Genomic DNA, 72,089 nt, shown 5'->3' on the forward strand with positions numbered 1-72,089 from the left:
CGCCTTTTAAATGGGTTGCAGGTTACAGTTACCACAGCCATTTCCCCGACCAGGCCCGATTCCTATTGCTGTCCATAAGGGGTTTATACGTTCTTCTTGCAACCACATGGTTTCCTCACAGATGGTCTGGTTTCCTGCCACGTCCCAAAGATAACCATTACAGATATGGTGCTGTGGGCATGCTACATTGGCACCGGAAGCACGGCAACACTTGTGGCTGCCCAGCAGAGTCTTCAGTGATTTGATTAGATGCAAACGACATGTTTTGATAGTTTGATGTACATATGACAACAAAGCTAACCGAAATCTAAAAGCAATGTTGTTATGGTCCCTGGCTGAACCACCTCCTTCGGGAACGCAGTCCATGTATGCATGACCCGCTACATGAAGAATTTACTGCTTTTAAATCTTCTCCCTCTTACCTTAAGCCTGTGTCCTCCAGTTCCTGATTGCCTAGCCATGGAAAACAGACTGTGCATTCTCCATACCTAGGGCTATATGGTCACCCAATGCTACAAGGAATGAAGAATGAAGTCCTAGCCCTTAGCTCCTGGTGATATTCTCATGAGTTTGGGGATCCAGGCAAACAGACAGAGGGAATCAATGCAGAGACCAAAGCAAAGGTTAGTTACCAGGGAACTCTGGATAGAGTATGGGAAAACCAAATGCAAAGGACACAAAGGATACTAGATTCTATAAGGGCAATGAGCGCAAAAAACACTTTATCTGAATGCCTGTGGCAAGTTCAGTGAACTTGTGGTGCAAATCAGTACAAGGTAGTATGATTTACAGACATATAGTTGCAGGGTGGAGATGACTGGGAATTAAATATCCAAGGGTATCAGATTATATGGAAGTTAAGAAAGGTGAAATCAGGAAGTATTGATTCTATCTCAGTAGAGACAAGGAACAGAAAGAGAAAAAGATAACAAATCACAAGTGTGAGTTGACCACGGATTGCCGAATAATAACATCACAGTGGTGCGGAAAATAAATCAAGAAATATCTGATGCTTGTCGGAATGAGACAGTAATTGTCCTGGCAGATTTTATCTTGCACATAGATTGAGTGCATCAAGTTGGTCAAGGCAGTCTTAAGAAGGACTTCAGATAATACATTCTTGATAACTTCCTTGAACAGTATTTTAATGGCTTACAAGGGAAAATGCTATCTTCATTCTTGTCAACGAGACAGGTAAAATTAACGGACTTGGTGTTAGGGATCTGCTTGAAAAGCGTGATCACAGTATGAACTTCTCATACAATTAGAGAACAATATTTTGATCAATGTATTATGGCTAAACAAGGAAGATTACAACAAGATGAGGGAGGAGTTGGCTAGCACAGTCTGGGAATGCAGGACTATATTGTGGGATAGTTGAGCAACAGTGGAAAATTTTCGGGGAGACCTTTCACAGAGAAAAATTTTAAAAAAGCAACAAAGAACAACAAGCAAGCAATAAGGAAAAGGAAGACAGATAGTGAATGTAATCTCACAGATAATAAACATTGTTACTGTTATCAAGTCAAGTTTTATTGTCATTTCGAGCGTAACTGCTGGTACAGTGCATAGTAAAAATGAGACAACATTTTTCAGGACCATGGTGTTACATGACACAGTAGGAAAAAGCTGGACTGAACTACGTAATAAAAAAAAACACAGAGAAAGCTGTAGTGTTCTCGCACAGGTGTAAAAACTCTGAACTAAACACTAAGTTTAAACCATAGTCAATGAGGTGCAATCCCAGCAAGATTAACCGCTTACTGTTCACTCTTCCACATTAATGTATGGTGAAAACTGTTGATAAAACAATACAAAATATATACAGTATTTGTTTCCTTCTTGGCATAGCATTTACATTATAAATACTTGCAAAAATAAAACTACAACAAACTATATTACATTAAAGTACAACATACAGTCAGAATCTACCTACACCATTGACTGGCTTTAAATACAGTTCAACAACCATCCACAACTCTTTAAATAACAAAGAACATAAACTTTATCAACCGTCATTACTCTTAACAGAATCAGAGTTAACATTTTTACTTCAACATATCAATTATCTTATGAACTTACGGCATTGCTTCTATGATGTTTCTAGTGCATAGAAAGAAAACTTTTCTCGCGCTGATCCTGTACACACAAGCCCACTCCTTCCCATTTCTCCAAACTGGTATTTTCCCACAAGACGCAGAGAAACCAAGTGTGATGTCATCATATGCTGCGATATATCACAGACAACAAATTTACTTTCAACAACCTAAACTTTAACTAGAAAACAATTACAAATTAATTACTAAAGCAAAAATATAATAAACTAAACAAATGCCTTAAGGGCAACACAAAAGCTACACTAGACTACAGACCTACACTTGACCGTATAAAGTGCATAAAAACAGTGCAAGCATTACAATAAATAATAAAGAGGACAGTAGGGCGAGGTGTCAGTCCAGGCTTTGGGTATTGAGGAGTCTGATAGCTTGGGAGAAGAAACTGTTACATTGTCTGGTCGTGAGAGCCCAAATGCTTCGGAGCCTTTTCCCAGATGGCAGGAGGGAGAAGAGATTGTATGAGGGGTGCATGGGGTCCTTCGTAGTGCTGTTTCCTTTGCGGATGCAGTGTTTAATGTAAATGTCCATGATGGCAGGAAGAGAGACCCCGATGATCTTCTCAGCTGACCTCACTATCCGCTGCAGGGTCTTATGATCCAAGATGGTGCAACTTCTGAACCAGGCAGTGATGCAGCTGCTCAGGATGCTCTCAATACAACCCTGTAGAATGTGATGAGTATGGGGGGTGGGAGATGGACTTCCACAGCCTTCACAAAAAGTAGAGATGCTGCTGGGCTTTCTTTGCTATGGAGCTGGTGTTGAGGGACCAGGTGAGATTCTCTGTCAGGTGAAGTCCAAGAAATTTGGTGCCCTTTATGATCTTTACCGTGGAGCCGTCGATGTTCAGCAGGGAGTGGTTGCTCTGTGCCCTCCTGAAGTCAATAACCATCTCTTTTGTTTTGTTCACATTAAGAAACAGGTTGTTGGCTCTGCACCAGTCCACTAGCTGCTGCACCTCCTCTCTGTAAGCTGACTCGTCATTCTTGCTGATGAGACCCACCATGGTCATAGCATCGGCGAACTTGATGATGTGGGTCGAGCTGTGTGTTGCAACACAGTCGTGGGTCAGCAGAGTGAACAGCAGTGGACTGAGCACACAGCCCTGGGGGGCCCCCGTGCTCAGTGTGATGGTGTTGGAGATGCTGCTCCCGATCTGGACTGACTGAGGTCTCCCAGTCAGGAAGTCTAGCATCCAGTTGCAGAGGGAGGTGTTCAGGCCCAGTAGGCTCAGCTTTCCAATCAGTTTCTGAGGGATGATTGTGTTGAATGCTGAACTGAAGTCTATGAACAGCATCTGAACGTATGTGTCTTTTTTGTCCAGGTGGGTTAGGGCCAGGTGGAGGGTGATGGCAATGGCGTCGTCTTTTGAGCGGTTGGGATAGTACTCTAACTGCAGGGGGTCCAGTGAGGGGGGCTTGATATGCCTCATGACTATCCCCTCGAAGCACTTCATGATGATGGATGTAAGTGCAATGGGATGGTAGTCATTGAAGCAGGACACTGAAGACTTCTTCAGCACGGGGACGATGGTGACGGCCTTGAAGCACTTTGGAATGGTGGCGCTGCTCAGGGAGATGTTGAAGACGTCAGTGAGAACATCTGCTAGCTGGTCTGCACATCCTCTGAGCACTCTACCAGGGATGTTGTCTGGTCCAGCAGCCTTCCGTGGGTTGACCCTGCACAGGGTTCTTTTCACGTCAGCCACGGAGAGACACAGCACCTGGTCATTTGCAGGAGGGGTGGATTTCCTCGCCGCCACATCATTTTCCATCTCAAACCAGGCATAGAAGTTATTCAGCGCATTTGGGAGGGAGGCATCACCTGCACAGTCAGGTGATGTTGACTTGTAATTGGTGATGTCCTGGATTCCCTTCCACATGCGCCGCTGTCCTGGAAGTGACTGTAGATTAGCTGGGCATATGCACGCTTTGCCCCTCTGATGGCCCGGGACAGTTTGGCCCTTGCTGTCGTTAGAGCTGCCTTGTCGTCTGCTCTGAAGGCGGAGTCACGGGACCTCAGTAGCGCACGCACCTCCACAGTCATCCATGGCTTCTGGTTGGCACGTATAGTGATGGTCTTGGACAGAGTAACATTGTCAATGCACTTGCTGATGTAGCTGGTCACTGATGCTGTGTACTCCTCTAAGTTGGTAGAGTCGCCATCGGTTGCAGCCTCCCTGAACATGTGCCAGTCAGTGTGCTCAAAGCAGTCTTGAAGAGCAGAGATGGCTCCTGCTGGCCAGGTTTTCACCTGCTTCTGAACCGGTCTGGAGCGCCTGACGAGTGGTCTGTATGCTGGGATTAGCATAACAGAGATGATGTCTGAGTATCTGAGGTGGGGGCAGGGCTCTGCCCAGTACCCGTCGGGGATATTTGTGTAAACCAGGTCCAATGCATTCTCCCCCCTTGTTGCAAAGTCCACATATTGATGGAATTTGGGGAGCACTGACTTAAGGTTCGCATGGTTAAAATCACCGGCGACAGTAAATAGACCATCAGGATGTGCGCTCTGCAGTTTGCTAATACGGTTCACAGAGCGCCTCCTTAGCATTAGCGCTGGAGGGAATGTAGACACCGAATATAAGGAAAGAGGTGAATTCCCGTGGCAAATAAAATGGTCTGCATCGAACTGCCACAAACTCCACTAACGATGAGCAGTGTCTGGAAACCAGCACAGAGTTCTTGCACCATTCCGTGTCGATGTAAACACAGACACCACCACCGCGGACCTTACCGGAGACAGCTGCATCTCTGTCTGAACCAAACAAAGCTAGCCCGTCTAGCTGGATGGCAGCGTCCGAAATCCTATCAGTGAGCCATGTCTCTGTGAAGACATACGCGGAGCAAACTCTGTACTCCCGCCGAGTATTACGTTGGAGTCGGATGTAGTCCATCTTATTGTCCAGGGAGCGGACATTGGAGAGCAGAATGGACGGGAGAGCCGGCCGGCTAGGGTTTGCTTTCAGCCTGGAACAGACCCCTGCCCGTTTGCCTCGCTTCTGCTTCCTTGCACATCGCTTTCGACGTCTCCATCTCCATCTCCGGCTCCCAACATCAGGCAAGTCCGAGGATTGTAGGCCCGTCCCCCTCAGCAAGCCAACATCGAGTAATTCAGCCAGCAGATCTTTGTGGAGGTTTGTTTTTGGATGATCTCTGTATTATTGTAGTATCTGGCGATGGTGGATAGCCGCTCTGTTATCCATGTACCCTAATCGAAAATTGTGTATCAAATTTAAAATAGAAAATTCAATTAAAGTATCACCAGGTCTGAAAGGCTGCTGCACTGCCTCATGGGAAAAAAAAGCAAGCAGAAACAGGCTAAAGTGGACATTAGTTGATGAGATGGGGCAATCAACATTGGGTGATGTGGAATTGGCTGAGACTTTGAATGCTGGAGGAAAATGCCTAACATGCTGAAGAGAGATGTGATAGGAGATGAGTATCTTAACATAACTGCTGTCGCTAAAGAGGGAGTGATAAGAAAACTCGTGAACTTAAAGGTAGACCAATCCCCTGGGCCTGATGAAATGCATCCCAGGTTATTGAAAGAAATGGCAAGGTATAGCAGATACACCTATGAAAAACTATTAAAGTTCTTTGAACTCTGAGCAGGTCATGGCAAGTTGGAAGACTGTGAATGTAGCATTACTGTTTTAAAAAAAGGATGTAGGCAAAAGAAAGGTAACTATAGGGCGGTTAATTTAATGGCTGTAATTGGGAGAATGTTTCAAGCTATCAGTAAGGAAGAAATATTTGTAATCAGAATCTGGTTTATTATCACCGGCGTGTGTCATGAAATTTGTTAATTTAGTAGCAGCAGTTCAATTCAAAGCTTAATATAGAAGCAATCAATCAATTAATCAATTACAGTATATGTATATTGAATAGATTAAAAATCATTCAAAAACAGAAATAATACATATTTAAAAATTGAGGTAGGGTTCAAGTGTTCAATGTCCATATAGAAATCGGATGGCAGAGAGGAAGAAGCTGTTTTTGAATCACTGAGTGTGTGCCTTCAGGCTTCTATATCTCCTTTCTGATCGTAACATTGAGAAAAGGGCATGCACTGGGTGATGGAGGTCCTTAATAATGGATGCTGCCTTTCTGAGACACCGCTCCCTGAAGCTGTCCTGGTTACTTTGTAGGCTAGTACCCAAGAGGCTACAACCCTCTGCAGCTTCTTTTGGTCCTGTGCAGTAGCAACCGTGACCCCCGCCCCCATACCAGACAGTGATGCAGCCTGTCAGAATGCTCTCCATGATACATCTAGGGAAGTTTTTGAGTGTTGTTGTTGACATGCCAAATCTTTTCAAACTCCTAAAGAAATATTGTCGCTGTCTTGTCTTCTTTACAGCTGCATCGTTATGTTGGGATCAGGTTAGATCCTCAGAGATCCTGACACCCAGGAACTTGAAACTGTTCATTCTCTCCTCTTCTGATCCCTCTTTGAAGATTGGTACGTGCTCCTTTGTCTTATCCTTCCTGAAGTCCACAATCAGCTATTTTGTCTTACTGACGTTGAGTGCCAGGTTGTTGCTGCAGCACCATTCCACTAGTTGGCATATCTTACTCCTGTACACCCTTTCATCACCACCTGAGATTCTACCAACAATGGTTGTATCATCAGCAAATTTATAGATGGTATTTGAGCTATGCCTAGCCACACGGTCATGTGTATATAGAGATTAGAGCAGTGGGCTAAGCACACACTTCTGAGGTGAACCAGTGTTGATTGTCAGCAAGGAGGATATGTTATCACCAATCCACATAGATGCGGTCTTCCGTTTAGGAAGTCAAGAATCCATTTGCAGAGGGAGGTACAGATGCTCAGGTTCTGTAACTTCTCAATCAAGATTGTGGGAATGAGGGTATTAAATGCTGAGCTAGAGTCGATGACATTGGTGTTTGTATTGTCCAGGTGGTCTAAGGCAGCATGAAGAGCTATTGAGATTGTATCAGCCACTGACCTATTGTGGCGATAAGCAAATCGCAATGGGTCCAGGGCCTTGCTAAGGCAGGAGTTCAATCTAGTCATAACCAACTTCTCAAAGCATTTCATCACTGTAGATATGAGTTCTACTGGGCAATAGTCATTAAGGCAGCTCACATTATTCTTTTTAGGCACTAGTACAATTGCTTCCTTTTTGAAACAAGTGGGAACTTCTGCCTGTAACAGTGAAAGGTTGAAAATGTCCTTGAATACTCCCAGCAGTTGGTTGGCACGGGTTTTCAGAGCCTTACCAAGTACTTCATCAGGGCATTCAGGCTTATGAGGGTGCACCCTTTTTAAAAACAGCCTAACATCGACCTCTGAGACAGAGATCACAGGGTCACTGGGTACAGTGGAGATCTTCATAGCTGTAGTTATATTCTCCATTTCAAAACAGGCACAGAAAGCATTGAGTTCATTTGGTAGTGAAGCATCGCTGCCATTCATGCTATTGGGTTTCGCTTTGTAGGAAGTAATGTCTTGCAGACCCTGCCAGAGTTGTTGTACATCCAATGGCACCTCCGACCTCATTCAAGATTGTCTCTTCGTCCTTGAGATAGCCCTCCACAAGTCATTCCTAGTTTTCTGGTACAGACCTGGGTCACTAGACTTGAATGCCACAGATCCAGCCTTCAGCAAATGACATACCTCCTGGTACATCCACAGCTATTGATTTGGGAATGTACAGCAAGGCTTTGTAGGCACACAGTCTTCCACACAGGTTTTAATGAAGTTGGTTAGCTGGATAGAAGTGATTCCATCAGGCAAACACACAATAGATTCATGAAGGGCAGGATTCTGATGAATAAGTGGAGTGATATCTTTGACGATGTAATAACCACAATGGATCGAGGGGAACAGATGGATGTTGTATACTGGATGTACCAAAGGCATTGGATAAGAAGCCCCATAAAAGACTTATTTGGAAGATAGGGATGAATGGAGTTAGAGGTAATATAAAAGAATAAATCAAAGATGGGTTAACAAATAGAAGGCAGCAAGTTGAGATAAAAGGGTGTTTCTCTTGTTCACAGTCTGATGAATGGAGTGCCCCATTGGTTGGTGCTGGGCACGCATCTGTTCTCAATATACATTCACGATTTGGAAGATGGAACCGAGTGCAGCGTATCTAAGTTTCCTCATGACACTAAATTGAATGGAAAGCAAGTTGTGCAAAGAACTTGGAGAGTCTTCAGAGAGACATAGATAGGTTAAGTGAGTGGGCAAGGGACAATGTTGACAATTGTGAGGTCACCTACGTTAGAAGGTAAAAGAGAAGATCAGATTATTATTTAAATGGTGAAAGACTGCAGCACGCTGTTGTGTAGAGGGATTTGGGAGTATTTGTGTATGAACTGCAAAAGGTTGGCTTACAAGTGCAACAGGTTATCAAGAAGGCAAATGGAGTGTTGGCCTTCATTGCTAGTCAGATAAAGAGTAGGAAGGATATGCTGCAACTGTACAAGGTACTGATTTTGGCTTTCTGGCACTTGCAATTTCTTTTTGTGTTTGGCTTGCTGCTGAATCTGAGGTTAGGTTTTCAGCTTTTATTTCTGAGATACAGCATTCAAGTGTGTAACAAAATGGGATATGATGTACTCAATGCCTTCATGTGAATGTATTAAATGCCTTTTTTACTTTCACTTCAGTGACTGTAATCTATTAGACTAATTAATAATCACACAGGTATTATTTTTTCTTTTCTGGATGTAAATCTTTTCTTCTGCACTCTAAATCAGCAGTGCTAATGTACATTGCAGGGAATTGTACAAAAACCGTCAGTGATGTTTTATGCATTAAAATCAAGCAATTAAAACAAGCTGCAGTGTGCCCATAAAGACCTCACTTTGAATAGAATTGGCATAGCACTGTGCCTGATAAACAAGTTGCATTCTAAATCAAACTACTGACCAAGACAGTGGTACCTTCCCATGTGTACAGTGTAACCCAAATTTAATCTGTAGAGGGCAAGCCTATTCACTATTCAGATACTCCTGTTGCAATTCTCAGAAATACAAACACTTATTGAAGTCATTGGCCTTTACACAGGACATAAAAAAACAAGAAATATTGTAACCTGACAGATGTACATTATTTAAAAGCTTACCTTTATGAAAGATTGACATCTCTTCCCATGTACTCACCTCTCCAAGTTTTAACTTCCTGTAGTAGCAATTTGGTCCTGTTAGTTACGAAATGGCAATCATGTCCACAAACGCTGCAATTTACCTCTCCCGATGCCATAAATATAAAGCATTAATGCAATCAGTTCACTGAAGAGAGGCTTGTTACATCAAGAAATTCCACAGTTTTGCATATGTATGCACGGAGTGGGCAGACAATTTTCTTGCGTGCAAATAATTTCTGTCCATTGTTTGAAGTTCTTGTAATCAGTAATGGACTGTATAAATGTGATTGCATTAGTTCTAACTGAATTATAAGAAAATTACAAAATTGCTGGGTGAAATCAGTTATTAATAAATTATCCTCAGAAAACTGTGCCAAATTTTCAGACGTGTTGATTTTCTTACACAGGTCAAAACATGATGACACAACATAGTTGCATGATTTGACGAGTATTTGTAAAGAGAACACTATCATGTCAATTTAGGTGGTATTGACAGACAAGCGTGTTTCAAACTTGAAACTACTTATTCAACCAGAGGTCCATGCTTCATGGATGTTCTGATCTTTAAATGGAGTTCTCAGGGGTTAGCAATTTTAAATAGATTCAGTCAATTCCCCCATCAGGAGAAGAGCAGGAATTTATGTCCATAAAGTAGGTTATTTCTAGAAGAAAAGGGGAGTAAACTAAAAGCAAAATACTGTGCTTTTATAGAACTGTGATTCTATGAATTATGAATTAAAGTACTGAAATACTCAGCAGAGCAGTCAGCATTTGGAGGGGGAAAAAGCAGAATTTTCTTCTTTTATTTCAGGAATACCAATCTAAATAGCTGGCATAACTCTCCCGATATAAACCTGGCACCTCATTACATAATTAAAATCTAATTGCAGTTTGAGACGTCGCCTACAGCTAAAGGCTACTTTATTGGGTACGTCAGTGCAGCTGCAAATAGCTAATCAGCCAATCATGTGGCAGCAGTCAATGCATAAAAGCATGCAGATAGTCAATGGGTTCAGTTGCTATTCAGACCAAACATTAGACTGGGGGAGAAATCTGATCTAGGTGACTTTGACCATGGAATGATTGTTGATGACAGGCAGGGTGGTTTGACTATCTCAAAAACTACTAATCTCGTGGAATTTTCAGACAATCCAGTCTCTAGAATTTACAGAGAACGATGAGAAAACAAACAACAACCAGTGAGTTGCAGTTCCGTGGACTAAAACATGATGAGGGAATGAGAGAAGGCAGAGGAAAAAGCCAGCCTGGTTCAGGCTGACAGGAAGGTTACAGTAACCCAAATAACTACTGGTTACAACAGTGATGTGCAGAAGGGCATCTCTGAATGAACAACATGTTGAACCATCAATATACGTTCAGTGGCCACTTTAATAGGTACCAGAGGTAGTGGGCACTGACTGCCGTGGGACCTACTTCACTAGTATGTAGTAATGTTCCAGTCAAGTATTGAACACAAAAGAATGTCAAATTTGTATGTTGATTAATCTAGACAAAATGAGCGTTGTTTTGATTTTCCAGACTGTTGCTGGACTGCTGCAGACCAGTCACTTGCAAAACCTTCCTTCCCACACATTTGCTGACATGCTGCTGCAAGTAATCTAGCCACCATTCCTGAGGATAATGACCAGTGCACAGTACCTGTCAGTTCAAAATACAATACAGGACTCCGACTCACTGGGGTCTGTCAGTATACTCTACAGCTCTTTGTCCTAGAGTCCAAACTGACCCTAACTCTGAACTCTTTCCTTACAGGATAGATACTGCCATGGATGCAGCGAGTGGGAATAAAAGGAGTTGTTTCTGGTTGACTGCCAAAAACTAGTGGTGTTCCTCAGGGGTTAGTATTGGGATGACTACTTTTCACATTGCTTGTCAATGATTTGGATCATTTGTGGCAAAATTTGTGGATAGTACAAAGATAGGTAGAGGGGTAGGTAGTGCTGAGGAAGCAATGTGATTGCAGAAGGACTTAGACTAATTGGAAGAATTGGCAAACAAGTGGCAGATGGATTACAGTGTTGGGAATTGTATGATAATGTATTTTGGTAAAAGGGACAAAAGTGCAGACTATTATCTAAATGAGGAGAAAGTTCAAACATCAGAGGTGCAGAGGAACTTGGGAGTCCTCATGCAAGACTCCCAGACGATTAATTTACAGGTTGAGTTTGTGGTAATGAAGGCAAATGCAACGTTGGCATTCATTTTGGGGGAATAGCATATAAAGATAACGAGATAATGCTCGGGCTTTATAAGACACCAGTCAAGCCGCACTTGGAGTATTGTCAACATTTTTGGGCCCATATCTCAAAACGGATGTGCTGTCATTGGAGACAGTCCAGAGGAGGTTCATGAGGATGATTCTACGAATGAAGATTTTAAACATGTGAGGAGCAGTTAGCAGCTTTGGGCCTGTGCTCACTGGAATTTAGAAGAATGCAGGGGATCTCATTGAAGCCTATCAAATGTTGAAAGGACTAGATAGGGTGGATGTGGAGTGGATGTTTCCTATAGTAGGGGTATCCAGAACTAGAGGGCAGAGCCTCAAAATTGAGGGTAACCCTTTAGTACAGAGGTAAGGTTTTTTTAGCCAGAGAGTAGTGAACCTATGAAATGCTCTGCCACAGACAGCTGTGGAGGCCAAGACCGTGGGTATATTTAAAGTGAAAATTAATCATTTCCTGATCAGTCAGGGCATCAAAGGTTACGGCAAGAAGGCAAGTGTATGGGGTTGAGTGGGATTCAGGATCAGCCATGATGGAATGGCGGAGCAGACTCGATGGGCTGAGTGGCCTAATTCTGCTTCTATGTTGTATGGTTATAGTCCCTCTCATTACTGAGGTGTTTATGCCACAGAACTTGCTACTCACTGGGTGCTTTTCAATTTTCAATTCATTCTCTGTGATCTTTAGAGACTGTTGTGTGTGTAACTCCCAGCAGATCAACCGTTTCTGAGATATTCTATCCACTCTTTCTGGCACCAACAATCAGTCCATAGACAAAATCAGATTTCTTCCCCATTCTTATCTCTTGTCTGAACAAAAACTGAACCTCTTGGCAATGTCTGCATGTTTTTATGCATTTGGTTGCTGTTATGTGATTGACTGAGTTTATACATATCTGCATACGGGTGTTCCTAACAAAGTGGCCATTGAATGTAAATGATTAATGAGCTATATAATGCTTTCTAAAGTAGTATATATGCAACACCACAGTGGCATTCAAAGTGTGTATTGTATTGTTGGAGATATCCTTATTCTAATAGATTTGCTCTCTCAATGGAGCTTAAAAGATTTCAAGATATTTATGTCCTACCTTGCACCCTGACCAATGTTTATCTCACAGCTAACATTGTTAAGGAAATGGATTAACTGTTAAATATCTTATTGCTGCTTGTGGAGCTTTGCTATGCAGAGCTAATGACATCACTTGTTCCATCAGTGCCCGCAGTTAAAAATAAAATGGTTGTGAATCATTTTCAGACACTTTGGGGGTAATAAAAGGCCTACCTAAAATGTAACTCTCTCTATTTTGAGGTCAGTGCTATGAATCTGTAGATTGATATTCCTTTTGACATGCTCCTTTTTTAAATCTATGATTGAAGCAATATTTTTTTCAGAAGAGCGGTGGAATTGCATGCATGATATGTCCACGTACTTCATCGGTTCTCCATGTTTCTATATTCTCAATATTTCTTACACTACCCACAGTCAGAACAAACAACATGTGCATTGCACTGATGTAAGTGCGTAAATCTGGCAAAATAATTGGCTCCTCTTACACGTCCCGGCAATATTTATAACACCAAACTGAAGTAAGAATGACCTCAAGAGTTAAAGGAGGAAACAGATGTGAAATAATTGTATGCTCTCTCTGTGTCAGTTTTAGCAGATAGAACTAAAACTTGTTAGTGACACTCGTATGATAATAGAGTTAATATATGCAGAGTTATTGAAACTATCAGATCAGATGGATATTATGAATGTGGGAAACAATGAATAACCTAAGAGATTAAAATCCTTCTGTTCTTTAGACATGCAGAGTTATCTCTATTAAGAATTGTGAATCTGTCTGTAACATTCACCCTGCGTCATCATACTTGGATATTACGTATGACACTGAGTGAATATTACATTTTATTGAGATGCAGTGTGGAATAGGCCCTTCTGGCCCTTCAAAACCATGCCGCACAGCAACATACAAGCTTAATCACGGGACTAGCCAGCTATTGGTGTAGTGGTAGCGGCCCTGGGCATCGAGGTGAGTGGTCACAGGTTCGAATCCCGCTGGCTCCTCGCATGCTTTCCCTCCGTGCTGGGTTGAGCAGCAAGTTAGTGATTCAGCCTCATAAAAAAGAGGACAAGAACACTGCCCAATGTGCTAAACAGGGCAAGAAAACAAACTCAAATCAGGTAAAAATCACAGGACAGTTTACAAAGACCGATTAACCGACCAACCTCTTCGGACCATGGGAGGAAAGCAGGGCACCTGAAGTAAACAAACGAGGTCGCAGGGCCAATGTACAAACCCCTTACAGGCAATGACAGGAATTGAACCCGGGTCACTGTACTGTAAAGCCTTGCACTAACCACTACCCGACCTTGTCACCCCAAGTATATCCTTCTAACAACTTTGCTTGGCAAAAAAAAAATCAGCTGGCCATTATCATATTGTTATTTCTGGGAGTTAGCTTTGATAAAATTGGCTGCCTCTTTTCCAGTTGTAGCTGCAATTTAGAAGTACTTGATTGACTTTAAACTGTTTTGGGATGCCAGGCACCACAACCAAGCAAACCTTTCAAAGCCATCTTCAGTCTGGAGCTGGGTAAGAGAAGATGGCAAAGCCAGCATCTATATCCTAAATGAGTTGATGAACCCACTTTAATGGCTGAAAGGTTTGTAGATTATGAGATTGTGGGACTTGCTTTAACAAAGCAACACACACAGAAGGCTTGTATTTATGTTAGTGCAAGTTTTTGTTTCTTAACTAATAGCTGTTCTGATACAAAATATAAAATTATGCTTTGCATTTCCTTGGGATTGCTTTAAACCCACTTTGTCTCATAAAGACAGTTCTGTCATATAACCATCAGTGTTAAGATAGTAGAGTGGAAGAAGATCTAGGGAAGCTTAGCATAAGCACAAGAGATTCTGCATGGGCAGAAATCTTGAGCAACACACATAAAATATTTGAGGAATTCAGCAGGTCACACAGCAGCTAAGGAGAGGAATAAACAGTAATTTTTTCAGCTTAGTCCCTTCATTAGGACTGGAAAGGAAGGGGGGGGGGGAGAAGCCAAATAAGAAGACAAAGGAATACAAGGAGGCAAGTGATAGATGAGGTGTGGTGAGGGGGAAGTTTAAGTTTTTCATGTTGTTTCTGTTTATCTTTAATTATGCATAGCGTTTCCAGTCAGGGTGGTACGTTACGTTTCATCACCAAGAAATTTAACCAGGCATTCTAATTTTTTTTCAGTGATTTATAAATGAGACTCAATTATTTCTCTTGTGTGGACACAGTGTAAAATATTTTTTGGAAACTTTTGAACACATTTATAAGGAGTGCTGCCACAAGAAAGCAGCACCCATCATCACGGACCCCCATCATCCAGGCCACACTCTCCTCTCACTGCTCCCCTTGGGCAGGAGATACAAGATCCTTAGGGCCCTCACCACCAGTTTCAGGAACAGTTATAACCCTGCAACCTTCAAACTCCTGAACTGGGGAGGATAACTTCACTCTCCTCAACACTGCACTGATTCCACAATCTATGGACTCACATTCAAGGACTCTACAATTCATGTTCTCAGTCTATTTATTTGTTTGTTTGTTTGATTATTTATGTACATTTGTATGTATTTATGCATTTATCTATTTTTTTGTTTGTTTATCATTCTATCTATCTATTTATTTATTTATTATTTGCTGCATTTTGTTTGGTATTTTTGTATTTGCACAGTTCATCTTCTTTTGTATGTTGTTTGTTTGTCAGTCTATGTGTGTAAATTTTATTATTTCTGCTGTATTTTGTTGTTCTTCTGTGAATGCAAGAAAATGAACACCAGGGTAGTATTTGGAGACATATATCTACCTTGGTAACAATGTTACTGTGAACTTTGAACTTTCTAAGTCTGATGATAAGGACCTGCCTTCATGAGTAACAGTTGAATAGATGAGGCATTTTCTGAATATTATGATATCATTCTCAATGCCACTCTTATTGTGAGTGCTAGTAGGTTCCAGAACTTTCCTGTCAGCTTATAAAAGCAGTAGAGTGATTAAAGTGTGTTGGCTGGCAAGAGTAGTCAGATTAGCAATTTTTAATCTTAAAAATATTTATTTTCATAACATAGTTCCAGGAAATTTAACACATTTCTTCCTTTACATTCACAATGTCATCAAATTAATGTATTAATTATGCCTCCAACCCTATGCATTACATTTATTGGCATCAAACACAATCAGGTTTCTTCCTTCAACAATACTGCCATGAAATGTTAGAGAGGTTCTTTCACACAAGCCAGCCTTTCAGTGTCAGCAGAAACATGACCTTGGGCTGTGCATCTACCCAGCTGACCCTCTGTGGAGCCTGCACAAAAATTCAGTATGACTTTGCATTCACTTATGGGCATCCTTCTGCACTAGAAGATCAATGAGTTTCAAGCATATCAAAGTCTGTCTTTCATTGAGTTATTAATATTCCAGAAGCTGTAGGTATTTGTCTCGGTCTGTGTCCCTACATCCAGAGAGTCCTCTGAAACTCAGCTGCTCCTGACTAACCTAATCAAGAAAACTTGCTGTATCATTTACAGACTTTCTTGATGAAAGCCCAACCCAAAAATTGATGATCAATCATCTCATTACCAGCCTTCTTGAGAGTACCATGCATTGGAAGCCTGCAGGAAGGATCTGACAAGGTGGGCCTTTCTCAATGCAATCTCGCTATCTTGGTGGTTTTAATGAGTTCTGATGATGGAGGTGTTCTGCAAATTGGCAGGCCTTGACATCATTATATTAGAGAGAATGAAGGTTTATTTGGTCTTTTGCTCTTTCCACACACACACACACACACACACACACACACACAGAGTAATTGTGCAATTGTACTATAGTTTTGTGATCCTACAGCTTTCAATTACCTTAGTCTTTTTGCCGACTGTGTTTTAGCAAGCCCACACCTCGTATGTTTGTGTTTCCTTCCCACTCCTATTGATTCAGCTATATAGCTATATTCTCATTCTCTCTCTCTCTCTCTCTCTCTCTCTCTCTCTCTCTCTCTCTCTCTCCTCTCTCTCTTCCCCATTCTTCTATCTTGATCCATTACCCTTATTCATATCTATCTGGCCATCATCCTTTTTTATCTGGTTCCATTTATCAGCTCTGTCTCCATTTTCCACCTCTCAACTCTCCATCCACCATACCCACCCCAAACTGGCCTCAGCTGAGCGACTTGCTAACCACAGCCAGACTCAAACCTGACTTCAGGCATGGAATGAGAGCTCAGATGCCCATGGCTGTGTTCCTGACTTCTGGTCTGTAATGTTCAGTGCCTCAGGCCATATGTTCACTATGGATCCAATAACCAGCTTTCAACACGATCCAGCCCACTGTATCACTGACCATTGTCTGCTATGCACTGTCTTCTTAACAACGAAACAGCAAAACAGGAAAAAAACTTGTGGTAAACTATGTATACCTGTGTGGACACGCCCCCCCTGCTGACTGCTCCTGTGGCTCCTCCCACAGACCCCGGTATAAAGGCGATGGGGGCACTGCTCCTCCCTCAGTCTTCGACGTGTCATGCTCCATTTTTGCTTCTAATAAAAGCCTATCGTTCACTTCCAGTCTCCTAGAGTTATTGATGGTGCATCAATTTTGTTAACAGCGATTTTAAAACATGGAGAGTATCTTACAGATTGGATCTTGACCCTCAATCCCAGGAAGCCAGAAATGCTTTCGAACGCTGGCTAGCATGCTTCGAATCGTACCTGGAGGAGATTCACGTGACCGAGCCTGCCACGATGCACAGAGTTCTCCTGTCCAGGATCAGTCCACAGGTCTACTCAATGATCAGACACCAACCGAGCTACCAGGGTGCGATGGATGCCCTCAAAAGACAATACCGGTGTCCGGTGAATACCTTCTACGCAAGACATTGCTTAGCAACATGGCAGCAGCGGGCAGGAGAGTCGAGCGCTGAGTTTGTCCAGGCCCTACAGACACTCGTGCGGGCCTGCGATTGTGGTGGGCCGATGGCAGAACAGCATGCAGAGCTCCTGGTAAGAGACGCCTTCATCACAGGGATCAGGTCAGTGTACGTGCGCCAGCAGCTGCTGGAACACGCTGATCTTACCTTGCGTTCGGCGATTAAGCTGGGTGACATGATGGAGGCTGCTCTGCACAATGCTGACGCTCTCCATGATCTCTCGCTGGCCTTGTGGACGCCGCAGACCCTGCAAAGCGCCGGCGAATCGACCACGGCTGCTACCAGTCGCAAATCCTCAAAGTGTTAATTCTGCAGACTTGAGAAGCAACCTGAAAACACTGCCCGGCCCAAGAAGCTACCTGCTCCAGCTGTAGAAAGAAGGGCCATTTTGCCAATGCCTGTAAGTCCAAACTGCGAGCGGGGTTGAGCAGCGCTGCATGCGAGGCATGAGGGTTGCCATCTTGGTCACCGCCATCTTGCCTGCCTGCCACGTGCGAGGCATGGTGGCGGGCATCTTGGTTGGCGCCACCTCGCACCGCCTACGACCCACGGGTGCTTACCGGGCACCCCACCACGCCGGTCCAAGACGGCGATTCAACTCTGGCCTCTGTGACCCTTGAGCAAAGTGCTCCCCACCAACTCGCAAGGTCAATGATGGACATCCTGGTGGAGGGGCGCAGGACTAGAGAATTTTATTCACCCGGACACTGTGCAACGCTGTGGACTCGTGACACGACCAATAAGCCAGAGGGTCGCAATGGCTTCTGGGTCGCATACAACAGACATCTGCGGGGGTTGTGTAGCGACACTAGTGGTACAGGGCACAGAATATCGGGACTTTGTCTTACTGGTTATGCCTCAACTGTGTGCCCCTGTGTTATTGGGGCTCGACTTCCAGAGCCACCTAAAAACTGTGACAATGGACTATGATGGGCCCCTCCCTCCAATCACTGTCAGAAATCCTCAGTTCTGTGGGAATTCGTCACATACCCCGCTACTGACCACACACACACATCGACCCACACATCCCACCCAACACCATGCCATCAGACGTGCTATGGACACCACTTGCGGCCTCTCCACCCTCAAGATCCCTCCCCCACCGCTGTTCACCAACCTGACCCCCGACTGTAAACCTGTGGCAGCTAAAAGCAGGAGGTACAGCGCGGGGGACAGGGCCTTCATTAAGTCGGAGGTGCAGTGGCTGCTCAGGGAGGGGATCATTGAGCCAAGCACAAGTCCTTGGAGGGCCCAGGTGGTCGTTGTTCAGAACGGGCAGAAAAATAGGATGGTCATGGACTATAGCCAGACCATCAATAGTTTCAGGCAGCTTGACGCGTATCCCCTACCCTGCATCGCGGATATGGTCAACCAGATAGCTCAGTACAAGGTGTACTCGACAATAGATCTGAAATCCGCTTATCACCAGCTCCCCATCCACCCGCAGGACCGCCCCTGCACCGCCTTCGAAGCGTGCGGCAGGCTTTATCACTTCCTGCGTGTCCAATTCGGTATCATGAATGGTGTCTCTGTCTTCCAGAGGGAAATGGATCAGATAGTGGACCAGTGCCATCTGAAGGACACGTTCTGGATAACATCACCATCTACGGTCATGACTGGCAGGATCATAACACCAACCTCCAACAATTTTTCCAAGTGGCCAAAGCTTTTAACCTTACCTATAACAGGGACAAGTGTGTGTTCAGAACCACCTGACTTGCTACCCTTGGGTATGTCGTGGAGTACGGAGTCATTGGCCCTGACCCCGACCGTATGCAACTCCCTCTTCCCACCACCCTCAGAGCCCTCAAATGGTGCCTGGGCTTCTTTTCCTATTACGCCCAATGGGTCCCTCACTACGTAGACAAGGCCCGCCCCCTGGTCAAGTCCACCGCATTTCCCCTCTCTGCCGAGGCCCACGTGGACTTCAGCCGCATTAAAGGGGACATTGCCAAAGAAGCAATGCATGTGGTGGACGAGACCATTCCCTTCCAAGTAGAGAGTGACGCCTCTGACTTCGCGCTGGCCGCTACCCTCAATCAGGCAGGAAGGCCGGTAGCATTCTTCTCTCATACCCTTCGGGGCCCTGAAATTCGGCACTCCACGGTGGAGAAAGAAGCCTAGTCCATAGTGGAAGCTATTAGGCACTGGAGGCACTATCTCGCTGGCAAAAAGTTCACCTTGCTGACTGACCAGCACTCAATTACGTTCATGTTTAGCAACCAACAGCGGCGCAAAATCAAAAATGATAAAACTTTGAGGTGGAGAATCGAACTCTCCACCTACAACTATGACATCTTGTACCAGCCTGGAAGGCTCAATGCGCCCCCTGATGCCCTATCCCAGAGAACATGTGCCAGCACACAGCTCGACGGGCTATACGCCCTCCATGCAGATCTTTGCCACCCGGGGGTCACCCAACTTTTCCATTTTGTGAAAACCGGGAACCTGCCTTACTCCCTTGAGGAAATCAGAACGATGACCAGGGACTGTCAAGTCTGCACTGAGAGCAAACCGCAATTCTTCCATCCTGAAAAAGCACAACTTATCAAGGCCACCCGCCCCTTTGAGTGACTGAGTGTCGTCTTTAAGGGCTCCCTTCCCTCCACCGACCACAATGCATACTTTCTTAACATAATCGACAAGTACTCGCGGTTCCCCTTTGCCATCCCCTACCTCGATACCACTGACACGTCCATCATAAAGGCCCTGAACCAGCTCTTCACTCTGTTCGGATATCCCTGCTATATCCACAGTGTTAGAGGGTCCTCCTTTATGAGTGATGAGCTGCACCAATACCTACTGGCTAGGGTTATTGCTACTAGTAGGACCACGAGCTATAATCCCCGGGGGAATGGACAGATGGAGAGGGAGAATGCTATGATGTGGAAGGCCAAACTCTTAGCCCTTAGGTCAAAGGGACTGCCGGTCTCTCGATGGCAGGAGGTCCTCCCCGAGGCACTCCATTCCATCCGCTCCTTTTCTTTTCCCAGGAAGTCTGTCACTGGGACCACCCTACCGGCTTGGCTGACATCCCCAGGGCCAGTGCTGCTCCAGAAACCTGAGAGGAGCAATAAATACTTCCCGATATTCGAGAGGGTTCACCTACTTCATGCGAAGCCCCCAGTATGACTACGTGGTCTTACCTGCTGGGCGGGAGGACACAGTCTCCATCCACGACTTGTCGCCCGCAGGAGCAGCCGACCCCTACCCCGAACACTCCATGGTGACTATGAACCCCGTACCTACCGATGTTTGTACCCACAAGCGCCATGCCCTACACATACTCCTCACGACACTCCCATACTGGGCGCCTGAGGGATTACTGATGCCTAACGGTCTGGCACCTCAAGTCAGGCCAGAGCCAGCACAACCACCATCACCGGTGGTATGTAGATTGCAGCGATGGACTAGACCGCCTGATAGACTTGACCTGTAAATATACTTGTCAGAAACTTCGCCCCGTGGGGACTCTCTTTTAAAACAAAGAAAGGGTGAATATGGTAAACTAGGTATACCTGTCTGGACACGCCCCTCTGCTGACTGCTCCTGTGGCTCCTCCCACAGACCCCAGTATAAAGGCGATTGGAGGCACTGCTCCTCCCTCAGTCTTCGACATGGTCGTGCTCACTTTTCGCTGTTATTAAAAGCCAATCGTTCACTTCCAGTCTCCTAGGGTTATTGATGGTGCATCAAAAATACAGATATAAAACCATGTAACTATGTAACTGAGTTGGAACCTGATTATTTTGCAGCCAGTTTGGAATTAGTGGCAAGAAATGATGCAAAGAATTAAAATGGAAAGTGACCTGGAAGTATCAAAATACAAACAAATATGAGATAATATTGTCAAAGACATGTGACGTTAGTTCTTTGAATGATAGACTTGGTGTTCAGGACGTCCATCAACCTTAAGTCACCTGCTGTTGATTCAGCACGAGCTTCAAGACCAGGAACAATTGTTCTAGATTAGAGAAGCATTAGATTTAATGCTTCTTCTATCAAGCTGTTTGTATGTTTTGACAAAAAATGATATGTTGAACAATCATAGTAATTAATCAGTATCAAATGTGCAACAATAGAACCAGATAGGAGGAGCATGACAAACATGAGGAAATCTGCAGGTGCTGAGATGATTGACCAGCACATACAGATAGGAGGAAGTTCTCTGTCCTTTCAACACAATGGAGAGCACTGAGAACCACAAACATATATTTAACCCTTAAACATGCTCAGCAAATTGTACCTCAATTTCTTCACACATGTATAAAAATCATGTGCATTTTGAAAATTTATAGCTACTTTCTTTCTGAAAATTACAGAATTAACTCCAATTTCGACAGCAAAGCACACCTCAAAGTACATTTGGTGGGCAGTTTATTAGATACACCAGTCCATCTGCTCCTTAATGAAACATGTGATCAAAGTGACTGACTGTGGTAGATTTTTGATTGCTGGTGCCAAATTGGGTGGTCTGAGTATCTCTGGAACTGCAGATCTCCTAGGATTTTCATGCACAACAGTCTATAAAGTTTGCAGTGAATGGTGTGATAACAAAAAAAAATCCAGTAAGTGGCAGTCCCATGGTCAAAAACGCCTAGGTAATGAGAGAGGTCAGATGAGAAAGGCCAGACTAGTTCAAGCTGACAGGACGGTGACAGTAACTCAGCTAAACACCAGATAAAGTGGCCACTGAGCATAGTCACGATAGACACACGTTTTGTAAAAGCTGTAGGAAAACTTTCCTTGTGAGAGTCACATTTTGCAATTTCTTTGAGTCTTGAGTTTTGAGTAGCTTATCAAACTTATCTTGTGCTCTACTGAAATTAATTGTCATCTCTAAAGAGATAAGTGATATGAACAGTTGGAATTCAGCAATTTCAAGAGATCTACTGAACTCCAGTGAGAAGACTGCTGCCACTTTGTTATAATTTTCCTTTAGGCCCAGCAGCCTGTGATATACCAGAACCCAGACTTTTTTTTTATTGTTCATCATAAATTACTCAAATTTGCCATTGTCTGTTCAGCTCCAACAAAATAGCAAGAGCTCTGCAGTCATAAATTATCTAAGTTCATGGTTCCTATTAAAATAAGCAAAAATTCAAAAACAAAGGAATAATTTAACTTCACCTCATGTTTTATCAGGTCATTTTCTGATTGCTACAGTGAAATGCGGAACAAAGAAAGAGCTTTGGATGAGTGCAACTGCAAAATGTATTTATGCTGTAAACTTCAAATATAAAAGGGTCACGGGAGCTTATATCAGAAGCACTGGCAGCAAAGGAAACAAAAAAAAAAATGATGAGGAATTGGAATTGGAGCCAGTTTGATGATCACTGTTAGTTGATGTGAATATTGTAGTTTTTTGCAACAGCAATACAATGCATTGACATAAAATTGCTTTAAATTACAAAATAAAAATGGGCAAAGTGAAAGGAATAATAAGGTAGTGTTTGTGGAAACATGGAACATTCAGAAATTTTATGCTGAGGGAGAAGCAGCTACATGTAAAAAGAGACATGGTGTGATGTGCTCCTGTCCTGAACAGTGAGGCTTCAAAGCCAGACGGAGTTTTACTCGGACTACTGCTGGCTACTCCTTGAATATAGAATGTAAAAAGCCTTTCAGTTCATTGAGACAATTCTGTCATTATATAAGAACATGACTGGACTTTTACAGAAGTACAAAGTATATGTATTAGCAGAGTATGTATATGTCACAATATACTACCCTGAGATTCATTTTCTTGCAGGTATTCAAAGTAGAATAAGTAGAATATTGTGGTGAACACTTGGTCCATAATGACAGACAAGGAAGCTCTTTAACTCAACAACCGTTTTATTGTGATAGACACAAAACAGACTGGGCACCATGACCAGAGAGTGAACCCAACCAGTCTCACACTATCGGGGGAGGTGACCATCACACACCCCAGTTACAGTTAGAGTGACCAGCAAATACACATGCAAATATCTGTATAACCCGAGCTAAGATGTAACAATAAATGAACTGGAACTTCCCACAATAATGCCACAAAAGCATTTTAACACAAGAACAATGAACAGAACTGGTAATTAGAAATGCAGGGGCCAGCTGTCAACCACGCACCCACCCCCCTCCCCCCCGCCCAGAGCGTCACACTATGATAGAATCAATGAAAATTTACACACAAAGACAATTAATCATTGTGCAAAAGAAGACAATCTATGCAAAATAGAAAAAGAGAGCAAGTAGTAAATAAGTAATTAAATAATATTCCAAACATGAATCATGGAATCCTTGAAAGTGAGCTCATAGGTTGAGGATTTGGTTCATTCTTGATGTGAGTGAGGCTATCCACACTGGTCCAGGAGCCTGATAATTGAAAGGTAATAAGCATTCCTGAATGTGGTGGAGTAGGACACTGGTGAGGTCATATTTGGAGTACTGTATCCAGTTTTGGTCACCTACCCACGGAAAAGACGTAAATAGGATTGAAAGAGTACAGAGAAAATGTTCACAGATGTTGCCAACACTTGCGTTATGGGGACAGGTTGAATAGATTAAGACTTTATTCACCAGAATGTAAAATATCATGTGCAGATCTGATAGAGATATACAAAATAATGAGCGGTATAGATAGGGTAAATGCAATCAGGCTTTTTCCACTGAGGTTGGGTGAGACTACAACTAGACGTCATGGGTTAAGGATAAAAGCTGAAATATTTAAGGGTAATATGAGGGGCAACTTCTTCACTTAGAGGGTGGAGCGAGTTGCCAGCTCAAACAACAGGTGCAGGCTCAATTTCAACATTTAAGAGAAATTTGGATAGGTGCATGAATGGGAGGGCCATAGTCTGGGATTAGGCAGATTAATGGTTTGGCATGGACAAGGTAGAAACATAGAAACAGAAAACCTACAGCACAACATTTACCACATTTCTTCCATTTCTAGTGGGTCCATTTCTGAGCTGTAGAGTTGTATGACTCTAAACGTGCCTGGCAAACACAGTAGATGTTTAATCCTTTATGTCTGACCTGAAGAAACTTTTACTAAAGACAATATCCCCAGTTAAATTTCCAAATGTATTGTAGGAAATGGGGATTGTAATAATCCACAGAAATTACAATGAAGGTTATGGTGTCTGACTTTAAATGGGAGCATAGTCTCTGATCCTAACTTATAACCATCAAACATTGACCCCAGCTCTGAAATTTCCATCAACTGCATTTTTCTATTTTTGCTTGGTAGCTTTTTAGCAGATATGTAACCTACTTTGAAGCTTCTTCTTACCTTGTTTCACAGTTTTAGACTGGTATGTACAATGTATTTATGCCTATAAAATAAACACATGAGAATTTGACGAGAAACTGAGTCTGATGCATACCCACCATTTCCCCTTTGGCCCAAGCTTTGATGAATAATAGGATTTTGTTTTTCTTTAACTTACTTGCTACATTTAGAAGGCCGAGTATACTTAGTGCCCACTTTATTGGGTACACCTGTACACCTGCTCGTTAACACAAATATCTAATCAGCCAATCAAGTAGCAGCAACTTAGTGCCTAATAGCATGCAGATATGGTCAAGAGGTTTGACTATTGTTCAGACCAAATATTAGAATCAGGGAGGAATTGTGACCTAAGTCACTCCTACTGTGGACTTGTTATTGGTGCCAGACAGGGTGGTTTGAATATCTCAGAAATTGCTGAAGTCCTGGGATCTTCACACACAAACAGTCTCTAGCGTTTACAGAGAATCATGCAAAAAAAAACCCAAAATATATTCTGTGAATGACAGTTCTGTGCGTAAAAACACCTTGTTAATGAAAGAGATCAGGAGAAGCTGGCCAGACTGATTCAAGCTGACAGGAAGTTGACAGTAACTCAAATAACTACGTGTTACAACAATGGTGTGTAGAAGAGCATCTCTGAGTGTGCGACATGTTGAACCTTAAAGTGGATGGGCTGCAGTGGCTGAAAGGCATGAACATACATTCAGTGGTCACTGAGTGCGTGTTGAGTTGCCTTTTGACATAATTGGTAAGCTTTGTAGTATTACGCAGTTTTGTTGCTCTCTTTTTTTTTCCTGTTTGCACTAATTGCTCCTGCCTCTTTGCGGGATGGCAGTGTTGAGATAGGTCTCTACCAATGGAGGTGTAGGGTATATCCGCCCTCCTTCCACTGGCCTGCAGGTCATCCTTGGGCAAGGTGCAGCACCCGCTTAGCCTCGCAATCTGCGCCACAAGAAGTCATGGGAGCAGGTGGTGGGTGGTCATATGAACAGCTCGTGCTTATCACAATTCTTGGCTATGCGACCACTGACATAAGGCAGACAATCTCTGAAGCGTATTGATAATGGCTGAGGTCACCTGTCTTGAAAAGACACTGCCCAGAAGAAGGCGATGGCAAACCACTTCTGCAGAAAAATTTGCCAAGAGCAGTGATGGTCATCAGACCATAATCACCTTCGTCATACAACACCTCACATAAGGAATGAACCTCTCTACATCTCCAATTTAACCAGTTTCAAGCTCCCACATTCCATGAACTTTACACCCATTCATCTGACATGACACCAGTAATTAGAGATAGTAGAAATTGGCCAATACCCTATCCATTTTGATGTACATTCTCCCCAGACAAAAAAAAAAGCAGGCAAATGCTTCTTAACAAATATGAATATACCTTGTGAGCTGGTTCCTACAAACACATAAAAGGCTGCTTTAAAATTAGTCATATGGAATATTGTGTAATAGGAATATTTAATTTGGAGTCAAACCTCTTGTAAAATATTGGATAAATTATGGTTCGGTGGACAATCTGTGTGTAGGTGTACTTACACAGTAACCAGAAAGTATGAGTCAGTGTATTCAACATCACTCGTAAGTGAGAATGAAGCTAGACCCTATACTCAGCAGAGTTAGCAATAATAAAGGAGGATGAATTATCTATTCAGGATCAAAACTGGAGAGGACAATATTTAACGGACAGGGCATGTTTTATGCTTCATACATTTAAGCTGTAAATTTATATCCACAACGCAATATGTAATTATTGTGCATGTTTAACCTTGAACTATAAGTCAGTGTCAACTATGAAATGTGATAGTCTTGGGCTGTAGTCTCAGGAGTAGAAATTGGCATGTGCTGTGTCAGCTTCTGGGAACCAACAGTAGAATTCTAACAGTTAGATTGTCAATATTTAATCTAAGAAGATATTGACTAAGACTAATAGGCACTGGAGAAGTTTTTTCCCTACTGCGGTCACTTTGCTGAACAGTTAACTGCCGGTTAACTGTCGGCTAACTATTACTTGGATTGCACTACCTGTATGTATAATCTATATTTTCATTTATATTTATCATTATTGTTGTTATGAGCAGAGAGACAACATCTGCCGGAAGTAAATTCCTTCTATGTGTACAGGTACTTGACGATTAAAGTCTGATTCTGATTCTGATTCTAATAGTGGTTGCATCATAGCCTGGAATGGAAAAACCTACAAAAAGTGATGGATACACCCCAGCCCGTCACAGGGAAACCCTTCCCCACCATTGAGCAAATCTATAAAGAGCGCTGCCACAGAACAACAGGATTAGTCATCAAGGACCCCCACCATTCAGGTATTCTCTCTTCTTGCTGCTTTCATTGGGAAGGAAGTACAGGAGCCTTAGGACCCACAACACCAAATTCAGAAACAGTTATTACCCTTCAGTCATCAGGCGCCTAAAGTGGCATGGATAACTTCACTCAATACTACTCTTAAGTGATTCTACTACCTATCTGCGGCATGCATAATTTCATTCACCACAATACAGAACACAGATTATGAACTTGCTTTCAAGGACTCTACAACTCATAGTCTCAATATTATTTATATATTTATTATTTTTTTTTAAGGGGGGGATTACACAGGATGTCTTTTTTTGCACATTTGTTGCATGTCAGTCTTCCTTTGAGTGTAGTTTCTTTCATTGACTATGGCATTTCTTTGTACTACTGCGAAAACTTGCAAGAAAATGAATCTTGGAGTAATATGTGGTGTCATATGCGTACTGTGATAGTAAATTTACTTTTACCTTTGTTAGATTCATGGCAAACTTTCATTATGAAATCCAGACATATAATCAAAGGGCATATTCGGTAGAATGAATAAAGGAAGGTCCGAAAATTGCAAAAAGCATCTACTGAATTAGTTGACCATGTACAAAGTAGCTGTTCAGGATTCTTCAATAGTTTCCAGTGTTAAAATGCAAAATTGTTTCTCTGTTAAAATACCAATCCACAGGAAAACAGGCCTCCCTAAATTTAAAAGGACTTAATGTCTGCTGTGCCATCAATGGAAAGAAAAAAAAGCATTGATATTGCAGACAAGACCATAAGACTATACAATATAGGAGCAGAATTAGGCCATGTGACCCATCAAGACTTCTCCGCCATTTCGTTATAGCTAATACATTTCACTCTAAGCCCCAATCTCCTGCTTTCTTGCCATATCCCTTCACGCTCTGACTAAGGAATCTATCAATCTCTGCCTTATGTATACCCAATGACTCAGCCTCCAAAGCCACCAGTGAATTCCACAGATTCACTAGTCTCTGGCTAAAGAAATCCCTCCTCAAATCCTTTCTAAATGGATGTTTCTCTATTCTGAGTCTGTGTCCTCTGGTCTTATATTCCAGCATTATAGGAAACATTCTCTCAACATCTACTTTATCAAGGTCTTTTAAAATTCAATAGGTTTCAATGAGATCCTCCATCATTCTTCTGAATTCCAGTGAGTATATTCCCAGTGTTATCAAATGATAAGCCTTTCAATCCTGGAATAACTTTGTGAAAGTCTTTTGAACCCTTTCCGATGTCAGCACATCTTTTCTTAGATAAGGGGCCCAAAACTGCTTGCAACGCTGCAAGTGAGGCTTCACTAATGCCTTGTGTGTTGCCCTGGTTAAGTTTTCTACTGCTATAGTGAGAGTTATTTGATTTTAGCAGTTTTCTGTAAAAGAAGTGTGTCCTGCTGGAAAGAGTGTTTTGGCTTTGGCTACAGATAAGGAGTCATGTTGACCAATTTAGGAATGTTGTGTCAGCCAATCAGGATTGTGGGATGTGGAGAAGATTCTAGAGAGCTGGCTGGGAAGAGTTTTCTGAAGGACAGTAACCTGGTTCGGAGTCTTCAATGGAAGTTGCACAGAGAAGAGAACCAGGGAAGATGTCAAGAATATTCAATCCGAAAGAGAGACCTAAAGGCAAGGAGAACTTCACAAGGGAGAAGATTCCAAGAAAGGAAATTCTACCTGTGGTTGGTGATGAGAATTCAGTGTTACACCCAGATACTACAGAAATGAGCTCCAACGTTTATGTGCACATCCAGGCTGGTTTAACTGTAATGAGCCCTTTTGACTTCCATTTTCTTTCTCTGTTGACAGTTTTATAAAGCTGAGAATTGGTAAATATATACTTTCTTTAAAATTTTATGCTGGTGTGTGATCTGTCATTTCTGAGCTACTGAGAACTGTGCATGGGCAGTATTTACACAGCATGTGCTCAAAACAAGGTACTTTAGAATTGGAGCATCCAGCTATTCTGTCTGGTTGAAACATAAATCATATTGATTCTAGATGTGTATTGCTTATGAAAGGTGGCCTTCTCACCAGCAAGTCATGTGGCTGTTGGCAGAACTAGCTAACAAACCAAGTTGGTGTAGAAGCCCCAGTGAGAGGACTGCATTTATGAGGGCTTATCAAGGATGCTCTTTATGGACTGATTAAATAGTATATTTTGAGTTTTATCTGTGTTTTTAAACAGTGTTTAAACTAGTGTTTGGGGAAGTGAGGTGTGACATAATTAAGATACTTTATTATGGCTGTCACAGTGATTAAATTTTGGTGCGATTTGAAGCAGTTATCCGTAAGTCATGCTTGTGATCTGAGCGTGATAGATAATAGAATTCTAGATGAACTGCTACTCAGAGTGCTGAATTATGGAAAAGTATTAGGGAAAGTTCTACCGATTGAGCGGTGTCTTGATCAGTCAGCTGGTAAGGATATTGTGTTAGTCCAGGTTACCAGTGGCCTGTCTGAAGTTGCACTGCCAGTGGCAGCTGGAGAAGCAGGGCCATGGCTAATCCATATTTTTAGAGAAAGGGAGAATGTAGCCGAAGGCAAAGACTTTAAAGACAAGTTGTTCTAGTTTCTGTGAACTGAGGGAAAGGAGTTGTCTGATATAAAAGGTTGAATAGGCCCTTTTGCGTTTGATTTAAATTCTGAACTGGTTTCGGCAATCACGTCACTGGTTGATAAATGCCAAAGTGTACCTGTGGAGAACCAAAGTTATTATAGGCTGAGAGTGTTCTCTGGAGTCAAGCCTATCTTCGATGGGGAAGAAGAATATGAGGTTTGGGTGGAGCAGACATCTCTGTTACTGGATGAGTGGCCGTGCTCAGATAATATGAAAAATCAGAGACTGGTAGAGAGTTTAAAAGGCTCAGGCTGCTGAGGTGGTGAGGTCATTAAAGGCAGAAAATCCATTGGTTTTCCATGGATTACAAACAAGCGTTAGAAAATAATTTTGGTACGATGGATAGATCAGCTGATCTTATGATGAAGTTTAGGCACACATTCCAGGAGAAAGGGGAAAAAACTTTCCTCCTACATTTTCAGGCTAGCCAGAAAGCTGCATTGCTTGTGCCATAAAGGAGCCACTCAGCTGACTGAGATAAATCGATAAAGGATAGAACTAGTTGTGAAAGACACACTGTCACATGACGTGATAGCCTTACACATACGAATGACTCACAAGACACATCTCCCTCCCTTGTTTGTTAAGTTGATCAGAGAAGTAAGAGAGGACGAAGCTGTGACGGAGGAGTGGGAGGTCAATGTCTTCTGTAGAAGCCTCTATTGGTGAAGTGACCCCTGATGCCACAGAAGCAGGGGTTTTATCAGATCAAGTGAAAAACCTGCAAGCTGAGGGTATCTTGTTTGAGGTTTCGAGCTGCCACCAAGCGTAGGAAACCAGACCCACCTGTGAGATGTACTAAACGGGATGCTGCTGAAAGGGGTCATTTGATGAGGGAAGTGACTGTGGAGTGGGTGGACATTTCAAGTAGGAGTGCGAAGGACAGGAGAACCTTTGGTAAGTAACCCAGCAGTTGCTTCAACAGAAAAGGAAGTCCGGAAACTTTGGAGGGACCTACGCAGTGAGGGAATGGACTGGCTTCTTGATGTATCAAGGGAAACACAAGTGCAAAAACCTATTCAAGAAGGTTTAGTGGAATCCAGTTGGATATATCTATGTGGACTGAGGGTATTTATGCTAGATCCATACTTGACACAGGTTCTCAGGTTACTCCACTCTACAGATCCTTTTACAACAGGTATTTGACACATTTATCATTGACGCCACTCAGTGCTCTGGAAATTGACGATTATCTCTGGAAACTGATGATTGTCGTTTGAAGGCACTTGTTATTGAAGTAGCAGATGCTGGAATAGATGAGACCCTTGACACATTAGTGTTGATGTGTCCAGACCTGCTTGAAAAAAGGTGAAGCTTCCATTATTGTGAGAACAAATACTCCCATTTTGGGAAGGCTCATGCAGGCATGCAAGGAGAGAAATGGAGAGAATGTTTTGAAAACCTTGTCCATTCACCTGCTGTTCAGAGCGGCTTCTGAGAAGGTGCAAGTTCCTCCTAAGCAGGTTGATGAGCATAAATGAGGAAAGGAACTGTGTGGTGGAACTTGTTCAAACCCACCATGTTACGTCCTGTGGAGGCAGCTAGAATGACGGGAAATTCCGAATTCCCCGGAATGTCCGATGTCAAGGACCTATTAGTGGATGCTCCAGAGGAGTAGGAAGAAGAGTCACACTTACCTCCTGGAGTGCTGGTGAGACCTGAACTGTAGAAATCTTCTGCTGTACATGTCAACAGGATGACAGTGCTTGTCAGGAGCATCTCAGAGAGAGAAGTTACCCCCAGACTGATGGCACATCATTTCCCTGTGATGGTGATGTCTAGTTCACTGGTGAGAAGACTGGGAGTGAGACAGTCTCCCGGATCAGGAAATTTAACAGCAAAGTCATTCAACTTTGGTGACTCCGAGGTGCCCAAAGAATGGAAAAGAGACTAAGTGAGAAGATGTTGTAGCTCAAAAATATCTTTTCTACTGATGTATTTGATGTGGGTTGCTCCAAGAGTATGTGCCACACTATTTGAGTGATGAAGGACACCCTTTCAGAGAGAGGTCTCGATGGTTATCACTGGCAGGGATGGAAGAGGTTCATCAGAATCTGAACTGAAGGAAGCTGGAATTTTACTGAGTCAGGGTCCCTCAGCATCACCCATAGTGGTGGTGAGGAAGAGGAATGGGAAGGTTACAAATATTTGTTGATTATTGAACACTGAGCAGGCATTCAGTCCCAGACCAATATGTTGTTCCACGGATCGAGAATGTTGAAGACCATGTTCTGCAGATCAAACTGGTTAATCACCCAACAATCTGACATACCACAGGTTCTGTCTCTCTCTCTCTCTCTCTCTCTCTCCCCCCCCCCCCAATAACAGGGCAGAGAGATATAACTCAGCAAGAGGAGGAGACATAAACAAAACAACGCACTGATTTATGGTAATGTGATACAAATATAGCTTATCCATATACCCAGAAAATAGTTTTGTATAATTTTTAAAAATATTTTTGAGCAGTAAACAATAATGTGTACATTGAACCATCAGAAAGGCGAACTATCACTATCTTGGCTGCCCAGCTGGACAGTCAGTTGTTGTTTGACATCATTCCCAACTCTGAATTTGTCTGCTACCGGTAAGCAGTCTTTGTCCTGCACTTGTTCGTCACACATATTTACAGATGCAGCCACTGAGCATGTTACATCATCATCAGCATCGATCTTGGCAAACTCATCAATTAATTTCTCTGCTGCTTCATGAAAAGCAGATGCTTTATCACCACAAATCTTAAAAAAATTAATGCTGTGCATTTTTTTAAATTTCTGCAGTCAGCTTGCTGAATATTCACAATTACCTTCAACATTTAGCTCATCGTGATTTATTTTTGCTTGTTTCATGCCAAGCATACCATCGAGTAGCATATGTTCACTCTGATGCTGATGAATCCACTCTTTCAATATACAATCCAGATCTTCATTTTTTTACTTGATGTAGTGTTGTTCTGTGGCTTGTTAACTTCCATTCATTACACATGTGAGGTCGCTTCTCAGAACTCTGTGGTGCACAGAGACCTCCTTCACCTGGGGCTCTTCCTAAAGCCCTGTGCAATTTTCCATTTGTGACATCATACAAAAAAATCGGTTATCAGACATTTTTCGATTTTGGAATTCCAGTGAAAGGGTGAAACCAAGAAGTATCTGGGATGGTGGAGCGGATTACGAGCAGCAAGTAGGCCTCAGGCAGCACATCACTGGGTCTCCATTTGTGGAATCATTTTGCATTGTTCGATAGCTCTCGGGTTTTTAAATGTGAGATAAGAACAGAGCTAGGTGTAAGTCTACTTCCATGCTCCAAGAATTGGCTCTGCGAGGATATTTTGTATATGTAGCATTCCACAGCCTTACACAAGGGTCTGGTGAGTGGGGGAGGGGGGGGGGGTGAGTGCCTTTGCAGCATTTTCTGGCCATTGTATGTTTTTCTATATATTTCTGAATTCAGGAAATACTTAATAGTTAACCTGCAAAGATAGATAACTAAACACTGTAACTTTTGCTGAAGACATAATTAAAAATACATTAACAAATAAAGTTAATTAGTAAAATTAACAGTATTTTTCATTGAGATAGAATGCATTATCAACTCTCATACATAGTGATTTACAATTGGTATGAAATTCTGTACCAATCATAAGAATAAACATAAACTAAAAACTCATTTTGTTAGTTTAATATCAAAATCTATTTTTCAGTAGTTAATAATTAACTACTCATTGTTAATCAACAGTTAATGGCCACTTTATTAGGTACAGTAGTGGAAGCTGGTGTGGTCTTTTGTTGCTGTAGCCTATCTGCTTCAAGGTTTGATGTGTTGTGTATTCAGGGATACTCTTCTGCACACAACTATTGTAACACATGGTTATTTGAGTAACTGTCACCTTCCTGTCAGCTGGAACCAGTTCTGGCCATTCTCCTCTGACCTCTGTCATTAGCAAGGCATTTTCACCCACAGAACTGCTTTTTTGTGTTTTTGTTTTTCACAGCATTCTCTCTAAACTCCAGACTTCAATGCATGAGAATCCCAGAAGATCAGTAGCTTCTGAGATACTCAATTCACACCATCTGGCACCAACTATCATTCCATAGTCCAAGACTCTAATATCACATTTTTCCCCAGTCTGATGTTTCGCTTGAAAAACAGCTAAACCCCTCGACCATGCTTTTATGCTTTGAGCTGTTGTCACATGACTGGCTGATTAGATATTTCCATTAGTAAGCAGGTGTACCTAATAAAGTGGCCACCGACAGTCACATCATTGGAGACAATATGCAAAATAATTTAAATCCAACGGCTTTATCATTAAATATTTAACTTTCTCAGGAGTTTTCTCATGCTATGAAGAATAAAACCACTATCAATAACCGTTGATTAACTTACTCTTTTTGTCTTGATAGTCCCTGCTCTTCAAGAATCCCTGGAATTCAGATGACCTTTCCAAAGAGTTCTGGAAGATTTAGGAAAAGATCACAATTAACGTTGACCTTTTCAACTCACTGAATTTGGTTAGGGTCCCACTTGTAGCCATGGTCATTGTAGCAGGGATGGAAGTTATATTTAATTTTTGCTTCATCCAGCATTTCTATTTAATATTATGGTGCTGATTTATGCAAGTTATCTTGTAGTCAATAGGAATTACAGTTTAATTCTCAGTCTGCTGAATTCCTTAAGCTGTTTCTTTGATTTGAGTTTTAAAGAAAATTCAGTGAAGTTACCAAGTTCCCAGGATATGCTTAGATAATTTTCTGCTCAGTGGATCAGCAGAGTTTCCAAATTGCAAATATTCTCTACTTATTGAGCCTACTATATTTGTCAGTTATATACTGTGCCCTGACAAGTCATTCTGACCCTGCACAGAAACAAACCCTTTGGCCCATTTTGTCCATTCTGACCAAATTACCCAACTGAGCTTGTCCCATTTGCTTCATATCCCGCTAAACAAGGGGTTGGGAATGCCTACTCCAAACCTTTCCTATTGATGAAACCGTACAAAGGTCTTTTAAATATCATAAGTGTACCCCCCCTGCAACATTTCCTCTTGTTTGAGACTGTTCTATATACTCAGTACTCTTTGCATGAAAAAGTTTCCCCTTGGGTACTCTCTAGATCCCTTCCCTCTCGGTCTAAACTTATGCCCTGTAGTCTACCCTGGAGGAAAAGACTTTGACTATTTACTTTATCTATGTCCCTCATGAGTTGATAAACCCATATAACTTCATTTCTCAGCCTCTATGATACAGGTGAAGAAACTCCTAGCCTTTCCAGGCTCTTCTTATAAGCTATGCTCTCCAATCCCAGTAACATCCACATGATTAATTTCTTCTCCCTCTCCAATTTAATAATTGGATCTGTATTGATCATTAGTGCTATATTAAGGAAAGTTAGGACTTAAAATAAACAACCATAAACAGAATGACAAATCAAATTTATAGTTTTCTCCAGCTAAACAGAATTGGTAAATGAAAACAAACTGCTAAACTGCAGGAAGGAGAAAGTCTGTCAAGTAATTTCTTCATTAGAGGGCTCAGTGAAGAAAATCATTGACATGGAGAAACAAAAAAATCGATATAAACTATCAGGAGGTTTATTTATGAAATAACTGGGCGAGGAGAAGACAACCCTTATATAATCATTGCAGATGAGGCAAACCATTGGATGCATTCTAAAACATTGGTATTGGTAATGGTTTATTATTGACATATGTACCAAGATACAGTGAAAAACTTGTGTTGGGAAAATGAATCTCTGGGTAGCATATGGTGACGTATATGAACTTTAAATCATTACACAGTGCATTGAGGTAAAACAAGGCAGACCAATAACAATGCCAAATAAAGTGTAAAAGCTACAGAGAAAGTGCAGTGCAAGTAAACAGTAAGGTGCAAGATTGTACAGAGAATTTAACTTTAGAAGAGGTAGAATGATTGTAATAGAAATAGTGAGTTCAAATGCAGGGAGCAACTTGTAACAATTCAATAGCTAAATGGTTCCTAAATTATTCCTAACTTTACTCTTCTAACCAATGATAACTTGGTAATAGATTTGATAAACCACAAGCTTAACAGCCAAGCAATAAACTTATTATAGCGGAAAGATGAAGGGGATTAAAAAAATTATAGCATGGGCACTTGTTTCTTGATATTTCTTCCTGGAGCAGAAAAGATTAATCGCAGATTTAGCCAAAGCAATTAAGATCAAACAGAAGTTTTTTGTGAGTACTTTAAATAGGGAAAAGATTTTACTAACATTAAGTGTTTACCAAAATAATAAAAATACAACTAATCCTGAAAACCCTCAGACAAAATTGAATTTGAAATTATTTCAAAATAATATTTTGAGTAATTAGATTTTGAGGCAGTAATACCATCTTTAATATTGTTTATATTGTCTTTAAAATCAGACAGTTCTACTTAATAATGTGCAGAGACATCGTCATCGTGTTCTGTATTGTATGATGAAGGTGATTGGGTGATGATCATGATCATTCTTGGCAAATGTTTCTACAGAAATAGCTTGCCATTGCCGTCTTCTGGGCAGTATCTTTACAATACTGGTGGCCTCAAACATTCAGAGATTGTCTGTCTGGTGTCAGTGGTTGCATAACCAGGACTTGTGAATGTACAGTGAACATGAACAAGTATACACTTGACAATCTTTTTAATGATTTTGTTTAGTTATTTTGTTTTCAAAATTTAATATGTTGATTAAGTTCAATGCCAATTTATCAAACTATTATCAGAAAGAGCAACAGAATAATTTTAAAACAAGCATCTACAGATGCTAGAAATATGAAGTAAATGCCAAAACACTGGAAATACATGGCAGGATATGCAGTATCTGTGGAGAAAGAAACAGGGTTAATGTTCTTTGAAATGTCAGCTCAATATCTTTTGTTCTGCAAATGCTGTTTGACTGGCAAAGGATCTCCAATAACTTAGATACTTTGTTTTATTCACTAGTAATCTCATGCTTTAAATATTAATCGTATGTACATCAGAGATATGGATAAAATAAGAGATAGACTTTGGATGAATTAAACAAAAGTAATGACTCAGATGTCCTCCAGCCACTGGAAGATATTGGAAGAACAGCATGCTATATCATTACAGTGGGTTAGTATGGGGTCAAAAGCATACTTGCTTGGAAATTACACTACTTAGCTCCTTTTTGTTGTCAGAACACACGTGGACAACCAAGAACAGTAGTCAGTAACTTCAATGCCGACCATACTTAGAAACAACATATGAGCGTCACTTGAAGCAGGTGCCTTTGCCTTTGATTATGAGTGCACAGGATCGAATCCCTACATTAGGAGGTGCAACGCTGTAGTGTAGCGGTTACAGTAATGTTATTACAATGTCAGCGACATGGGTTCAATTCCCGCCTCTGTCCATACAGAGTGTGTGCGATCTTCCATGACCCACGTGAGTTTCCCTTGGATGCTCCGGTTTCCACCCAAATTCCAAAGATGTACGGGCTAGTAGGTTAATTGGTCACTGAGTGTAATTGAACAGCGCAGGCTCATTTGGCCAAAAAAGCCCGTCACCTCCAAAAAAATCAATAAAAATCTTTGCATTGCAACAGTGGTTTGTTCTGAAATACTTTCTGGGTAAATTGGACAATCATGTAAGAAAGATAATTTAGGATAAAGCCTTGCCCCCTTGGAGAAATCTACAATGAACTATCAATCCCTGATTGCCCTTTGAACATTACAATACAAAGTCAAATGTATCCACCTTTCTGATACAGTAGTAGCAGAGTAAGCGTTGACATAGTGGAAAGGGAAACATTATTAATTATACTTCAAACCTCTTGAATATTTCCATGACATTAGTTCAAACAATTGCTGAAGCTGACTTAACGAGAATCAGTGGCCACTTTATTAGGTACAGCTGTCCACCTTCTCATTAATACAAATATCCAATCAGCCAATTGTGTAGCAGCAACTCAATGCATGCAAACATGGTCAAGACGTACAGTTGCTGTTCAGGCCAAACATCAGAATGGGGACAAAATTTGATCTAAGTGACTATGCCCATGGAATGATAGCTGGAGCCAGAAAAGGTAGTTTGAATATCCCTGAAACTGTTGATCTCCTTGGGCTTTCAGGCACAACAGTTTCTAAGAGTTTACAGAGAATGGTTCAAGGAACAAAAAAAACATTCATTGGGCCACAGTTCTGTGGGCGAGAAATGTCTTGTTAATAAGAGAGGTCAGAGAACAATGAGCAGACTGGTTCAAGCTGATAGGAAGTTGAATGTAATGCAAATAACCTCGCATTCCAACAGTGGTGTGCAGAAAACCATCTCGAAACACACAGCACACTGAGACCTGAAGTGGGTGGGCTATGGCAGCAGAAAACCACAAACTTACACTTAGTAGCCACTTTATTAGATATAGGAGGTACCTATTAAAGTGCCCACTGGGTGTATGCACCAATGTGAAACTCATTCTGTAATATTCTTCTTCAGTTGTAGAATGGCCATGTCTTCTTTAATAGATCGTGAAGTAGTATAGTATGTAAGAAACTGTAATGAGCTTGAAACATTTATTATCTCTGTACCATGAAGTATGTTTTGACCTGCTGTAGTAACCTGCTGAAGGACTATTTCAAAAGACTAGCCAATGCTCCGTAATGGTGGTTTAAGAGCAAGGAACTTATTTTAATTGTGTTTTCTCTCTCAGTTTTGTGAAATGTTGGTCTTTTCTTAAGTACCTTCCCTTAAGTTTTTTTCCTTGAAAGATATTTTCTACGGATATTATCCAGGAATAGTAGTTTGCAAAACAGGATTGTCCTTTATAATACAGCTTTAATTGGAATTGGCAAGATTCACCCCGTAGAATGGAGGCTTTATTTTCTATTAAAGAAGTTCATGGCTTTATGTTAAGAAATGGAATCAAAAATCACTCTAGTCTCAGAAGGCAGATAACAGAAATGAGGAAATTGGGAACCCCTATCAAGCCCTTATTCAATTTTAAGGCAATAAAATGGTTAGCTGTTTTGAGACTGCATCAATCATCTGTTTTGTACATTACAGGGCTACACATTGAAGTGTATTGCATCTGCAGCTTTCCTCTCCAAGTCACAGATGAGGTTAATTAGGAAATAGCTTACTGCACTGCCATCATCACCAGTCTAGTTCCTAGAAAATATTTCCCATTTCACTATGGGAATAACTTTAGTGGGAGAAATGCAAGGATACAATAATGATGATATGTCACTAATTTGTCAGGAGCAATAGGGATGGAAGCAAAATGCTGATGCAGACTTCACTGCCAGTGTGAGGTGCCACTCTTCTGCCAGCTCCTCAGATGAGCTCTTGGATGGATTGTTCTTTGTCTGGAACTTCCCCTTAACCTTACCAACACAGGTGACTGTGTTAGTACGTGTCTACATATTAAAGAACTGCAGTTCCCAGTGTGTAATGTGAGCAGTTCACCCAGAACCAGAAGTCATGTTGGTAAGCTGGTCGCATGCGCTCAGGTCAAGCTGAAGCCGTGAGCTGGACATACACACGCGTGTGGAGCTGGAGCCATTACTGTAGCGTCATGTAAATAGATATGTGTAGTGGTTTTACCCATTCTGTTTGTCTTTGCCACGAACAAACACAACATGGTGTCAGAAGCTGGAGTGAGGTCGAAGCATGGAGAGTAAATGAACCATATGTGGCTGAGAAAGAGACTCTAGTTCTGATGGGGGAGAAAGACTGTTCTAGAAACTAGTGAGGTCGGCGGACAGCTTGGCAACAGAGCTCATTGTGTCCAGAAGGTGAGAGACGCTGTAAATCCCACACCTATCCCACATCCCTGGATACGTTCAAGAAAGGGTTAGATAGAGCTCTTAAAGATAGTGGAGTCAAGGGATATGGGGAGAAGGCAGGAACGGGGTACTGATTGTGGATGATCAGCCATGATCACAGTAAATGGTGGTGCTGCCTTGAATGGCCGAATGGCCTACTCCTGCACCTACTGTCTATTGTCAATGCAGTTTACCGGCAATCTAACTGATAGCTGTAAATATCTCAAAGAGTGATTCAGTACATATTGAGAAGCAAGTCGAGCTGGAGGCATGGATGAAAAATTGAAAGCATCTATCTTTCTACACATAATTGGTGAAGGTGCTTTGGACATCTACAACAGCTTTCAATTTGACGAGCAAGCCTTGACATCGGGCACTCAGATGACAAATTAGATGCATGGTTTGTCCCAAGTAAAAACAATACTTTTGAAGGATGCAATTTCTTTTCCTGTGAACAGTAACAAGGTGTTAGCTTTGACCAATACTGAGCTGAGCTTCACACACCATGTAAGTCCTATGAATTTGGAGATTTCAGAGACTCACTAGTTAGAAACAAAATAGTTTGTGGGACTTCAAGTAATGGACTCAGAGAAACAGTGCTCTATGAAAAGGTTTAGATGCTAGAAAAGGCTGTGGATATGTGTAGGGCAGAGCAGACTGCACAATCTAAGGAGCTGTACAGAACAGAAACAATAGTGTGTGCTGTGAAAACAGAGGGGCAGATCACAAGGCAACAGCGTAGCAAAGAGGTAAGCTCAAACAGAAAATGCAGCAAATATGGAGGTTGGCATATTCCATTTGGTTATGGAAAATCCTGCAATAATTGTGGAAAGAAGAATGATTTTGCTAAGTGGGGATTACCAAGAGAAAGGCTCAGATGATTACTGAGAAAATGGAGGAAGTGTTTGTCGATTCTCTACAGACTGCTGATGCTGGTAAAACAGAATTCATTGTTCCAGAGACTGTGAATGAGACAATTCCATTCAAGCTGCACACTGGAGTCCAGATGAATCTGTTAACCGTGGATGATTACAAGACTGTCAAAGTAAAGAGCAAGATTCACCCAGTTAAGTTAAAAGTGACCGGCTATACCTGAGAGAGTGTTTCAGTAAAAGGGGACTATATAGAGACCCTCAAACACAAGGGACAGAACTAAAGGCACAGCTACTGATTGTTGAAAAGAGAACACAGGCAATATTAGGTCTGAGTGCATGAGAAAAGCTCAACCTAGTGTAAAGAGTTTTCATAATGACTTCACAATCCAAAGACAACCACACTTCAATTATGGAAGAGAATGCAGATGTTTTTAAGGGGCTCAGATTCTTACCTGATGTTCAGGTTGTTGAGACCTCAACTCCTGCTGTCCATGCATGCAGGAAAGCTCCATATGCACTTAGAGGTAAACTCAAACAAGAACGAGTATGCACAGAACAAATTAATATTATACAGAAAATTGAAGAACCAGCAGATTGGTTCAGCTCACTGGCCACCATGCAAAAGAAAACTGGTATATTTTGAATATGTCTATACCCAAGAGATCTCAATAAGTCCATCAAGAGAAAACCTTTTGAATTGCAAACAGGGGAGGAGATCATGTCCTGGTCTGCAGGTGCCAAGTGGTTTAGCAAACTCGACATGTCGTCTGGGTTTTGGCAAATGAAACTTGATGAGGAAAGTTTGAGACTGTGTACTTTTGACATACCAGAGGGAAGATACTGCTTTCTTTAGTTACCTTATGGGATTTTGTTCTCAGCAGAAGTCCACCATAAAACCATCCACATGATCTTTGAAGGCATATCTGGTGTCGAGATCATGATGGATGACGTCACCTTGGGGTTCACCAAGGATGAACATGATGCACGACTGAGCCATGTGCTTGATGTGATACAGAATGTCAATTTGAAATTAAATAAAGAGAAATGTGAGTTTGGAGTTTCACAGGAGATGTCATATCAGAAGAGGGAGAGAAGCCTGATTCAGGATAGATATCAGCCATTGAGAAGATGGAGAGGCCTCAAAACAAAGAGGAGTTGGGACGCCTCCTGGGTATGGTGACTTACCTGGCTAAGTTCATTCCTCAACTGTTGATTGTGACAACACCACTTAGGTCGCTCCTAAAGCAGCAAAATGAGTGGATTTGGTTTCATGAGCAAGAAGAGTGTTTCCAGAGGCTGAAAAGAATCCTAGCTGAAGAGCCCATGCTGAAGTTTTATGATCTGGAAAGGTGTATGAGGATCGTGGATAATGTGTCTCAGTATGGCCTTGGAGCAGGACTACTGCAACAGCATGGTGACACATGGTAATCTGTTAACACCTAAAGGAGCACACAGCTAAAGAGAAAAGAAGAGATAAACAGAAGCAGTGTCATGATGAGACTGCAAACAGCCAAGCAGTTCTGAAGCTGGAAGATCAAGTATATATCACAATTCCAGCACATGACCTATGAAAGAAGTTGCTCCTCATTCCTACAAGATCCAGATGGAGTGAGGAATACTTCTGAGAAGGAACTGTGTGGATCTACAAACACAAGCTCTAACCCATAGCTGTGACACATCACCTGTCGAGACAACAAGGTCAGCAGGTGTGTTCAGAGTTCTCAGAAAGAAACTAATATTAACACAGTAAGTGAAAACAATACATCTGTGCAGACAATCGTAGACCCAATGGATCATCAAACCACCACAGAGACTGGCTGAGAGTTACAGAGAAACATAGAAAACTTACAGCACAATACAGGCCCTTTGGCCCACAAAGCTGTGCCAAACATGTCCCTCCCTTAGAAATTACTAAGCTTACCTATAGCCCTCTATTTTATTAAGCTTCATGTGACTATCTGAAAGCTTCTTAAAAACCCTATCACATCCACCTCCACCACAGTTGCCGGCAGCCCACTCCACACACTCACCACTCTCTGAGTAAAAAACTTACCCCTGACATCTCCTCTGTACCTACTCCCCAACACCTTAAACCTGTGTCCTCTTGTGGCAACCATTTTAGCCCTGGGAAAAAGCCTCTGACTATCCACATGATCAATGCCTCTCATCATTTTGTACAACTCTACCAGATCACCTCTCATCCTCCTTCGCTCCAAGGAGAAACTGAATAAACTGAATCTGAATCTGAATCTGAATCTGAAAAAGTTGAGTTCACTGAAACTATTCTCATAAGGCATGCTCTCCAATCCAGGCAACATCCTTGTAAATCTCCTCTGCCTCCTTTCTATAGTTTCTACATCTTTCCTGCAGTGAGGCAAAGAGAGCTGAGCACAGTGCTCCAAGTGGGGACTCACCAGTGTCCTATATAGCTGCAACATTACCTCTCGTCTCCTAAATTCAACATGATTGATGATGGCTAATACACCGTACGCCTTCTTAACCACAGAGCATCCTATGGATTCCCAAGCTCCCTCTGATCCTCCACACTGCCAAGAGTCTTACAATTAGTGCTATATTCTGCCATCATATTTGACCTACCAAACTGAACCACTTCACACTTATCTGTGATGAACTCCATCCGCCACTTCTCAGCCCAGTTTTGCATCCTATTAATGTCCTGCTGTAACATCTGACAGCCCACCACACTATCCACAACACCTCCAATCTTTGTGTCATCAGCAAACTTACTAACCCATTCCTCCACTTTCTCATCCAGGTCATTTATAAAACTCATGAAAAGTAAGGGTCCCAGAGCAGATCCCTGAGACACTCCACTGGTGACTGACCTCCATGCAGAATATGACCCATCTACAACCACTCTTTGCCTTGCATAGGCAAGCCAGTTTTGGATCCACAAAGCAATGTCCCCTTGGATCCCATGCCTCCTTACTTTCTCAATAAGCCTTGCATGGAGTACCTTATCAAATGCCTTGCTGAAATCCATATGCACTACATCTACTGCTCTTCCTTCATCAATGTGTTTAGTCACATTCTCAAAAAATTCAATCAGGCTCATAGGGCATGACCTGCCCTTTACAAAGCCATGCTGAATATTCCTAATCATATTATACCTCTCCAAATGTTCATAAGTTCTGACTCTCAGGATCTTCTCCATCAACTTACCAACCACAGAAGTAAGACTCACTAGTCTATAATTTCCTGGGCTATCTCTGCTTCTTTTTTTGAATAAAGGAAACACATCTGCAACCCTCCAATCCTTCAGAGCCTCTGCCGTCCCCATAGATGCTGCAAAGATCATCGCCAGAGGCTCAGCTATCTACTCCCTTGCCTCCCACAGTATCCTGGGGTACATTTCGTCTGGTCCTGGTGATTTATCCAACTTTCCAAAAGCTCCAGCATATCCTCTTTATTAATATCTACATGCCCAAGCTTTTCAGTCTGCTGCAAGTCATCACTACAATCACTAAGGTCTTTTCTATAGTGAATACTGAAGTAGGGTATTCATTAGGTACATCTACTATTTCCTCTGGTTCCATACAGACTTTCCCACTGTCACACTTGATAGGTCCTATTCTTTCACGTCTTATCCTCTTGCTCTTCACATACTTGTAGAATGCCTTGGGGTTTTCCTCAATCCTGCCCACCAAGGTTCTCCTAATTTCCTTCTTAAGCTCCTTCCTGGTAGCCTTCTAGATCGCTAACTTTACCTAGAGGTCTGAACCTTTTGTAAGTTTTTCTTTTCTTCTTGACTAGATTTATTACAGCCTTTGTACTCCACAGTTCCTGTACCCTACCATAACTTCCCTGTCTCATTGGAATGTACCTATGCAGAACTCCACACAAATATCCCCTGAACATTTGCCACATTTCTACCATACTTTTCCCTGAGAACATCTGTTTCCAATTTAAGCTTCCAATTTCCTGCCTGATAGCTTCATAATTCCCCTTACTCTAATTAAACACTTTTCTAACTTGTCTGTTCCTATCTCTCTCCAATGTTATTGTAAAGGAGATAGAACTATGATCACTATCTCCAAAATGCTCTCCCACTGAGAGATTTGACATCTGACCAGGTTCATTTCCCAATACCAAATCAAGTACAGTATCTTCTCTTGTAAGCTTATCTACATATTGTGTAAAGAAACCTTCCTGAACACACCTAACAAACTCCACCCCATCTAAACCCCTCGCTCTAGAGAGATGCCAATCGATACTTGGGAAATTAAAATCTCCCACCACAACAACCCCGTTATTATTACACCTTCCAGAATCTGTCTCCCTATCTGCTCCTTGATATCTCTGTTACTATTAGGCGGCCTATAAAAAACATCCAGTACAGTTATTGAGCCCTTCCTGGTCCTAACCGCCACCCACAGAGACTGTGTAGACAATCCCTCCATGGCGTCCACCTTTTCTGCAGCTGTGACACTACCTCTGATCAACAGTGCCACACCCCCACCTCTTTTGCCTCCCTCGCTGTCCTTTCTCAAACATCTAAAATCCGGCACTTGAAGTAACCAATCCTGTCCCTGAGCCATCCAAGTCTCTAAGTACTGATCCACGCTCTAAGCTCATCTGCTTTGTTCACAACACTCCTTGCATTAAAATAGACACATCTCAAGCCTTCAGTCTGAATGCGTCCCTTCTCTGTCATCTGCCTATCCTCCCCCTTGCACTGTCTACAAGCTTTCTCTATTTGTGAGCCAACCTCCTCTTCCCTAGTCTCTTCAGTTGAGTTCCCACCCCCTAACAATTCTAGTTTAAACTCTCCCCAGTAGCCTTAGCAAACCTCCCCGCCAGGATATTGGTCCCCCCGGGATTCAAGTGCAACCCATCCTTTTTGTACAGGTCACATCTGCCCCAAAAGAGGTCTCAAGGATCCAGAAATCTGAATACCTGCCCCCTGCTCCAATCCCTCAGCCACGCATTGACCCTCCAACTCATTCTATTCCTATTCTCACTGTTGCGTGGCCCAGGCAGTAATCCTGAGATTAGTACCTTTGCCTATGTCACCTTTGGGGACAGGCATAGCATTTGTGCTTACAGGCTACACCTATCCCCACACCTCCCCCCTTACCACCATTCCGGATCCCAGACAGTCCTTCCAGATGAGGCAACACTTCACCTGCGAGTCTGCTGGAGTTGTCTATTGCATCCGGTGCTCCTGGTGTGGCCCCCTCTACATCGGCAAAACCCGACGCAGATTGGGGGACCACTTCGTTGAGCACCTCCGCTCCGTCCGTCACAATAGACAGGACCTCCCGGTTGCCACCCATTTCAACTCTGCCTCTCATTCCCATCTAGATGTGTCCATACATGGCCTCCTCTACTGCCATTATGAGGCCAAACTCAGGTTGGAGGAGCAACACCTCATCTAGCGTCTGGGTAGTCTCCAGCCTGGTGGTATGAACATTAAATTCTCCAATTTCTGGTAATTCCCTCCCCCTCCCCCTCCCCCTTCCCCTATTCTAGGTCCCTCTCTGCCTCTCTCCCCTTTCAACTTTCTGCTCCTTTATCTCTACAGTTCTTTCATGCTTATCCCCTCCCCCCTTTATCCTTCTTCTGATTGGTTCTCCACCTGGCACCTCTAGCCCTTCCCCCTCCCCTATCTCTATTACTGGGCTTCGGCCCTCTCTGCCTCCCCATTCCTGATGAAGGGTCTCGGCCCAAAACGTTGGCTACTCTTTTCTCACGGATGCTGCCTGACCTGCTGAGTTCTTCCAGCGTCGTGTACGTATTCTTTGATCCACAGCATCTGCAGTTGTATTTTTGTGTTCTGTAAGGTTTCAGCTTGATCAGGTTTGAGTGAACATAAAGAGCTTTGTTGCTTATCTTAGGAATATTGAGTCAGCCAGTCAGGATGGTGCAATTGGGAGAAGGTTCTAGCGAACGCAGGAAGGAGAGGTTTTTGTGGAAAACACTGATGTGGGCCAAGGTCTTTTTGTGCGAGCTGGGAGAATTCAGGAGGGAAGATGGCTGAGGATGCTGTTCCTGTTGTACAAGTTGCTTTGTGCGGATGAACGGCTTCACGGAAGCAGAACCGATACTCTCTTGGAGGGGTCCGTTGTTCGACATGGATTTTGAGCGACATTTGGAAGGTGCTGTGTCTTTCATGCAGACCGTTGGATGAGCACCTGAGTTAAAGAGAACTTCAAGATGAGCTCCAACTTTTGTGCACGTTTGACTGTTTAACTATAATGGGACCTTTTGTTTTATTTTCTTTCTTTCCTTCAATTACTGTTTGGTTAAGATTCTTAGATATATTTTCTTTATAAGTGTATGCCATGTACAGTTTGTAATTTCTTGCTAATAGCAATAGCATGGGAGCAGGAAGTTACACAGCATTCACAAAAATCGGGGTTCAGGTGGGCCAGACATCCCCACCTCATGGGCATGGCAGGATCCAGGTCATATTTACCCTAGACATACAGAATTTGAGAAAGATGGTTTTCTTGCCGCTGAGTCTGGTGGCTGTTAGTGAAGGGCTAATGAGCCGCAACTCTAAAGACGTCCAGTTAAAAAAAGGTTTCATTGTGGGGGCTATCATCCCAGATTGAATTTGTTGAATGCCGTACAATTGCTCTAAGAATTGATTAAGTGGTTTTGTGTTTAAGTCTGTTCTAAACTATTGTCCAGGAAAGTGATTAAGAAATGTAGCTATGGACTCCAGGGGGACTAAGCGTTGGTGCAATTCAAAGAGATTGTCCGTAACTAATGCTTTTGTTCTGAGCGGGGTGGCTATCCGCAGCCCAGATGAATTGTTGATTTGGGTTTTGACTAATGCTGAAGAATTAGGGAAAGTTACAATCATGGAGTGGCAGTTTGACCAAATGGTGGACAAAGATGTAGTTTTAGTTCAGACTACCGATGATGTGATGGGAGTAGATCTGCCTGGTACCACTGGGGTCCCAGCAGAGACGAGACCACGGGCCTTCCATACTTTTAGAGAAGGGGAGTGTGTAGGTGAGGGTGTCAATTTGGACGTCAAGTTTCCCGTAGCTCAGGGTGCAGACATTAAAGAAAAGATGCTCACGTTTCTGCAGAGTGAGGGGACAGACATGTCTGATGTGAAAGGTCTACTGAGTCCTTCAGCTGTTGATTTAAGCTCTGATCTTGTTTTGGCTATAACATCACTGGTTGATACTTGCAGAAGTATATCTGCAGAGAACCAAAGTTGCTGCAGGGTGGGAGTGTTCTCCGATGTCACGTCCACACCTGATGTGGAAGAAGAATATGAGGCTTGGGCTGAGCAGGCATCTCAGTTACTGGATGAATGGCAGGGCTCGGATAATATGCGAAAAACAGAGACTGGTAGAGAGCTTAAAGTGTCCATTGGCTGATATAGTGAGGTTCCTCAAGGCAGAAAATCCATTCGCCATGTCAGCTAATGACTTGTAAACTCTGGAAGATGCATTTGGCCTGTTTAAAGTGCAGCTGATTTTAGAATGAAGTATAGGCACACATTCCTGGCGGAAGGAGCAAAGTTGTGTGCCAATGTTTTCAGGTTGGAGAAGTTGCTGCTCAGTTTGTGCCACAAAGGGGGCATTCATCTCTCTGAGAGAAATTGCTTGAGGGTGGAGCAAGGTGTGAAGGCACGCTGTCACACGATGTGGTTGCTCTGTGTACTTGACTGACCTGCAAGATGCGCCCTCCTCCATCTTTTACTGAGTTACTCAGAGAGGAGGAAAATGCAATAGAGGAGTGGGAGGCCTCCATCAGCAGGGCCAAATCCTCGATAGTAGCCTCTGATGCTAAAGTGATCCCTGATGCTACACAAGCGAGGGCTTTGTAGGATGTCATGAATGATTGGAGGGCCGAAGTATTTTGGATGATATCAGTTGGTGCTGCCACGGAGCATGACAAGGCCGACAGGAAGCCAGACCATACCAAGGCGAGTGCTCCTACTGAGCAGAGTCCCTTGACCAGAGAAGAGACTGGTATTTTCTGTTACAACTGTGGAGAAGATGGACATTTAAAGTGGGAGTGTGATGAACAGGAAAATCTTCAGAAAATAAAGCGGTGAATTAAACAGCAAAGAAAACTACAGAGGGACCCAATAAAGGAACAGGCTGAAATTTCAGAGAGAATACGTCCCTATCAGTGTATCAAGGGAAATACTGAAGTACAAAACACTATTCCTGAGTTTTAGTGAGACCAGGCTCTGATGTATCCATATAGATTGAAGGCATTTATGCTGGAGCCATACTTGATGCAGGTTCTCAAGTTACTTTGTTTTATAGATCCTTTTACAGCTTATATTTGATGCATTTACCATTGATGCTACTCAGTGCCCTTGAGATTCAGGGGCTTAGTGCAGATTAGTATTCATTGAATGGTTACTTGTCACTGAAGCTGGACTTTTCGGAAGCAGATGTTGGAGTAACTGGAACTATTGATACATCAGTTTTGGTCTGCTCAGATCCGATTGCAAAGGGTGGAGCTTCTATTCTTTTGCGGACAAATACTACATTGTGAGAAGGTTCCTAGGAGCACGCAAGAGCATGTGGAGCGCTCTGACTGGCTGCATCACCCTGTGGCATTTGGGGGGGGGGGGGCAACTGCACAATATCAAAGTAACTTGCAGAAAATTGTAAAGTTAGTCTGCACCATCATGGGTGCTAGCCTTCGTAGTATCCAAGATATCTTCAAGGAACGGTGCCATCATTAAGGACCCCCACCACCCAGGACCTGCCCGCTTCTCATTGTCACCATCAGGAAGGAGGTACAAAAGCCCAAAGTCACACACTCAATGACTCAGGACCATCTGTCATCTGATTTCTGAATGGACACTGTACTCACGAACACTACCTCTTCATTTCTGTTTGTAACTCTCATTTCGGCTAGTGGCTTAATATAGGGGGTGATAGCAACCTGGCCCGGCCAAACTTAAGAAATCTCATTTGGGTGGATGCTGCACAATGTGTCCCCTGTTACAAATCGGTACACAATATATGAGTAAATGATTGAGCTTTATAAGTCTTAATTTAACTATATGGTTAGTAAAGAAAACAAAAGAAGAAAAAGGGCTCATTCTCATGAGACATTTTAATGCGCAATGTTGGAGTTCACTGATAAGGCTGTTCATCCACCACCGACTTCCTCTGACCTCACTCCAAGTCCACTCCATCAGAGGTCTACCAATTCTATCCATTCGTGTCTTCTCTCCTCATCTCTCTCCGACAAAAGACCGCAAATTCCCGGCTCCAATACACACAAGAAAGAACAATATCCGGCTTATTGGCTAATATGCCCTGTTATCTCTAGTCATACACCAAACATTGCTGCTACAGAAAAACCATTTCCGCAGCAGTGGAACATTACAGAGAAGCCACTACATTAGCAGTGAAACCTTACAGAGTGTTATGTGTTTTTGCACTATAAGAAGCATGTTGAAAGGCACACGAGCAGGCAGGGAACAAAGAGATATAGACCATGTGCAGACAAATGGATTAGTTTCTGTACTGTTCTATATAAGACCCAGGAAAATGTTAACTATTTGCCATTCTCGGGAGCTACCTCTCAGTGAAGGCAGGCATCAATGACAAAGTGGCAGCACAGATTCTTCATCAGGATAATCGCCGGGTTGAGTGATTCAATGAAACCATGGCAAATGGAATTTTACATAGGAATTGTGAGCTCATGCACTTTGGTTAGAGAAATCCAACAGAAGACTATTATCTAAATGGAGAGAGACTGGAAATAAGTGAAGTTCAGAGGGATCAAGGTGTTTTAGTGCTTGAATCATGAGAAATAGATAAGAAGGCAAACAGCACATTGGCCTTTATTGTAAGTGGGTTGGAGTATAAGAATAGGAAGATTTTTTTTTACAGATGTTGGTGAGGCAACATTAGCAATATTCTGCTCAGTTTAAGACTCCTTAGGTAAGAAGAATATGGGGCCCATCCAATGGAAATTCACCTGGAAAATTTCTGGTTCGAGAGGGTATTCCCAACAAGAGAGGCTAGAGTTTAGAAGAATGAGAGGTGACATTATTGAAATGTATTAGATCCCAAGGGGTCCTGACATAGCAATTGTTAAGATGCTTCCACTAGTGGAGGAGTTACAAAGAAGGAGAAACAGCTATAAAACCAGCAGAGTTGTCTATATCTCAAATAATGAGCAAAAGCATCATCATCATCATCATCATCATTCTGGGCTACGTTATATGACGTAGGTGATCATGGTCTTCCATTTGTCTTTAATCTTCTCTTCCAGTGGGGAAGACACCCTTCACACTGTTCTTCTTATTATTTTCTCTATCCATAACCATAACTGTTCTTGGCAAATTTCTCTAAGGAAGTGGTTTGCCATTACCTACTTCTGAGCAGTGTCTTTATTATGAATAAAGTAGATGAGCTTAGAGCAAGGATCAGTACTTGGAGCAATAATGCTGTGGCCTTGGTTGGCTTGGTTGCCTCTGGGGCAGGAATGGTTACTTCAAGTGCCAGGCTTTAGGTGTTTCAGAAAGGACAGGGAGGGAGGCAAAAGAGGTGGAGGCATGGCACTATTGATCAGAGATAGTGTCACGGCTGCAGAAAAGGAGGAAGACATGGAGGGGTTGTCTACAGAGTCTCTGTGGGTGGAAGTTAGGAATAGGAAGGAGTCAGTAACTCTACTGGGTGTTTTTTATAGTAAAAAACACCACTTAATAGTAATAAGGACATCGAGAAGCAGATAGGGAAACAGATTCTGGGAAGGTGTAATAATAACAGGGTTGTCATGCTAGGAGATTTCAATTTCCCAAATGTCGATTGGCATGTCCCTAGAGCGAGGGATTTAGATGGGGTAGAGTTTGTTAGGTGTATTCAGAAAGGTTTCTTGACACAATATGTAGAAAAGCCTACAAGAGGAGAGGCTGGACTTGATCTGGTATTGGGAAATTAACCTGGTCAGGTGACAGATCTCTCAGTGGGAGGGCATTTTGGAGATAGTGATCACAATGCAGTCTCCTTTACTATAACATTGGAGAGGGATAGGAACAGACAAGTTAGGAAAACATTTAATTGAAGTAAGGGGAAATACAAAGCTATTAGGCAGGAACTTGGAAGCATAAATTGGGAACAGATGTTCTCAGTGAAATATACGGAAGGAATGGGGCAAATGTTCAGGGGATATTTGTGTAGGGTTCTGCATAGGTACATTCTAATGAAGGATGGTAGGGTACAGGGCTGTTGTAAATCTAGTCAAGAAGAAAATAAGAGCTCATGAAAGGTAATGATAGAGATCCAGAAGATCATAAGGCGAGCAAGAAAGAGCTTAAGAAAGAAATTAGGAGAGCCAGAAGGGGCCATAAGAAGGCCTTGGTGGGCAGGATTAAGGAAAACCCCCAGGCATTCTACAAATATGTGAAGAGCAAGAGGATAAGATCTTAGAGAATAGGACATATCAAGTGTGACAGTGAAAATGTGTGTATGGAACTAGAGGAAATAGCAAAGGTAATTAATGAATACTTTGCTTCATCATCAATGGGGACAATCTCTACCGCCTGCTACCTGGAAAGCATAGTAATGAGTTTATAAGCTAAGTAACAGGGTGTCAACACAAAAACCTTTCCCTCAATGTTGGCAAAACAAAAGAGCTGGCTATTGATTTCAGGAAGGGTTGCAGTGCACCTGCTCCTGTCCAGTATCTCAATGATGCTGAGTTTAAGAGGATTGAGAGATTCAATTTTCAGGAGGGCGCCTCACCATAGCCTGTCCTAGTCCAACGGAGTTGATGTCATGACCAATAAACCAAAGCTTCTACTTCCTCAGGAAGGTAAAGAAATTTGGAAAGTCCCATTTGACACTCATTAATTTTTTATACATGCACCATAGAAAGAATCCTATTGGAGCATGCCACAGCTGGGTAAGGCAATTGCTCTGCCCATGACTACATGAAATTGCCTGGAGTTGTGAACACAGTCAGCACATCGCAGAAACCAGCCTCCCTTTCGTGCACTTTGTCCACACTTCTCACTGCCTCAGTACAGCAGCCAACATAATCAAAGACCCTGCTCACCCTGGGCATTCTTTCATCTCCTCTCTCCCATTGGACAGAAGATACAAAATCCTTCGAGTCATACCAGCAGGTTCAAGGACAGCTTCTACTCTGCAGTAATAAAACTTGCAACCTCACAACTATCTCGTTATGATCTTGAACCTATTTTATTTTTACCTGCCTGCACTTTCTCTGTAGATAGTACACTTTATTCTCCATTCTGTTAAAGTGTTACCTTATTTTCCCTCAATTCACTATGTAGTGAATTGACCTGTATGAACAGCATTCAGGTCATGTCTGTGAAAATACAAGGCTAATACACAAAGCAATTCCAATTCCAAATAATGAGCTCATCGTTTAAAACTGAGGAGCAGAAATTTCTTCTCCCAGATTATGATGAAGCCTTGGAATTATCTGCCCCTGAGGGAGGTGGAGTCCAAATAATAATATATATTTAAAGTGGTTATAGATAAATACGAATTTGAACATTTGAGGATATTAGCATTATGGGAAACTAGTACAGAAGAGGGCCTTAGGCCAGTCAGGATACAGGAGTATAAGAGTGTAACTCCATGAGGTGTTCTGCCACTGTGACCCATCCTCTTCAAGGTCCAATGCATTGTGCACTCAGAGGTGCTCTTTTGCCCACCACTGTTGGAATGTATAGCTATCTGAGTGACTGTTGTCTTCCTGTCAGCTTGAACCTAGCTGGCAACTCCCCTTTGACCTCTTTGATTAACAAGGTGTTTTAGCTGACAGAACTGCTGCTCACTGGATGTTTTTCTTTGTTTTTGTTTTTGCTTTTGCACCTCCCTGTGTAAACTCTAGAAATTGTTGTGCAGGAAAAGCCCAGGAAGACAGCAGTTCTTGAAATACTCAAACCACCCCATCACGCACCAACAATTATTCCATGGTCAAAGTCATTTCAATCATACTTCTTCCCCATTCTGATGTTCAGACTGAACAACAACTGAATCTTTTGACTAGCTCTCTCTCTCTCTCTCTCTCTCTCTCTATATATATATATATACAGTGCCCAAGACTTTTGCACAGTACTGCAGTAATTTTTCGTTTTGCACTGTACAAAATAGTGCACAAAAAAAATTTCATTACATGTTATATGTAAGTGATGATAAACCTGATTCTGGTATGGGTCTCTATTATGGACTGAGAGTGGGAAGGGGACAGGGAAAGAGGAATCATGGTTAGGGAAAAGGGGAAGGAAAAGGGAAGTGAGAGAGAAGCACCAGAGAGACATTCTGTGCTGATCAATAAACCAATTGTTTTTAAATCTAATGATCTTGCCTGGTGTCTCAGGGCTGGTTGTGTCTGCACCCCTGCCACACCCCACTCTGGCTTTTCTTCTCTGCCACCTGTCTCACACCCCTCCCATAGCACTTCACCCTTGCCATTCCCAGAGTCCTTTGATCCCACCAAATTTACAGACTCTCTCTCCACTCCATGTTGGCAGATACAGTACTGGACAAAAGTCTTAGGCACCCTAGCTATATATATATATATATGTCTAAGACTTTTGCCCAATACCGTATACATTTCTGAGATTGAGGCTATTTACAGCAGACATCTCAGGGATGGGAATGATACCACGAATGCTGTCTCTGTAAATTCCTCCAAATTCACTGAAAGGATAATTGAACCTATGTTGGTATTCATTCCAAGTTAAATATCACCCATGCAGGAATCCATTCCAAGGCAAATATAACCAGTATGGAGATCCTAATCACAATCTGTCAGTGACATTGGGTAGACCATATCACTTGACTGCCTATCACCAGTCTGCTGAAGCAGAGAGTGCATAGAGAGCTGTACTAAAAATCAACATTATATTCATTTAAAAAAAATGCATTCATGTTTTGTTCATGTTCTGTAAAATACATATCAAGGTACTTCAAATTTTAATCAATAATTACTATAATTGTAATTAGTTTAATAATTGTAATAATTTCTGGAGGAAAGTGTAAATGGATGTGCACAAAGCCTCCTTGGGGAAATACAGCAACACCACTCACTCCTGGAAACCCCTTATTACAGCTTATTAAGTGAAAAAGGTAGCATTCAGGATAATAGTTGGAATTTCAAATTTCAAATTGGTAATCCGTACAGGTCATCATGGATCCCAAGGAACTAGCCAAGAAAGTAATGTACATCCAGTCAATGAATCTGGAACTTAGGAAGCTGATAAGAAACTTAGTTTTAGTTAAAATCAATGCTTGTGGTTTCCAATAGAATTGCAACTAAATCAAAGTTTTTTAAAGTTTCATATGGTGACAGATCTTGAATATCATTATTGCTTTGAATCAGATTCAGAAGCAGGTTTATCTCTGACATATGTTGTGAAATTTGTTGTTAAGTAGCAGCAGTATGGTGCAAAATATAAAAATGAACTTAAGTTATGAAGACTAAATAAGTGAACAGTGCAGAAAAGGAATTGCGAGTTAATATTCATCAGTTCATGGACCGTTCAGAACAATCTGATGGTGGACGGGAAGAAGTTGCTCCTGTAACATTAGCTATGGGCCTTCATACTCTTGTACCTTCTCCCCACTGGTTGCCATATGAAGAGGGCATGGCCTCGGTGAATGAGTATCTTCATTAGTATGAAAATGTCAAATTAAAAATAAACAATTGTATATTTACATTTCCGAAAATTCATTTGGATGGGTGACATCATGTATTGTGTTTTGTTAATCAGAGGCATACCCATATCACTACCAATTCAAATCAAACATTTTTGGTCACCACCTTTTCAACACGATAGTGTGGATGCTGATAAATTTGCTGCCTTTGGGGTATTTGGATGCACAGATAAAAAATATCTCATTATGAATCGAGGCATCACAGATAAGGTGAAAATCTGTAGACAGTAAGGCTATAAAGTAAGTTTGCTAGGTCTCACTTTATTCCTGTTGTACAAGCTTGCTGCAGAGAAATGCACCTAATTAGGCACTAATTAGCAAGTGCACAACTAAACTTCAAGGACGATTTGTGCAGGTAATTTGCAAATGTCACATATGTAGTAGAAGAGAGAAAATTATCATGTAAAAACAGAGATGGCTTTGCTTTTTGATTTGATTTGATTTGATACTGCTGGCTAGTACTGAAATTTTAAGCACATATCAATCATTTCAAAGCAATTTATCTTCAAGAACAAAAAAAGAATCACATATTTTCCCCTCAGAAGGCAGCTATGATTGAATGCGTTCATGAATGAGCAACAAGACCAATCTTTCAATCACTAGTTTTCAGAACAGAATGCTAAATGTGAAAAGGGAATGTCACATAACAATGTGGACACGTATAAACTCCACACCATGATTTCTGGATTGAGGAAGTATACAGTCCATATGTATAACAAGAGCAACTTGGCATAATGAAAGGTGTAGAGGTGAATTCAATTTTCTGACAGATGTTGGTTGAAATTTGGTAAGAACCAATCGACCAAGTGTGACAAAATGCATGCAGATTGACATAGAACTACAATTTATTGTTTTTCTGGCTCCTAATTTTTATCATACATGGTTTATTTAATATGCATCTTTTATAATAGCATTGCAATGCATTTATGCATTTACCATTAAACATTACCCTTCATAGACCTTTTATGGACAGATGTGATCATACGCTAAATAAGTGAAAACGTTATATGCTACAATTATGGAAATTATTGATCAAAATTTGACATGCCTTTAAATATATTTTACTGGGTATAAACAAAACATAATTAAAAAACAATAAAAGTGACTATAATATTGATTTTAATACATGTCAGAAGGACATAAGGATAAAGAAAATAATTTTGTTATATCCAGAACAAAGAACAATGACATTCTGTTACAAAGATGCTTGAAAATTCAAGGTACATGAAGCATATAAGATGCTGCTATCTGGAGAAACATAGAAGTGATTCTTGTTTACCTCTGTGCTGCAATTTATCATTAACTGTGAAAGCTGCTGAGGCATGAGACTCTGAATTCAATCCAACACAACTCCAAATCCTTTGTTTCACATTTTGTATGGAATTCTGAGCTGTTGTCAAGGGCTCTCCTTTCTTAACACAAATGGACACCAATTCATTTAGTGGAAATCAAATATTATTCACTGAAAAGAGGAACACATCATTTCAAGGGTTACCATGCATGCTCCTTGAACAACTGTAAATAGAAACAAAATTTGAACTTGCTGACTTTGGTTGTTAATCTTTAATGAAATTAACCTCAGTCCTTGTTAGATCTCCCAGTAACTAACCCCAAATAACAAATATCAACTTAAATTCTGAAGTTTAAGAAGTCGATACCTGGAAGTTTATCTTCTCACCCATTTAGCAACCTGAGGGAAACTGGAAAATGGAAACATGGTTAGAATAGATTCACCTTCTTCTAACACAGTGATCAGACAGAGCTGTCCATGCTCCCTTTTGACTACTCTTGTTAACACTACAGTTTCATCAGAGGCACCATATTCAAGTGCAGTTTAGTGCTTGAAGAACCTGTGTTTTCAGTCTAATGATCATTTAGGTGAAAAGATGTGAGGGATTAAGTGTCCTGATGTTACGCCCATGAAATTAGTCTCTATGGTTCCCATTGTTTGGGCAACATAAACCAAATGAAAATGTGTTGATTTACCCTGCCTTGTTTGTAATATCAGTACTACAAGCATTGGACATTTTGGACAGAAGTTTGTAGAGCAGACCAGATCATAATGTTGATTTCATCAAAACCAAATTGTAATAGTGTTGCCAAATAGAAACTTGACAATACAGGATGCAGCTTTCTGCACTCACAGGGAACACATCCTTTTCCAGCAGGGGACATCCCAAGCAGAGTGCTCATTCATAGATTAGGAATTACCTGTTTTCTTGATGGACAATTGTTTGTGGATATTCAGTTGCATCTGATATTTGTCCAATATTTTCAAATATTGCACAGAAAGCAGAAAACATTTAATTAGTGAGAGTTTGAGAATAATGCTGTTGTACACTAATATGCAGAAGTCTTAGACATACACAGACATACTCGCACGTACGCTTCCCACTCCCTCCCCTGTCCCTTCTACTTTCCTCAACCACGGTTCTCTTCTCCCTGTCCTCTCCTCTTCCGACTCTCAGTCCACAATAGGGATCCATATCAGAATCAGCTTTATCGTCACTCACATATGTCATGATTTTATTTTTGTGGCAGCAGTACAGTGCAATGCAGAAAATTATATCAGCACTGTGCAAAAGTTTTAAGCTCCATCTAGTTTTCTAAGCTGCATGTATCCATCCAGGAGTCTCTTAAAAGACCCAATCGTTTCTGCCTCCACCACCACCATCGGCAGCCCATTCCACGCACTCACCACTCTCTGTGTAAGAAACTTACCCCTGACATCTCCTCTGTACCTACTCCCCAGCACCTTAAACCTGTGTCCTCTTGTGGCAACCATTTCAGCCTTAGAAAAAAGCCTCTGACTATCCACACGATCAATGCTGCTCATCATCTCATACACCTCTATCAGGTCACCTTTCATCCTTCGTCGCTCCAAGGAGGAAAGGTCGAATTCATTCAACTTATTCTCATAAGGCATGCTCTACAATCCATGAGACATCATTGTAAATCTCCTCTGCATCCTTTCTATGGTTTCCACATCCTTCCTGTAATGAGGTGACTAGAATTGAGTACAGTATTCCAAGAGGGGTCTGACCAGAGTCCTATTTAGCTGCGACATTACTTCTCAGCACTTAAGCTCAATCCCACGATTGATGAAGGCCAATTTACCATATGCCTTCTTAACCACAGAGTCAACCTGTGCAGCAGCTTGGAGTGGCCTATAATCTCGGACCCCAAGATCCCTCTGATACTCCACACTGCCAAGAGTCATTTCATTAATACTATATTCTGTCATCATATTTGACCTAGCAAAATGAACCACCTCACACTTATCTGGGTTGAAATCCATCTGCCACTTCTCAGCCCAGTTTTGCATCCTATCAATGTCCCGCTGTAACCTCTGACAGCCCACTATACTATCCTCAACACCTCCAACCTTCGTGTCATCAGCAAACTTACTAATCCATCCCTCCACTTCTTTATCCAGGTCACTTATAAAAATCACAAAGAGTAAGGGTCCCAGAACAGATCCCTGAGGCACACCACTGGTGACCGACCTCAATGCAGAATATGACTCGTCTACAACCACTCTTTGCCTTCTGTGGACAAGCCAGTTCTGGATCCACAAAGCAATGTCCCCTTGGATCCCATGTCTCCTTACTTTCTCAATAAGCCTAGAATGGAGTACCTTATCAAAGACCTTGCTGAAATCCATATACACTACATCTACTGCTCTACCTTCATCAAAGTGTTTAGTCACATCCTCAAAAAATTCAATCAGATTCGTAAGGCATGACCTGCTTTTGACAAAGTCATGCTGACTATTCCTAATCATATTATACCTCTCCAAATATTCATAAATCCTGCCTCTCAGGATCTTCTCCATTAACTTACTAACCACTGAAGTAAGACTCACTTGGTCTATAATTTCCTGGGTTATTTCTACTCTGTTTCTTGAATAATGGAACAACATTCACAACCTTCTAATCCTTTGGAACATCTCCCATCATCATTGATGATGCAAAGATCATCATCAGAGGCTCAGCAATCTCCTCCCTCACTTCCCACAGTAGCCTGGGGTAAATCCCATCAGGTCCCGTGACTTATCCAACTTGATGCTTTCCAAAAGCAAAAACATCCTCTTCCTTAATATCTACATGCTCAAGCTTTTCAGTCCACTGCAAGTCATCCCTACAATCGCCAACATCCTTTTCCATAGTGAATACTGAAGCAAAGTATTTATTACATTTCGTTTAGCTGTATACATGCGTACGGTCGAATAACAATAAACTTCAAAGTGAAATTGAAATGCTGACAATACTGGGGACTGCAGTGTTGATGTACAAAAATCAATAAAAATCCATGTGCGTTGAGAAAGGTGAATGATATATTGTCCTTTATTGTAAAAAGTAATTGATCACAGATATAAATATATCTTACTGAATTTATAGAGTCACAAGAAGATGTTGGAATCTGGACAGCAACAATCTGCTGGAGGATCTCATGGGTCGAACAGCATCTGGGGGGGGGGTGAAGAATTGTTGTTATTCTGAGTTCTAACCTTGCAGATACAAAGCGTTTTGTGAGAATGTAGGGCAGACTCTGTCGACACACAATAAAAATGTGAGTGAAACACTCACAAAGAAAGTCAAGCATGATCTTGATGGAAGGCAGCGCTCGATGACAGATTGAAACCAATTGATTGAGAAAGAGAGGAGAGAAAAAGAGTGAAAGAAAGAGAGAAGAGTGAGAAGGAGAGAGAGAGAGAGGCAACAGCATCAGCAAAGATCCTCACCATCCAGACTACACCCTCACTTTGCAGCTACAATCAGGAAGGAGATGCAGAAGTCTGAAATCTCACACCACCGGGTTCAAGAACAGTTACTTCCCTTCAACCATTCAGTTCTTGAACCAATCAACAAACCCCTAATCACTGTTGTTTAGCAACCCAATGAACACTTCACCACTTTTTTTCTGTTTAAGGTGAGTTTTCGTATAAAAATGTGCATAATTTATGTTTAGTTTATGTTTTTCTGGTGAATCTTGCTCTCACGAAGTTATGTGTCTAAGATACTGCTGCACTAAACTTTCCTTTACACCAGTGCAGACATTTACATGTGCATCTGACAATAAACTCAGCTTTGAAATGAAGAACAAAACATTCAGAAATGCTTGATATATTTGAGTAGAGATGATTAGAAAGGCCAAAAAGGACTATGAAAGGGCAGGGCCAAGGACAGTCTCGAGATATACTTATATGAAGGAAACATGAGTAACTAAGCACGGATAGGTTCACTCAAGGATAAAGGAAGGAATTTGTATTTAGATGATGCCATACGTTTTTGCAAACTTGAGGTGACTTCCTCCAGTTTGTATGTGAAACCGTTCAACATCCATGTCTCTTTTTCTCTATTCAGGGTGACTGTGGTCCTGTTGGAGTCCATGATCTACAGTGCACCCAAACTGCGGTTCTTCATGGCTTCATGGCTTCATGGCTCTCACTCTCGGAACTCGCCGAGTGGCCTGGTGTTCTAATATCGTCAGGTGCAGCCTGGAGGATGTGTATCTTTGGAGTATGGCCCTGTAAATGATTTGATTTCTCACCGATGTCCCTGACAGAAGCATTGTGAGAAATTGAAGCACCCAGACAGCGGCCGGAAAGCGCAGCTGTCAGAGGCCCCTGAACACGAGTGATCTCTCCCTCGCCCTCTCTTGATGGTGAGTAGAAATCGGCTGGTCTTTGAGTCAGGGGGAGGGGGGTCTTGGTCAAGCAATGCAGCAGATTGTAACATTGAAACAGCTTGCTGTGGCAGGAGCGATATCTCTTTCTCCCTCGCTAGTAAGAAAGACAGCCTGTCGTGATGTCAAAGTGTTGTGATGGACAATGGTTTTTGATGGACTCTAAATCAAGTCTCTGGGGACTTTGCTTTTGATTGCTTGGTTGGTGGTTGATGCTTTTGCTGGAGCAAGTAGGGGGAGTGTAGAGGCTTTTGCTTCTGCTTGTACATGGAAGAAGGGAAAGGGACTTTGAGGTTCTGATGTTTTCTGTCATTCATTCTTTGGACTTATTTTTTCTCTTTTCTTGTGAATGTCTGTGAAGAGTAAGGACTTCAGGTTGTATACTGTATACATTCCCTAATATTAAATTGAACCATTGAGTCAGAGTAAGTGTTTGATGTGCATTGCATAGGAGAATTATTTGGAGGATAGTGAAAACATTGAGGTGTTATGAATCTGTTGATGCATTTTGAGATAGAGCTGACTCTCATGAAAAGCATTAACGTGGATAAATCCCCAGGACCTGGCAGCATACGTCTCAGAATATGAAGTGAGGGAACTTTCCCAGCAATCCTTGTGTCCTCATGAGCAACAGCCAATGTACCAGAGTACTGGAGAGTTGCAAGTATAGTGCTTTTGTTCAGGAGGAAGGCAGTGGACATTATTCACAATTTAGTGAAGCATCTGATAAGATCTCTCATGGTAGGTTGATTCAGAAGATAAATATGCATATGATCCAGGGTGAATGGCAAGTTTGGATTCAGGTCTGGCTTGCCCATCAGGCTTGCTCAGGCTTGTGAACTGCAACCTGTGGCATTCCACAAGGGTTGATGCTCATACCTCTGTTTTTTGTGATATATGTCAGTGACCTGGATGAAAATGCAGTCAGATAAATTAGCAAATTTGCATATGACACCAAGATGGGCGGAGTTTTGGATAATATCAAAAATATGACAGAATATAGAAGGATATGGATCAGTTAGAGATATGGTCAGAGAATTAGCAGATGGAGTGAAATATGGGAAGGTGTGAGGTTTTCCAGCTCGAACGGTCAGTAAATTGAAAATTAATGGTTGCCCTCATAATGGAACTGAGGTACAGTGAGGTCTCAGGGTCTAGGCCTACAGTTCATTGAAGTGGCTACATAAATGGATGAAGTGGTAAGGAAGGTGTGTGACCTGCTTGGCTTCATTGGTCAGGATGTTGAATAGAAGAGTAAGAAAGTCATGTTACTTGTTAAACTGTACTTGCATTATTACATGCAGTTCTGGTCACCACCCTGTAGTAAGGATGATGAGACTGTGGAAAGGACATGGAAGAGATTTACCAGGATGCTGCATGGATTAGAGAGTATGAGCAATAAGGAAAGGTTGGACAAACTTGCACTGTTCTCCATAGCATGTTAGAGGCTGTGGGCAGTTGTTAGATGTTTTTAAAGAGAGATTAGAGGTAGTGTAGATAGTCAGAATCTTGATCCAATTGTAGAAATGTCAAACACCAAAGGGAATACTTTTAGGTTTAGAGGGGAGATGTTTAAAGGCAACGTAACAGGCAGTTTGTTATGCAGTAAGTGGGAGGTGGCTGGAATGGATATTCAGCCGTAATAGTGAATTCAGACAATTTGGTGGAGTTTAAGAGTCTTGTAGATAGACATGTGAATATGAACTGAATAGAGAAATATTGGACGATAGACAGGAGGAGGATATTTCATATATATTGGTATCAAGATTGGGATAATATCCTGTTCCCTACTGTTCTATGTTCTGTGAATCAGCGAGATTATTGAAGTGGAAATCATGTTTGACTTATCAACTAGGGTTCTTTAAGGAACAGACAAATGGAATGAAACAAGTGGATATGGTGTACTTGGAATTTCAGCTATATTTTGATTTTTTTATTCCGTTGGGTGGAAGAGTGAAGGTATATCTTTACCAAAGGCACTTCTTCCCTCCAGTGACCAGCAGGCCACCCTTGGGCTAGGTGTAGCACCTGCTTAGCCCCCCGAACAGGGTCACATGAAGTTATGGGAGCAGGTGGTTGATGTTCATTGATGCTATGCAGACAATTATTGATCTGAAGAGTACTGATAATGGCTGGGGTAACCTGTCTTGTAAAGACACTGCCCAGAAGAAGGCAATGGCAAACCACTTCTGTAGAAAAATTTGCCAAGGACAATCAAGGTCATGACCATGATCACTCACATCACTTGACATGGCACACAACGAACAAACAAACAATTCTTTGTAATTGTTGTCTGTTGTTTTTTGTTGCACGTTGCGGCAATGCACAACTGCAAATTCCTCATATATGTAAATATATATGGCAAATAAAGAGGATCCTTGATCCTTGATAATGTCTTACACGGGGGGCTGACCAACAAAATGGAAATGAGAGCCATGTACTGACATGGACTGAGAACAGATCGAATCAACCATGGGAATAACTGAGCCTTTCTGATGTTGCATGCATTGACACTCTGACACCGTACAGATCAGTGAATGAGACGTGCAGTAATCTACTTTGATGCAGTAAACAAACAAGGAAAAGCGACTGGGAAATGTTGTTGTTCTAGGGCTCCAGGGTGTCCTGGCACCCAGGTCACTGAAAACTCATGCACAGTTGGAACAAGCAGTGCAGAAAACAAATCAGTTTCTTGTCTTTAAAATGGAGAAGATTTGAGACCACAAAAAACACTGACTTACTCTAGTGAAAGTGGACCTCGATGAGACGATACCTGGAATATTATATAGAGTTTTGCTCTCCTTACCTGAAACAAAATGTTTCTGCCATTGAAGGAGATGATGAAGATTCATCAGATAGCTTTCTGGGATGGTGCATATGCTCTATTACGGCATGTCTATTGTGTAGAATTTAAAAGAATGAGAGATGGCAGCATTACAATGTTCGTGGTGAGAAGGTTTTTTCCTGGGTAAAGAGCCCAGATTGCCTCTCAAAGTCTAACCCTACATCCCCATTGTGAGAGGTGGAAATGGGTGAGGCCAACTAACAGGGCTCTGGTGAAGCTGGAAAGACCAATCCCCTGTGCAGTGGACACAATGGATTACAGAAACATTGATGAATTTCAACCATACCATTGACTTTGGACAATGGAGACAGGAGGTCATCAATGGCCGAAGCTCCACTGAGAGCTAAGGGCCCAAGAAGATGAACAAGCCCAGACTGAGTTGTCACATCTTCAAACTGACTATTTAGGAATGAGACAATGAGAAAGAGGGTAGCGAATCTATGGAATTCTCTATCCGCAGACAAAACTAACGGTAATTGAAAATTTATGGACTTTAATAGAATCACTGCTAGTTCAGGAAAAAGACAGTGAAGTAGATCAAACATGATCTTAAAGTATGGAAAAGTATATTTAAAAGGACATGGAGCTTACTCCTGCTTCTAATTCTTGTGTTCTTAACTAGGGAGTAATATTGTTATTGACCATCACTGATTTAGGCCTATGCCTGATTAGCTTAACTTTTTGGGCTTTTGCTAGGTGGTCAGATAACCACATGAAATAAAACCAGATTCTTGAACTAGATTGGCAGTTAGAGCTTGCAAAGCACAGACAATGACTAACATTTCAACACTTACAGAATATCAAGAAATACAGCACAGGTACAGGGCTTACGGCCTATGATATCCACACCAATCAAATTCTCTGCCAGCTTGTGCTCTGTACCCTTCCATCTTCTGCCTGTCCATGTGCTTGTCCACTTGTTTGTTAAACATTATTGTTGCACCTTACCTGGCAGTGTGTTTCAGGCACCAGCCATTTCTGTGTAAAACAAGATGCCACATAAATTTATGTAAATTCCATCCCCCATTCCATACTTAAAGCAATACCGTCAACTAGTTGATATTTCCACCTTGAGAAAAAAGATTGCCTTGTGAGGCTACACAGCTATAAAAAAAAATACAGACTAGAAATTTAATTGCAAAATAATGATTTTATTCATATTAAGTAATAAAATTTAAATGAAAATATCAAGCTCTAAAGAAATTATTTACATACTAAGTTTCATAATGCTGTCAATTGCTTAGAGGTCCTCCATGCGTATGAGGCACAGATGCATCAAGGCCGGCAGGAATAAACAGCATGGAAAGTAGGCAACAGAAAAAAATATAAACTGCTGAAGGAACTCACAAGATAGATTGCAGATGCTAGGAATCTGGATCAACACACAAAATGCTGGCAGAACTCAGGAGGTCAGACAGCATCTATGGAGGAAAATGGACAGTCAAAATTTCAGGTCGAGACCCTTCCTCAGGACAGAGAACATAGTGAAAAGATGGTCAACATAAAGAGGTGAGAGGAAGATAATAAGAGAGGGAGTAAGAATGGTAGGGCGTGTGATGGAGCCAGGTAGAGAGAGCGGAGAAGAGAAGCAGAGACTGCACAGACTGGGAGTTGATAAGTGGATTCACGAGGCTGCAGATACTATAACCTGATAAGCGAGTAAGGTGAGAGTTGGAGTCAGATAAGGGGGAGATAATGATTCCACTTCTACCACCAAATGCAATAAGCATATATAACAGTTCATCTCTGTGCAACAGGAGAACACACATCATAGTACAATAGTCTTTGTTTTATTATTTCATACATTATTGTTGCACATTGTTAAATATAATTGTGTATATTATTATCCTGTAATTTACTATTGGTTAAGTCTGCACACTGCTAAGTGTGTCTTTAAACGTTGCTGCTGTAACAAAAGAACTTCCCACTCAGAATCAATAAGGTACTTATCATTATTAAAAGTCAGTCCCATATGTGTGGCTTGTAGATGATACATGTTCCCCTTGCAGAAACTGTCCTTCACAATGAATGGAAAACCAAACCTGTGAGGCTTGCATAGGCTATAGAGTCAGGCATTTGTAGTCATCTATGTTGAAGTCCCCGTTTTGTTATGTGTGCTCCACACAATCATCAAAGTTCAAAAGTTCAAAAAGTTCGAAGTTCAAAGTAAAATTTATTATCAGAATAAATGAATGTCACCATATAAATAAGAGATTCTTTTTTTCCATGGGCATACTTAGCAAATCTATAGAACAGTAACTTTAAACAGGATCAATGGACAACAAGCTGTGCAGATGCAGATGTAAATAAGAAGCAGTAAGTAACAAGCATAAAGTAACAGGATAAAGAGTTTTTTGTTCAAGAGTCTGATGATAGAGGTGTAGCAACTGTTTTGAACCTGGTGGATTGAGTCCAGAAGCACCTGTACCTTCTACCTGATGGCAGCAATGAGAGAAGAGTATGGCCTGGGTGGTGAGGTTCTTTGATGATGGATGCTGCTTTTCTGTGCTCAATGGTTGGGAGGGTTTTACCCGTGATGTGCTGGGCTGAGTCTACTATCTTTTGTCAGATTTTCCACAGAAGGGCATTGGTGTTCCCATACTAGGCTGTAATGCAGCCAATCAGCACACTTCCCACCACACATCTATAGAAGCTTGCCAGGGCTTTTGATGACATGCCAAATGTCTGCAGACTCTGGAGGAAGTGTCTGTAAAACTGAGGAATCTTGGTTTCTCCTCCAGTTTTCCATTTCCTGATTGCAATTCCTTCATTGACTATCACCCTATTGTGAATCCAGCTAAAACCCACAATACACCACAATCTGAGGCCCATTGCCACAATCCTTGAGGTCTTGATTTCCCATTGACTCAGGCTTTGATGACACACAAGCCTCCTAACCCAAAGATCTCCCACCCATGATCCATCCTATAAATGGCTCCCCACCTGAGTTCATCTACTTGGTCAATCATTACCTTAGCACTTCAGCAGGGTGGGACAATAGTCAAACATGAAAACCAAAGGAACACAATTTTGGAAGAAATCATGAATAAATTTTGACTCCTTCATGTTTTAGTATCCAATAAACAAAGTTTCAGTTTAGTTATAATGTACATTATCATTAATTCATAGCTACATTTTCATCTGTGTTACAATTATTTTGATCATTTCTGTTAACTTATTTTCAAATATAAACAAGTATTTAGAAACCTTTACTTTTGCTTAGTTAACATTGAATAAAATAAAAACTATGTCTCTACCATCTGCACAGCTTGTTGTCCATTGATCCTGTTTAAAGTTACTGTTCTATAGATTTGCTAAGTATGCCCATGGAAAAAAAGAATCTCTTATTTATATGGTGACATTAATTTATTCTGATAATAAATTTTACTTTGAACTTCGAACTTTTTGAACTTTTGAACCATCCATGCGTACTTTAGATCTGTCTTCACCAGGGAGGACACAAGCAATCTCCCAGATGTATGGATGGGCCAGGGTCATAAGATATCAGAGGAATTGAGACAGATTGACATTAGGAAAGAAACTGTGATGAGTAGACTGGTAGGACTGAAGGCTAATAAATCCCCGGGTCCAGCTGGTCTGCGTCCGAGGGTTCTAAAAGAGGTGGCTCAGGAAATTGCGGATGCATTGGTAATCATTTTCCAATGCTCCTTAGATTCAGGATCAGTTCCTGAAGATTGGAGAGTAGCTAATGTTATCCCACTTTTCAAGAAGGGAGGGAAGGAGAAAATGGAGAACTAACGTGGGGAAGATGCTTGAGTCCATTATTAAGGACAAAATAGTGGCACATCTTGATGGCAGAAATAGGATTAGGCCGAGCCAGCATGGATTTACCAAGGGCAAATCATGCTTGACTAATCTGTTGGAGTTTTTTGAGGGTGTAACAAGGATGTTAGACGAGGGTAAGCCAGTGGATGTTGTGTACCTAGATTTTCAGAAGGCATTCGATAAGGTGCCACATAGGAGATTGGTGAGTAAAATCAGAGCTCATGGCATTGGGGGCAGGGTTTCAACATGGATAGAAAACTGGTTGGCAGATAGAAAGCAAAGGGTAGCAGTGAATGGGTTTCTCGGACTGGTTGGAGGTGACTAGTGGGGTACCACAGGGCTCTGTATTGGGACCACAACTCTTTACGATTTATGTCAACGATTTAGATGAGGGCATTGAAAACTATATCAGCAAGTTTGCTGACAATACTAAACTGGGTGGCAGTGTGACATGCGAAGAGGACATTAGGAGAATACAGGGAGACTTGGATAGGCTGGGTGAGTGGGCAGATACTTGGCAGATGTCATTCAATGTGAATAAATGTGAAGTTATCCACTTTGGAAGCAGGAAAAAGAGGGCAGAGTATTGTCTGAACATTGTAGAGTTAGGTAAGGGAGAAATGCAAAGAGACCTAGGAGTCCTAGTTCACCAGTCAATGAAGGTGAATGAGCAAGTGCAACAGGCAGTGAAGAGGGCAAATGGAATGTTGGCCTTTGTTACAAGGGGAATTGAGTACAAGAGCAAGGATGTCCTTTTGCATTTGTACAGGGCCCTGGTGAGACCACACCTGGAATATTGTGTACAGTTTTGGTCTCCAGGTTTAAGGACGGACATTCTGGCAATTGAGGAAGTGCAGCGTAGATTCACTAGGTTGATTCCTGGGATGGCAGGGCTGTCTTACGCAGAGAGATTGGAGAGATTGGGCTTGTACACGCTGGAATTGAGGAGATTGAGAGGGGATCTGATTGAAACGTTTAAGATAATTAAAGGATTTGATAGGATTGAGGCAGGAAATATGTTCCAGATGTTGGGAGAGTCCAGTACCAGAGGGCATGGATTGAGAATAAGAGGTCAGTTATTTAAAACAGAGTTGAGGAAGAGCTTCTTCTCCCAGAGAGTTGTGGAGGTGTGGAATGCACTGCCTCGGAAGACGGTGGAGGCCAATTCTCTGGATGCTTTCAAGAAGGAGCTAGATAGATATCTGATGGATAGGGGAATCAAGGGATATGGGGACAAGGCAGGGACTGGGTATTGATAGTGAATGATCAGCCATGATCTCAGAATGACAGTGCAGACTCGAGGGGTCGAATGGTCTACTTCTGCACCTATTGTCTATTGTCTATCCAAAAGTGAAGGAAGCAGAACCCCCGTTGAGTATAAAGCTGTGCAGCCAAATGATTTACTGTTCAGGAATGAAAGGGTTAACATACCAGAAGCATTTGGCAGCTTTGGGCCTGAACCCACAGGAGTTTAGGAGAATGCAGAGGGAAATCTCATTCTTGCTGGGGGCCAAGTCCGTGCGCATATTTAAGGTGGAAGTTGATACTTTCTTGATTGGTCAGAGCATCAAAGGATATGGCAATAGACAATAGACAATAGGTGCAGAAGTAGACCATTCGGCCCCTCGAGTCTGCACCGAAGGCAGATGTATTGGGTTGAGTGGAATCCAAGATCAGAATGATGGAATGGTGGAGCAGACTCAATGGGCTAAATGGCCTAATTCTGCTTCTATGTCTTATGATCTTATGGTCTTATGATGTATCTGATATAATCTCAGCGGCATATCCTGCCAGCTTCAATATCTGCATTATCAATACTCACATAGTAATACCAGTATTAGGAACTTCTGCTATTTAAAATTTGAGAAACTTGAAATTCGCATGAATGCTTATGTTCGTATCAAATTAAACCACTGCAGGCATTTACACTCCTAATTATCCAATCTTGTAGCCATATTTGAGAAATCACAGAAGAACAGAAATACACATTGATTGATAACAGAAACTCAAAGTAATTGTCGGATCAAGTTTCATTCTCAAATTTGTTTTGCTTTTTTTCCCTTGTTTTCCTAACTATTTATTTCTTATCTGTAAAATTTCCTAAAAACAAGAGGTAATGTTTCAGCTCTATAAACCCCTGATTGGACCCCTCTTGGAATATTGTGTTCTTTTCTGGTCAACTCATTGTAGGAAGGATGTAGAAGCTTTGGAGAGGGTGAGGGTGCAGAGGAGATTTAGCAGAATGCTGCTTGCAGTGAAAGAAGATAAGTGGTGACCTGATAGAGCTGTACATGGTAATACGAAGCTTAGATCAAGTGGACAGCCAGAGACTTTTTTCTTAGAGTGGAAATGGCTAATACAAGGGGGCATAATTTTAATGGGATTGGAGGAATATTTAAGAAGGATGTCAAAGTACCCTGCCAGGAGTGGTAGTACAGGCAGATAAATTAGAAACATTTAAGAAACTGTTAGACAGGCACATGAATGATGGAAAAATGGAGGGTAATACATGAGAGAAAGCTTAGATTGATCTTACAGTAGTTTAAAAAGTCTTGGCAACATCATGGGTTTGTACCATGCTTAAATATATACGCTATGTTCTCTCAAACACAAAATATTCTGCAGATGCTGGGGTCAAAGCAACATGCACAACATGCTGGAGGAACTCAGCAGGTTGTTGTGCATGTCACTATCTTCTCTGTTCTTTATTCGGGCTTTGTCCCAATCGAGATTCCATTCGGCCATGTAGTACCATTTTTACAACAAACACTGGGCTGGCTAATGACACTCATTTCCTGGAAGTTGGATTGCAAAATAAAAAAAAAAGATATGATTGCTGACAAATAAAACTAGAAAATGAGTTCAGAAATGCACTTGTGTATGTTTGAGGGGGCATGCACAGGAAACCATTTGTTAAAAGGGCTTGCGTGTTTACAGCTCTAAAATGCTAGCAGCATCCAGTCATGAAATCGCACAGTTACGGAGAATAGAAACAGGTCATTTGTAGTACAGTACATCCAGAAAGACCAGGAGGCAGCTAATAAAGCGCTCACTGAGTGTAAATATTTATCAGCTTTTTTTTCTGGGCTTTGATGTTGTGTTTGCTCAAAGAGTTCGATTCTGACTGCAGAACCCATGTGCAATCCTACATTTTGGTGAGCTATTATACACCAGAAGACTTTGCATGTCACTACTATGCTTTGTTTTAAATTTGAAGATTTTAATCAGTCATTACGAGTAGCTACAAATATAGGAAAGGTTGAAAGAGTCATCTCAGCCTAGTGCATCTGAAGATGTGAACTTCTCATGGTTCAGGACATTTACAAAGATAGCTGTGAAAAAAAGGGCCTGAAGGATCATTGGGGATCTGAATCATCCCAACCACAATCTATTCCAGCTACTACCATCCGGGAAGCAGTATCGCAGCACAAAAGCCAGGACCAACAGGCTCTGGGACAGCTTCTTCCATCAGGCCATCAGACTGATTAACTCACGCTGATCTGAGTGTATTTCTATGTTACATTGACTGTTCTATTTATTATAGATTACTAAGATTGCACATTTAGATGGAGAGGTAACATAAAGATTTTTACTTCATGTATGTGAAGGATGTAAGAAATAAAATCAATTCAATTCAACCATTTTATCCCCTGAAAGCGAGAGTTGTATTTCCTAGATACTAAAAGTAACCAGGGAAAAGGCCTGCCATACACTTTGTGGCCACTTAATAAGGTACCTCCTCCTCTACATAATAAAGTGGCCACTGAGTGCATGCTCGTGATTTTCTGCTGCTGCAGCCCATCAACTTCATGATTCAACATGTCATTTATTCAGAGTGTTGTGCTACAGGGTTACTTGAGTAATTGCTGCCTTCCTGTCAGCTTGAACATCTGGCCATTCTCCTCTGAACTCTCTCATTAACAAGGTGCTTTTGTCTTCTGGACTGACATTCATTGGATGTTCTTGTTTCATTTCTTGCACCATTCTCTGTAAACTATAGAGACTGTGGTGCATAAAAATCCCAGGAGATCAGCAGTTTCTGAGATAATCACAGCACCCTGTATGGCACCAACAATCACTCCATGGTTAAAGTCACTAACATCACATTTCTTCTCCATCCTGATATTTGGTTTGAACAATTCTACCTCATGCATGCTTTGCCTCCAGATGAAAGGCTGACTAGATATTACCATTAACAAGCAGGTGTGTGTGTGAGTGTCACTAAGTATATGTGAGAGAAGTATGAAATACATCCTTACATCATCTACAACTTGTGAAATAAATACAACCATAGGATGAGTCATAGAAGAGTGGGAGGGTCAGGTGGGGCAGGACCTTGACTGACAGGTACATCACTCATCCTGAGAAATCTACAGAGACCAAAATAATTGGATATTGTGGGATGAAAAAATCTCCTTTCGTTTCTAGCATCTATTACGAAGTGTAGATGCAGGGGAAGGGAAAAAAAACAGATCGTCCCACAATTACTTTTATAGTTCTGCTAGGGATAGGATATCTAATTCTTTAGAAGTCTCCACTGGCTCTGGAATTGCTGATTGTCTGATGCACACATGGAACTGTGATGTCTCATCACCACTACGACTCACTCATGACCAATTGCCTAAATGGAAAAGCAGAATTAATAATCCAGTGAACACAAGTTCAAATCCCACCATGAGGTTTTGAGAATTTTAATTCACTTTAATAAATCTGGGACTGGGAAAAAAAACACTATTCATAAAAGCTATCATTAAGATG

The 72,089-nt window shown here is 41.8% G+C and overlaps 1 long non-coding RNA gene across 1 annotated transcript; it reads right to left on the reverse strand.

The window, feature by feature from the left end:
• Positions 1 to 2,089: 2,089 nt before the first annotated feature.
• Positions 2,090 to 56,370, reverse strand: LOC132401794 (uncharacterized). Its single transcript, XR_009514719.1, has 3 exons — positions 56,292 to 56,370; positions 34,062 to 34,128; positions 2,090 to 2,227 (listed from the first exon to the last, which is right to left on the reverse strand). It is a non-coding gene; the product is annotated as an uncharacterized LOC132401794 (long non-coding RNA).
• Positions 56,371 to 72,089: the final 15,719 nt, after the last annotated feature.

This window comes from Hypanus sabinus, chromosome 1 (genome assembly GCF_030144855.1).
Source record: "Hypanus sabinus isolate sHypSab1 chromosome 1, sHypSab1.hap1, whole genome shotgun sequence".
Lineage (NCBI taxonomy): Eukaryota > Metazoa > Chordata > Chondrichthyes > Myliobatiformes > Dasyatidae > Hypanus > Hypanus sabinus.